This window comes from Sphaeramia orbicularis, chromosome 21 (assembly GCF_902148855.1).
Source record: "Sphaeramia orbicularis chromosome 21, fSphaOr1.1, whole genome shotgun sequence".
NCBI classification, from domain to species: Eukaryota; Metazoa; Chordata; class Actinopteri; order Kurtiformes; family Apogonidae; genus Sphaeramia; species Sphaeramia orbicularis.
The window spans coordinates 8,963,816-9,035,904 of NC_043977.1; the positions used below are offsets into that span (position 1 = coordinate 8,963,816).

Consider the following 72,089-nt stretch of genomic DNA (forward strand, 5'->3'; position numbering starts at 1 on the left):
ATGGACTTAAGATTTTGAAAGGTTATTGTGCGGTCTTGTTTGGGTTGGGGGGCGGGTATGTTGATATCCAGTGTGATGGCCAGGTGATCAGATATGGTGAGGTTGGTGCTGGAAATGTTATGGATGTGGAGGCCAGTGGGGCAAACCAGATCAAGGATATGTCCTCAGCTGTGGGTGGGGAAAGTTATGTGTTGGGTGAAGATGAGGCACTTGAGTAAGTCCAGGAAATCATTTGCATTTTTGCAGTCAGGGGAATCAATGTGGAGGTTAAAATCACCAAGCAGTAGGAAAGACGGTGAAGTTGATGACAGTACTGTGATGAATTCTGAGAGATCTCATAAGAAAGATGGGTTTGGGGGGACGGTAGATGATGGCGATGAGGAGAGGTTTAGGGTCAGGCAGTTTAAAAGCCAGGTGTTCAAAAGAAGAAACAGCGGGTATGGAGAGAGGTCGTGGGTTGAGGTCAAGATGGTGAATAGCAGCAATACCTCCTCCATGGCCCTCGAGGCGTGGGTTGTCCAAGTATGAGTATCCAGCGGGGGTGGTTTGGTTTAGTGCAATATAATCCAGGAGTTTTTGCCAGGTTTCAGTAAGACAGAGGAGATCCAGGTTATTGTCAGTGATGAATTCGTTAAGAATGAGGCTTTTATTATTGAGGGATCATGTGTTGAAGAGGGTGAGTTTCAGGTGCTTTTGTTTTGAAATTGATGATGCGGAAATTGGGATTGGGCGGAAGTTGAAAGAGTTCACGTTGGGGTTGTTCTGATGATGCAATGTGGAAGTGCTGAAGCCGGTGTCCATGCTGTGATTGGACCAGAGAGAGGGGATACTGTTTATCGTGGTGGAATGATAACTAAACTTGCAGCGTGAGCTTCGGTGGATGTATTGAGGACAGAGACGAAGTCTGGAGCTTTTTAGTGTGGCGATGTGTTCAATGGAAGGAGGCGTTTGGTGGTTTAACTGGAGGAGTTGCATGGATGTGTAGCATAGCGCCATAGCTGGGGCTGTGACGGTTCCAGAGGTGGATGATGGAGGTCTGGGTTTGTTGAGGGCATTAACACCAGAGGTAAAAGTGGGTTTGAGTCGACGGGGTTGCAGGATGGAGTAGCTGAACGTGCTGACCATGGATGGTTGTTTCCATGCCCCTATGACCGCTAACCAAGCAGCGCTAGCACCAGGCAGCAGCCAGCAAGCTGCTGACCCACTAGCTTGTAGCCAGCCGCCCAGCAGCCAGCTAGCTGATGGCCCAACGCTGCTGGCAGGGAGTCCTGGACAGCTGACAGCAAAAGCAAAGACAGGTAGCAGCTGGCTAACCGTCAACTGGCTGGCTAGCAGTTTCCTGCTAGCCCGCTTTCCCGTGGACCCGAGCTGCCAGTGAATCTCGGGCAGATGTCCCACAGATGGGGATTAGAGAGGCAGATGAAAACAATCCAAACCATGACTGGATGACAGAAACAGTTTGTGACCGGAGTGGTACTTCGGTCGGCAACCCGGCAATGGTGATAGGATCAAGAGCCCTTTTCACTGTGGGTGTAGTTGGTAGCTAAAGCTTGCCTTGCAGGTAGGCGTCTACTCCACCGGTAAAAATGGGTAAAAATAGTAGCATCCAAGGTCCAGAGAAGTGTAGAAGCAAAGGTACTAATATGAGCTGTGAATAGAGCGAATAGCCAAACAAAAGAAGCACAGGAAAACTATAAAGGTTAAAGACAATTAGGAATGGCGAAGCGGCAAACAGTGCAACGCCAGCCTCCTCCCCAGAGCGGAAGTTGAATGTCCTTTAGTTCATAAAGCCTCCTCTCCTTTGGTTTTTACACATATCGTGTCTTTGTAAAATTGAAGCTCACTCATTTGGGCCCATTTGAACTGGGATGAGTTTGTCCTGAGTATCTGTATTCAGACAGTTTCTCTGTTGGGTGAGGACCTGAAGCAGTGGGGGCTGGGGAGGGGTTAACACTAGCACGGACCAGGTCTGTGCACTCACTCACTCGGACGGACCGAGTCCGTGCATGTGCTTGTTTGAACCGACCCGCACTCGGATGGACCAGGTCCATGCACGTGCGCTCGGACGGACCCACACTTGGACGGATCGAGTCCGAGCGGGAGCCCTATCCCCGAATCTCTGGAGCTCTGTCCGTGCAGGTGCCTTCCACCATGTTTTCAGAGGCCAAACATTACGAACTATGCACGCATGCCTGGAGTGCTGCTTCTTCTCCAAGAAATGAACAGTACTGTGAGTTTTGTAAGTGCGGTTATCGAACTCGGTTATCATAATAATTCGATTTTAAATGGTTATACTAACCATTGGAAATTTTACTGCGGTTTATCATTATACCGGTAATCGTTACATCCCTAATTACCAACTATCTGTGCAATACAAATAGCGCCGCTTTGCTTCTGCTTCTTTTTCTCTAACTCTGGCCTTTACCATAATCTCACCACCACCTTCTGATGACAATCCAATTTTTATCTGCTCCACAAAACTCGACAGAAATAGGCCTGTATTTTTTCTCCCAGGATTTCTGAAGACTTTCTACAAAACTTATGTGGAAAGATGAATGTGTTAAGTTGCATCAGAAAACGCAACAGAAGAGTCCAATTGAGAATCACAAACATGATGCAGAAACAGAGGGAGGGTTGTCATGACAGCGTTGAATATGATGAAAGTCTGAGGTCCAGGAGGAGGAACCCAGAGGAACCACTGATATAACTGAGCTCATCTCCTGGATCTGGTCTGTGTCGATGGAGGTTCAGAATGAACCAGAGCTCTGTTTCCCACAGCTCCTCAACACCTCCTGTAGGAAGCCCCTGACTTCTGCAACTGAAACTGCTGTGGTCCATGTTATAATCAGCATGATGTCTGTGCTCACTGTGATTCTAAACCTGCTGGTCATCATCTCAATCTCCCATTTCAGGTACAGGTTCCCTCACTGTTAATGTGATTATTACAACACATGCTCACTGCTGTGCTTCTGTTGTTCTCAAGTTTAACTTCACCTGTGTGTGCATATGTTGTTCAGATGCTTTGACATGTACATGATGTTTTTTTCTGTGGTGAATAACTAAAGCTGTACTGCCTCCACCTTATTTGTCATGTTGTTCTATGATATCATGTTGTCTGATAATGTTTCTTTTTTCCTCCAGACAGCTCCACACTCCCACCAATCTCTTCCTTCTCTGTCTGGCCGTCACTGATTTCCTTGTGGGTCTTGTTGCAATGCCAGAGGGGATCTTCAATCTCAAAGGCTGCTGGTTTTTGGGTGATCATATGTGTGCATTTGGAAATTATCTGACCTTGAACATAGCCTCTTCAAATGTCGGAAACATGGTGCTCATCTCAATCGACCGTTATGTTGCTATCTGTGACCCTCTGCATTACACTAATAAGATCACAATGAAAAGAGCTACAGTCTGTATTTGTCTGTGTTGGCTTTTATCTGTTATCAACAATGGTATTATTTTAAGAGAGGATCTAATTAATCCAGAGAGAACTAGTTCCTGTGTTGGAGAGTGTGTGCTCAACTTAGATTCTTTTGGAGGTGCAGTTGATGTTGTTTTAAATTTCATTCTTCCTGTTCTCATCATTATCAGTCTGTATATGAGAGTGTTTGTGGTGGCGGTGTCTCAGGCTCGTGCCATGCGTTCTCACATTTCAGCCGTCAGAATTCAGCTCTCAGCAAAAGTAACTTGCAAGAAATCGGAGCTGAAAGCAGCTCGGACTCTAGGTGTTGTTGTCATCGTCTTTCTTGCGTGTTACTGTCCATATTATTGTGTTACACTTTCAGCAGATGCTTCCGTTAATTATGTGATTCAACATTCATCTATATCTTTTGCTGTCTATGTCGCATACTTTAACTCCTGTTTTAACCCTGTGATCTATGCCTTATTCTACCCCTGGTTTAGAAAAGCTGTTAAACTCATTGTCACTCTGCAGATTCTGCAGGCGAACTCCTCTGAGACCAACATGCTGTAGAGAAGATGCACACAGAGCTGTCCTTAGTCAAAATGGACTGGAAACATGTAAATATCTGTATGCAAACTGTCTAAATGAATATATTCTTTAATTTTTCACAAAATAATTTCACACCAGTGGATGATGAAAATGAAAAATGTCTCCTATTCCATGTTCCTGAGCAAAGATATTTGTAGAAATTCCCACATGGGCCAGCCACATACAGAGCTATTCAGTGTGTTTGTAACTGGAAACTGTTATTAATAATAATCATCATCATCATCATTAAGGGTGTGCCATCTAAGGCACCTCAAGATTCAATTCGATTACGATTCATGGTGCTACGCTTTGATTAATCAATGATTATCATGATAATAATAATTATAACAATTATTACAATTACAACGATTTTCAATGCATCTTTTTTCCTGTTCAGGAGTTTTTTCTCCCTCTGTGGTTACTTCATACTTTTAAATGAGGTTTATTTGTCAGTATCCATAAATTCAAGCAATCAAACAAATTTGCCTCCATTATCTCTTATTTGTGTCAAACCGCCGAATGATTCAACCTATTTTCCACCAGGGAACCAACAGGAAAAGGTAGCAGTGGTTTATACAGCAAAAGCTGCTCTTATTCACAAATATAGATTTCCAGTTACCTGCAAAACATCTGCTGTATCAAAACCAATACTTTTCAAAAATATTCACCTGTTAACCACATTTGGTGGTTAACAGGTCCCCATTTTTTGGGGGAAAACAAATAAAATGTCTTTAGAAATAAATAAGACTTATTTCAATCAAAAGTGGTTTATACAGATTTCTGTGCTAGTCTAATTAAAAATAAATAAATAAATAATTGCTTATTTAGTTTCTCTGGCCCCTCAAAAGCTCCCCAGGAACCCACTCAAACTCTGTTAAGTTTCAAACTCAATGAGCAGCATAAATTCCACAACAAACTAAATATTTTGATATCCACAATCAAAGCATGCATCACATGTCGGTTGTATCCTACAAGCTTCCCTCAGTGATTCCACTACTTTGGTTTTGCTCTCATTGTACAGTTCAGGAACTGCTTTCTGGGAAAAATACTTTCAGTTCAGAAGTTTGTATCTGCACTCCAGCATCCACATCAGAGCACGACGGCCTTGCTTCCAAACACTAGCTTTTTAACCCGTTGGGTGAATCTGACACTCTGTAACTGCAGCCAAACAGTTAGAGCTGGTGTTACTGTGCTCCCCTGGTCTGTTCCTTAAGGCGTCCAGGCGGCATGCGCCACTTTTATTTTCCTGCTGCATGCTGCGGTTGTGTTCCTGTCATTAAGTAATTAGCAAAAATAAACGTTTTTGAATATTTATGAATTGTTATTGAATCATCATGTGAATAAATCTAGTAATCTAATAATAATAATAATAATAATAATAATAATAATAATAATGATATTGGCACACCCCTAATCATCATCATCATCATAATATAAGGACTTCACATTTATGATAAAATAATTATTTTAACCTTTTTCTGTGTCCTGTCATTTCAGTCTTGAACATCTCAAATACTTGCAACATTTATTTCATCGCATTATTATTATTTTCTATGAGATTAAAAAATGTGGTTTCAGTGCAAGTTAATTTAGCCATTTTTTCCATGAGTGTTCTGCACTGAACAAAAACTTCTAATGAAATGAAATCATTACTAATAATCTATGACATGTCCAACACTGATTTAAAACAATGTCACATCACTCCACCATATATTATATAGATAATATCTTTTTTTTTTTTTTTTTTTTTTTTTATTAAAATGAGTGGTATCATGTATTAAAAAAGGCAATTGGTTAAAGTCCAGTCAATTATTGAATATTTGGTAGTTATGAGCAGAGCTGAAGTGGTGAACTGGTCAGGTACAAACTAGTTGAAGATTGTTAGAGAGGCTTTTTCAGGATTCTATCTTTTAAATAATGAAGGTAAGGGTGTCCAAACTTTTTCCTCATGAATAAATTATTAATTAGAATTTACCAACACATTTTACAAAGCATTTCCTTAGTTTCATCTTTTTAGGTACATTTTCTCCATATTTTAGTTATAACAAAGAAAAAAAAATCCCAGATATTTAGATATGGTGAAGAAAACTGATATGTAAAAGGGGGGCATCCTGACTTTTTCCACATGACTGTATATCCACACACTCAAACACACTTATTCAGATGTGCACATACACTTGCACAAACACACACACACACACACACACACACACAAATTCGTTGTTCTGACATGTTTCAAAAGTCATTTTTCTGCATGTTTCTCACGCTCAACTTCTTGCTCCCTCGCCAAATCAATACAGTAATCACTCGTGACGCACATACCCAGTGCATCTGCAGAGCTCATACTGTAGTGTGCAATGTACACATCTGGGAATCTGCAGCGCACGTTAGCGTGAGTCTTCAGAAAAGAAAGACTTTACCCAAATAAATAGTAACACTTTTAAATGGAAGTAAAAATATATTCTATTTAATGGATCAAATTTTATCAATACAAACATTCAATAACTGATGCATCTCAATATCATTCCAAAATTTTCATTCACTCGCAGCTTCTCTACTGGTGCACTCGGATCACGCATGCGTGTGTCAGTGTATCGGTACGTATCGGATAATCTTCCCATCCATAGTGTATATAATTCATAGGCATTACACATGACACAGAAACTTGGTGGCATAGTTTCACACAAGGTGATGTCAATTGTTTCATTCACGTAATTTTGGAGTGAGATCATAATCCTTTTATGAAAAATGTGTAATGAGAATAATTTATTCGAATTTTTCTTTACCATACAATATTATATGACATAGTCTGAGAGAGAGTTTTAAGACTTATAGTTTGAACATTGAAATATTGACTAACCTTTGCTGTGAAGACACACATCAGCATTTCCAAGGCCTCTGAAGGATATCCCTGAAATCAACAGCAAATAGAAAAGCCATAAATACTTTTCCATTACTACAATAAAAATCAAGTATTGATAAGAGGGAAAACAGAGTTAAAACTCTGGTAGGTTTAATGAAAGGGAGTTAAAAGCAAAAAAAATGTACTAACGCGGCTTACGCTGCCGGGGGCCAACAGCAAGAGTATATCCCCAAAATCCCCCCAATCCTTTGCTATATAATAAAGCAAATAAATGACACAATGTACAAAAGATACCAACTTCATTTGGATTATCAATATGAATCAAATTTGAGCTTGATTGGCCTACTATATGTATTAATATTGTAAAAAAAAAAAAAAAAAAAAGATTTTTCAACAGAGGCACCCCCATTTGGACAAGTGATAATATTCATTATTCGATGCTAAAGTGGAATAGTTATCATGTTTACACAAAGGACATCCAGCCTGAATAATGTCAGAAAATGATTTGCTAAATAATGTCAGAAAATATATTAGATATTTGTTGGACAATCAATATGAACCAAGTTTGAGCTTGATTGGCCTCCTACTTCCTTAATAATGTCCAAAAAAACTGATTTTACAACAGAAGCTCCCCCAACCATTTGGAAAAAAAACACCACCTGGTGTCAACAGATGACATCATGTAAACTCAACGTATTAAGAAAAATAGACTCAATTGTTAGACAGCTGATATGAACGCAGTTTGAGCTACATCAACCTGATAGTGGCAGAATAATGGTCAGAGACCAATTTTTCCCCACAAAACGCCACCTGATGAATGAAAATCACACCATATGAACTCTGGATGGTAGCAGGAAAATGGACATTTGTAAGACCATCAATATGAACTAAATTTTATCTCAGTCAGCTTATTACTGCTTGATTTATGTCCAAAAAACTGATTTTCAACTAAAGCATCCCTGTTTGGATGACTTATAATACTCATAGAGAAGCTAAAATCCACAGGGTTCTTCCACTAGGGGTTCACTATGATGGTCATCAAGGGAAAAGAAATCCAACCAAATCTGTCCTAGTTATCACATTCACATGAAGGAAATCTGGTGGCTGCATTCAGGGTAAAACCATTAGCTATATCCCCAAAATGGAAAAAAAAACAAAAACACTGAAACATATCTTCATTATATATTTTCACTGGGTTAAAAATAAGAATAAAAATGTGTGGAGAGGAGTTGGCAACGTTTTTGTGAACATTTTTTTTCAGCTAAAACAATGAATATTTTTTGTCAGAGAATCTTGTGCTTTTCACGCAAATGGACAAATTATTACAACTAACGGCATTGTACCCGTGGTGCCATTGTACGATAGCATGAGAGGCTAAAATCGCCCAGCATACCTCACAACATTTGAATACGGACATAAAATTGTGCGTAGTAGATAGTCAGGTAATGTTTCTATTCATTTGGTGAGTTTGGCGGTGATCAGGCCTGTGAAGGCTGAGGAAAACCGTACAAACACCCTACTGTGCTGAAACATTGATCGGACATGGACGGGACAGATGCCGGATGGACACAGAACGTGCATGATCATAGGATTTACCATCAGTTTTTCTGACTTATTTTCTGAGTGATTAGCTGATATTAGCTATGGTTAGCTTACAAGCACTAGCACTCCAGTTTCAAGTGTTGCGTCAATACTAAATAAAACTGACCCTGCATTAAGCCTGTTAAAAATGGCTGCTATCCAGACCTACATTAACAGCCTTAACTTGGCACAGGGTCTGACAACCTTCAACTGTTACCGGACTCTGATCACACAATCACTTCTCATGACATTTTCAAAGCGCCATTATGAGACAAACCTTGGTCACGTAGACACTTGTCGGCTTCACAGAAAGTTCAGACTCCTGGTTTTTGCTTGATGTCCTTTGTTCATGTAAAACCAGATATATGATATTATTAAAAACACTCTGAGGGCGGAAAAAACACCGGAATATGTTTGGGACTGTTTCAGTATGTTTTATTAATATTTTTGTCATTTTACGCCGTAAAAAAGTGGTTCACACGCTTACATGAACGGAGAATCTCTTCTTTCCATTACACATGCCTTTGAAGTCCAATGTGATTGACAGTGGGAGTTGGAACCAATCACAGATCAATACACGCACCTCTTAATGTACGGAATTGGATCAGTTCTTTGTCTATCAAACTGTGTAGATGTAATTAGGTGAACTTATTGTGTGTCAACTTTTACCCACCAATAGGCACTCTGGAATCACTAAGGCCCTCCCATTGCAGTTTTATGTGTCGAAATATGGGGAGAGAGACAGGACAAACATTTTGTAAAGTAAACCTGTTGAAAATACGATGTCACAATCTGTGTACAGCATGAATAAAAAATAAATATATAACAAATAAATGAATATACAGTATGTAAATGTTGTAAATATGATGTGCTCAGTTACAACATAATACAATACCGGGTGAAATGATACTTAACAGGATTTATTTTGGACATAAAATGTTTTATTCTACAAAGGAAAAATTCTGGGGGATGGTAATTTCATAAAGTTCTAAAGTTATTACAAATGTTCAATGTGTGGGCCGCTTGTGACGCTGCACACATCAAGTTAGTAGTGGAGTCCTTTTTTTCCCCGACACAAACAGCCTTCTTCTTGAAACTTCTTATGCCACATCCAAATCTCAGATTCAAATTTCAAATTTATTTGTCATTTCAGCATATAAAATACACAAATGAAACACTGTACTCAGGTCCCAGTTGCCAGCAGCAATTAGTAAATACTACAAAATTCTGATAAAAATACTAAAATGCTGATAAAAAAAAAATAAAAAATAACCCTCCCCTTAAAAAGTCACCCATAAACAACTAAAATTATGATTTTCTTAAGTGCACAGCAGTAAAGTGCCAATTGAGAATGCATTCCAGGGCTTCAAAGTTCAACCAGAGTTCATTTGCCTAACCACCTCTCTTAAATCTGCCTTCTTGATGGTGCTCGTTTACGAAATTTTGTAGCAAATTCACGTTGCACATTCCCATTTGACTGAGTTTGGGTGTACTTCAATACACAGAACGCCTTTTCTGTTGCAGTAAACAGCATTTCTATTCCTGAAAGCAGAACAATAAAAATGATTACACTTTTTTGAGCAAAGAGAGCAAACAAATTGTAAAGAAATTATTAGGTGATGAAATGATGTCAATTTTTGGGGACACCCTGTGCAATATAATATAATATAATGGTCCTTTGTCATTTGCACGTATCTAATGAAATTTGACATTGTAATGGAACTAGTACAAAGGCTGAATCCAAATGCAAGACCAGAACGCAGATGACCAATTGAGAGTGTTTATTAAACACAATCACAGTAGGAAATACACAGCACAGAATAATTGACATGTCTATGAAGGCGTGTGATTCAGGACTCTTCGTCCGGGCTGTGAGCGGGGAATATGGATGGTCAGCACGGCCGAGCCGGAGGATTCCCGTCAACACCCCGACTAGGGCAAAACAGAGGATAGTCAAAAAACAAGCCAGGTCATACACAGGAGGGCAATTCAGGAGGCAACGGGACATGAGGGATAGGCTACTCACGGTCAAAGTCCAGGCGAGGGTTGAAACACAAGGTAACACGTTGGAGGCTGAGGTAATCAGGGAACAGGCAGAATCAGAAGTCGGATGAACGAAACAGGTCAGAACCAGACGAACAGGCCGGCAAGGGACAGGCAGAATCGGTGGTCGGAAGGCAAAACGGGTCAAGACGGGAAGACAGACTGACTTGTTTGGTAGGGATAGTTAGCAGCGCGGTGTTCAAGTCCTCTAGTAGAAGACTGGTCTGGTACATTGTTATCTGGCCTTGGCAAGTAGGAGGTAGTTGAGTTCCCCTAGTAGTTCATGATTCTTTCTGTCAGATCAGCGGCTTTTGTGTTAAGCTTTGGGGCTTGGTACCCAGTCTAAATTTTGGGGGGTGATGATGAAACCATCCCCAAGGCAACGTGTCGCCCTGGCTTATCCACGCCATAAAATCTTTGCACCTTGGATGAGGAACAGGATGCTACGGCAGATTGATGCGGTACGTTGGTTGGTTGGTTGGTTGGTTGGTTGGCAGGATGGATGGATAGATGGATAGATAGATAGATAGTTCATGTCAAGATTGAAATTAATGGATAATGATTATTATTATTGTTATTATTATTTTTATTATTATTATTATTATCCAGGTGAAAACAAATGAGGAAAAGCATGAGTGAGAGTTGGAAAGTCAAAATGAGTCTAACACTAATGTGGCAGAAAGAGAGGAAGGGTGATGAAGATGATGAAAGTCCATCAGAGACTGAGGCCCAGGAGGAGGAACCCAGAGGAACCACTTATATAACTGAGCTCATCTCCTGGATCTGGGGCCTCATGTACAAAGACTTGCGTGGATTTCATACTGAAACCTGGTGTACGCCAAAAAAATTTGGCGAAAAATTTGATAAAATGTAAAAATTAACCCCATAGGTGCCAAAATGAGCTCTCTATCGCCCCCTAGATACACAAAAACGGCCCTAGCGGCCAGTAGGAATGTCGTAGAAACATGAAACAAATGCCAAAATTTTCGTCTCATCGAGCCCGACAAATCACATGCTGACACTCATGACCTAACTCCAACAGGAAGTTCAGAATTTGCCTTTCAATGTAAAATGCTCAAATTGCAAACTTCCAGTAGGAATGTCGTAGACACACGAAACCAACGCCAAAACCTTCGTTTAATTGAGCCCAACAAATCACGTGCTGACACCTATGAGCTATCTCCCACAGGAAGTTCGCAATATGCCTTTCAAAATAAAATTTTTAAAACTCCAATTACACCGTTTGTCGTATTGACTTCTCAATAGCACCAAAAGATAGAGTGAACCCTCCTCAAAAAAGTGATCTTGTAACTTAGTCTTAACTGTCTTAGTTTTTTTTTTTTTAGAAGCCCGCAAAGTTGCAATGTTTGGAACGCATTTTTCACTTTGGAGTTTTTCCCCACATGTGGCATATCTACGCGTTCACGGGACTCAGCACAACTCTCACATGCAAAAATTTTTGAGATACGTTGTGCGGTTATTGATTTATAACAATTTGTTTATTTTCATACTTTTTCTACTTTAGACTGCCATTTGACCCCCTTAACATGCTCCAAAACTCACCAAATTTGCCATGTATGTCATGGCTGGTGAACACTTTCATACAATATCAAATTTAACCCCTTGGGTGCCAAAATGCACTCTGTAGCGCCACCTATGTACTAAAAAACGCACAAAATCTGCCCTAGCGGCCAGTAGGAATGTCACAGAAACATGAAACAAATGCCAAAATGTTGGTCTGATTGAGCCGACAAATCATACACTGACACTCATGAGCTAACTCCAAGAGAAAGTTGGCAATCTGCCTTTGAAAGTTACTCTACGTTTCTGCAATTACTGCTTATTCATTTCAGACTTCTGACACAAAAGTTATAACTCATTAAATTCCCACAAGTCTGCAGAATCCAAAAGTGAAAGAATTTTTCAGATACGACCTGCGGTTATGGAATAATGGCGATTTTTTGAAGACTATGTTTAGTTTCACTTTTAACAATGACAAAATCCCTATATAAAGACTTACCAGTGCAGTCCTCAATATGTCTGACAATAGACTAGTGGCTGGAGCACTGGTCTGTAGTCCAGGAGTTATGGGTTCAAGCCCCAGGCAGGACACTGCCTTTTTTTTTTTTTCCCCCTCCCCCTCACATTTTAAAACAGGTTTTGCTGCATTATATTGTGGATATTGAACATTTTGCACACATTACAAAGTACACAGAGTAAATGTTTTCAAAATAAAACCCCTATTAAAAATAATACATAATGTCTATTTCATTACTTCTTTTCATTTTTATTACCAAACACTCAACTGTTTGTACAATGTTTCTTCTTTCAAAAGTACTCACCCACAGACACACATGCTCACACAACAGGGTTTTTCCAAAATAATAGCTTTAAATGTGATAAATCATCACTTTTATGCTCAATTATTCATACAATTTCAATTCATTTTTCAAACTGATTCTTTCTCTCACATACAAACCAAATGCACATACACACAGTAGGGTTTCCAAAATCAAAGTCTCATTTAAAGGTGATGGTGGTTTCAGCAGAGGGCCGCTGCTGTTCTGTAGAGATGTAAGGAGGACAGACACTAAAGGGCAGGAACCGGTATCAGGACGGAGAGGTGTGAGTGGAGCTGAGGTGTGGACATTCACGGGAGGCGGATCACGCGGGAGGCGGATCACGCGGGAGGCGGATCACGCGGGAGGCGGATCGCCCGGTGTGAGGTCCCACCCAATGCTGCTTGCAGCTTTAATTATTATTATTATTATTATTATCCAGGTGAAAACAAATGAGGAAAAGCATGAGTGAGAGTTAGAAAGTCAAAATGAGTCTAACACTAATGTGTCAGAAAGAGAGGAAGGGTGATGAAGATGATGAAAGTCCATCAGAGACTGAGGTCCAGGAGGAAGAACTGAGGGGAACCACTGATACAACTGAGTTCATCTCCAGGATCTGGTCTGTGTCAATGGAGGTTCAGGATGAACCAGAGCTCTGTTTCCCACAGCTCCTCAACACCCCTGGTAGGAAGCCCCTGACTTCCTGAACTGAAACTGTTGTGGACTGCACTGAACAAAACCTAATGAAATGAAATCATTGTTACTGATAATCTTTGACATGTCCAACACTGATATAAAACAATGTCACATCCCTCCACCATGTATTATACTGATAATATCTCCTATTTTTTGTGTTTATGTGTTTTGTTTTGTTTTTTAAATAAAACAAGTAGGGCTGTAGCTATCGAATATTTTAGTATTCAAGTATTCTACTGAAAATTCCTTCAATTAATCGAGCAATCGGATAAAACTTATTTTTGCTTAAAGAGCATTTATAAATACACAAGAGGAAATAAGGTATTTCACTTAATAATGAAGGACCAATTGGTTTCCTTTTTTTTTTTGATAATTAACAGTTTTACTTCTTACATTCATATTGTGCATATACAACAAAATGTATTTTCAAGACTAGAAACATTTCCAGAGAGGCAATTGCAAATACAAACTAGAAAAGCACTCTGAGAGCGCAGACCTCCGCCAAGGGAGATCAGTGTGCCCCCCCCAATCACCACCAAAATTTAATCATTTGTTCCTTGTGCCAGTATCAACATTTCCTGAAATTTTCATCCAAATCCATCCATAACTTTTTGAGTTATCTTGCACACGGACAGACAGACAGACAAACAAACCAACGCCAGCAAAAACATAACCTCCTTGGCGGACGTAATAAAAATAAATAAAATGTTATTACTTTCAACTTAGTATTTCTTGTATCAAAAATATAACACATGAATAAATAATTTTAAAAAAGGCATAAACATTGCCTTTTTGATTTGCAACTTAACTTTGGCAGCTGAAAGTTTCAGAATTTTCAATTTAGACTTAACAGGAGTGCGTTGTGGCATATAACAGGCAAGAACTTTTGAACAGGAACTTGGAACGAGTCCATGCATGAACAATTTTACACATTTCTGCTAACTTCAGGAGAATCAAGTCAATGGCCACCCCACCTTATCTGTCTGTCTCATAACTTATAATCCCCCCCCACACACAAACACACATCCAGTTAATTGATGATTTGCTTCATTTTAGCAAAAAGCAGTTGGATTTTGCAAAAATTCGGCCGTGACAAGGTAAGCGAAAACTTTGAGCAAGCCGTGCACAATTTTGCCCGTGCTTTTGGAAAATTAACCGTGCATATCATAGATGCATGGCTCGCTGCCTAAATCTATGCTTGTCACAATAGTACTTAACTATCCACACATTGGACAGTAGCCATAATGAACAGAAACCTAGCCCTACGCAGGGCTAACGTTATGTTAATAAGGTACATTAACATTAATCTCATTGATTTGCGCTACGTTAATTTTATTTTATCTCGGGTCCTCTGCTCCATTGTGGGTGTCTTCGGAGAAGATGCAACATCAGAGATGTGCTGTTGTGGTATGGAAGTGCCGTGTTACAACGGATACATGTCATGGTGTTTACCTTGCTGTTCAGTCTGAAATGCTTCCACACTTTAGACATTTTTTGTCTTTTTTATTGTGGTTTTTTTTGTCTTTCACCATCATTGTTGTATTCACTCACCTCTTCCATCTTCCTGCTGCTTCAACAGAACACTTCCGTGTCCTCCGTCCTCTTCCTTTGCGTGAGTGACATAAGCACATTGTGCCACATTAAGTAGTCTGTGTGAAATGCCGTGCTTTGCGCTTTATAATTAAATAAGCAATTCCTCAAGGCAGAGAAAATTCCTTGATCATTTTTTGTAATCGAGGTACTCCAATTACTCAAGGAATTGTTTCACCCCCAAACGTTATGCCACCTGTTCTGTAAGCCTGGAGGATTATTGGAAACAGGCATTTCTTCATTAACATTTACCTCTGCCAAGGACGGAGGAGGTTCTGTTTTCATCTGGGTTTGTCTGTCTTTTAACTAGATAACTCATAAAAAGTTAGGGATGAATTTTGATGGAATTTTCAGGAAATGTTGATACTGGCACAAGGAACGAATGATTAAATTTTGGTGGTGATTGGGGGTGGGGGGGGACTGATCTGCCTCGGCAGGGGTCTCTGCTCTCCGAATGCTTTTCTAGTTTGTTCTGTATTTTTTTTTTTTTTTTTTCATGTTTATTGAAAGCTACCTAAAAAAACAGGTGCAGTTTAGTTTGTATATTCAAGAGTGCACTTAATTATTTTAGTATGTTTATGTTCTTGGCACATATTGGCAAAATTGCACAAACTAAATTACAAATGTTCTGGAAGGTTCTTTGGACTAAACAATTTTTTTTTGTCGCGCAATGTTTTACATAGGGAAATTGTTTGGTTGCACTGTTCAGAAACTGGCAAATTAGTCTCAGAGATCAGTGTAAAGAATTGTGATGAAGTCAAGATCGTGATTTTATTTTTTAAAAAATCGTGATATGATATTTTGCCAATATCGCCCACCCCTACCTGCAATACAGCTTTGCCCACCAAATCACTTTCACAAGGAATCCACTTACGAGTTAACAACTCATCATGAACAAAATAACCCTGAGCACTATCTCCAATTTGGTCATGTGGCACAACCTGGTCCCACAACGCAGACAGAGACGCGTCAGAGTTCTGCACTTTAATCTACTGGTCTCTACACAGACGGCAACAGACCACACAGTGAAACAGGATCAATCAGTGCCTTGTCAACATTAGTTATTGCAACAGGATCAGACATAATTTTACTCTGTGTGCATGTCACTGCGCAGACTGGACTGAGATCAACAGAACTTTGGCAGGACACTTCTGTAGTTAGAGGTTTGGCTACAACAACAGGCAGTGGCGGGCCAGTAGATCAAATTGCACTGCCACAGGTGTCCTTGCTCAAAATCATTGAAACTCCCACAAAAAGGTAAAGCAGGGTGAACACCAACTGGAAATACACCTTTAACCAAATCACAGTCTAAGACCACGTTATGGTGCAGCACAGGAACAGAGCCAGGTTCCATTTCCTGCATAACCACAAAATCACCAGTCTCAGAGTCAGACGAAAAAGGTAACACTGACCAAACAATGAATGAATATTGAGCCCGTGTCCCACAATACCTTGATGTCCATGCTCACCCTGTCAGCCAAAGACACGCGCACATCCTTGATGAACAGCTCAAACCCCGTGCTGTCACTAGGCTCAGCGCGCACTGTCATATACTGATGCGCAGTAGTATACAGCATGGCTGGAGTTGGAGGAGCCATGCCGGTCTTACTCCTTAGCATTGGACACTTGGTCTTTCTTCGTGTCCCAAAAATGATAGGCCCCTGAACTTGGTGGGCTCCTGGGGTTCAGCCCAGGTAAGCCCATGCATTAAGGTGGCCGTGACTATCACATTTAATAATTGTATCTAAATATGGGTTAAAATTAACACTCCATGCATTTAAATGACACCTTTTATTCCTGGTTTAATCTGATTAAACGTTAGATCCTATTTAAGATGCCCATGTAAACACTTTATTCCAGTTGAAAAAGAATAGTTCGGATTAAATTTAAACCCGAATAAAGTCACTGGCTTAATTCCCTTTTAATTCCGAACTAAATAATTCCTCAGACATGTAAACCCTTTAGTGCGTTTGGACTTTATTCCTGCCATTCTGCGCATGCTCATTGTCTTGTCCTGTCGTGATGATGCACACATTCTGCGCTGCTGGAAGAATATGCAATGCAGTCTAGTCAACCCAAACCGTTCCAGTGGGCTATTCTGATGGGATCTACCAGCCTGGAAAACCCTGAAGGAATAGTTCATCACTTGTTTTTTTTATTAATTCATTTGTCATGCACTAATGAGTTTGATAAGTGGGCAAATCAGTTTGCACTGCAGTGCACCGATTGCCTTGTTCTCGCACCCCTTCCATTAGCTTAGCTTAGCCTAGTTTAGCATAATCGCTTCATTCCTATGGTCAGACGTAGCCAGGATTTTATGGGTGATTCGGAGTATTTATGAGTGATTTTGTGAAATTCAATTCTCCCTAATCATTACTTTAGTCCAGTGGGGTCAATATGATCACAAATTGAGGCTCAAATCATGGCCATGTGACTTACTGCAGTAATAAAATCTTGGGAAATAAAAACTAATGCAAAGCTAAAACGGTAAAGCAAAGCTAATTTAGCGCATGCATCCCTTCCAACAAAAAGATTTTCCAACTTCCGTCAACACAACAGTCCCAAGATTGTATGAGTGCAGTAAGTCGCCGATCTAAAGAAATAATTAGGGAGAATCGGATTTCAGAAAATCACTTACAAAAGACAACAAATCACCTTTAAAAAACTGGTTACGTGTCACCATGGAAATGCAGTGACTATCCTAAGCTAAGCTAACAGAGGGGCTGCGAGAACAAGGCAACGTGAGCACTGCAGCGCAAACCCTTTTGCTCACTTATCTACCTCATTAATACCTCATGTAAACCATTATTCGGGTTTAACATTTCCATGTAAACAGAAGAGAAAATACTTTAGTTCCGAATTGATTTCTTCTGGAAAAATAAATCGGATTTAAAAAACATCATGTAACCGTACTCAGTGACTCAAATGTCAGTGTCTGTATCTACACTATATGGACAAATGTACTGGGACACATTAAATTCAGGTGTTTCATTGCTAACAGGCCCACAGAACAAAGATGACAAATGTCAAGAAAATATATATTTTTTAATTTCATCTGAAATATTTATAACATTGTGACCATAACTAATCAGTTTAAATAATGAATACTCTTTATAATAGGAATATTAGGAATTATGTCACATGTGAGAAACCTTGTCTTACACAACATGATTAACTCATGTAATGACCAAAGTATGTGGAACAGACTGATCTGGTTCAGTAAATAACAGCCAACAGGACACTGGCTCATCTACGCTGAACACAGACGTGTACATGCTGACCTTTGCCTTTCATAGGTGTAAAGTCACCCTCTGGCCACATTTGAGTCAATGGGCTCCTCTACTCAAGTGCTTTAGTCTGAGGACCCTGTCCCTGGTTGACCGAACAGTACCGTTGCTCTGTTAAACATTACTGCCAATTATTCTCAATTTGTTTAATTTGCCTCTGTAATAAACTCTAATGTGTTTGAAATTACAGCAATTGTCTATGAGGCAAGGCAAGGCAAGTTTATTTGTATAGCACATTTCAGCAACAAGGCAATTCAAGGTGCTTCACACAGGACATTGAAATAAAAGAAACAAAAAGAAACACATTTAAAACATTATAAAAGAAACATATAAAAGGTGATTAAAAACAGCAAGTAAGAAAACAACACATAAAATCAAAATAAATAAATAAATAAAATAAAATAAAATAGAATAAAATAAAAATAAAAACACACACATATTCAAGTAAAAGTTGCAGTGCAGAGTTTCAAAGAGAATATAAAATTTAAAAAGTCAAAAGCCTTTTAGCCAAAGGCAGCAGTGAACAGGTGAGTCTTTAACCTGGACTTAAAAGAACTCAGACTCTCAGCAGACCTGATATTTTCTGGTAGAGGTAGAGGTAGGTATGAGAAATCTTTTCTGCCACCACAACCTTCAGCTCCCAGAACGACAAGCAGGACATTGAGTCTGAATGGACCATGGTCTACAAGACTGTCAGAGGGTCTTAAAGAGGTTCTACTAAACTGTCAGATGGTCTGGAAGGGTGGTGCAGTGTTTCACAAACTGTTACAAAACATAACGGATGAAGTTGTATCGACCTCCATGTGGAATATCATTGGGTGGTTGAAGGAAATGTTTGAGAATGTCCTGAAGTCTCATGGACACGCCCTCTGTGGATGGTCATAACTTGATCATGAGCTGTGGATACTGACCAAAGGAACCAGATCATGGATCCAACTGGCTCCCTCTTAGACACGGGGAGGGGTTCGGTCATGTGATCAGGTTTTCACACCGCCTGAGCTCTGTGCCAGTTCCAGTTCCCAAATCCTAATGTTGAATCGATCAGCGAGTTCACACCAGAAAATATTGGTGCGGAACATGAAAAGTTGGTTCTCAGTTGGAATCACAAAAAGTCGGTTCTTCCTCGTGCACCCTGACATCACCAGTGGGTGTGTCATATTCTAGATTGTAAAGACAAGAGGAAGAACGCAATGTAATGTCATTCCTTTTTGGTTCCACTGATGGCTAGTTTGCCAGAAAGCACCAAGGTTCTCAGACTCCAGAACAGAGCCTGAACCAGAACCAGGTCCATCTGAAAGCACTATGGGAGGACCTCAGAGCAGATCCACATCCAAAGGATTCTGCTGAGGTGGTTCATCTGGTCAGGACACCTCCTGGACACCTTCCTGGGGAGGAGTTTCATGCCCATACAGGAGGAGACACCATGAGAGACCCAGGACATGGGGAGTAGGGATGGGAAGATTATCCGATACGCAGACATGCGCATGCACGATCTGAGTGCATCAGTAGAGAAGCTGCGAGTGAATGAAAAGTTTGGAATGATATCGTGATGCATTGGTTATTTAATGTTTGTATCAATAAAATTTGATCTGTTCAATAGAATATGTTTTTACTTGCATTTAAAAGTGTTACTGTTTATCTTTCCTTCAGACCCACATTAACGTGTGCTGTGGATTCGCACATGTGTACAGTGCACACTAACAGTCTGAGCTGGATGGACTGTGGCACCAGCGCCGCGGATGAATACTGTAAAGTCTGTATGTGAATCTGACAGACATAGAAGGGAGGTGACGACATGTGGTTTCTGAACGTGTACTTTTTACTATATCAACTGTCCTGAATACTGCCGTACAAACCAGATACTTCCTTAAACAGTGGCATACATATCCAACAGCACATCCCAGAGTACCTTGCGCAGGTGTCTCTTAAAGTGACAGAACCTTTTTCTGTTGTACCTACATTACAAATACATTACATTACAAATTGATTCAGCGAGGGAGCAAGAAGTTGAGTGTTAGAAACATACAGAGAAATGACTTCAGAAACAAAGTCCTAACTTTATCACCTGACTGAATGTGAGGCACGTGTTCTGAAATTGAACTAAAGCTACTTTGTAAAAAGTCATGGTCTTATTTGATACATAAGCTCATTGAATTGTACTGCATATTTTTCTTTGTTTACCAGAATGAATGTGTTAAATCAGAATTTGCTTAATTGCTCTGTATCGTGATTTGGATGTGAAACGTATTGCACTGCATCGTGAGATGCCATACACGTATCTTTAATATATCAGAACGTAGATGCTGTATCGAGATGCATATCGTATCAGCCTTACAACTAAGAGTCCCAACCCCAATGTGGAGGGTTTATGTCTGTCAGCCTGGGAACCCCTGTGTGGAACCCTCCACCCTGGAGGAGGTGTTAAGGTGGTATTAACCCTCCTCAATATCAACATTAGTAATACCTCCTCTGTCATCACCATGTTTGTAATCATTGTCTATAAATCCTACTCTTCTTCTTGGTGTTTGGCCAATATGTTAATTCAGAGCAGTGCCCTCTGGTGGATTAACTACTAACACAGTCACTCCAACGCAATGAACACATGGAAGTATAAAGGCAGTGATGCTTGACAACTTCTGAAGTGGACGTAGCTATTTACAAAATATTGTTGTCATGTCACGTATTTTTTAATGTTCAATGGTTGTTTTTGGCAAACACTGTGATTTACTGAGTGTTTTTGAGCACCTCACAGTATTCCCTAAGGTGCTGTAAACATGACTTCACAGTAACACCACTGCAGAGCCACAGTGAAGGAGAAGAGGAGCAGGTTCACTTGATTTTGCCAACTTGAGTTAAAAAAATAAAAAGTTTTTTGCTATAAAGGAACCTGTGGACTCTTTTTGCCACAAAGCCGCAACATACCTAAAACTAAAAGTTAAACAACATGCTTCAAATGTCCGACTTGCCTTCTGTGTCTCATCTGTGTCATATTGTCTGTTGTCATGTTTTGTTTTTTTTCAGCGGCGCTGTGAACTCACCGCTACTGAATGTACATAGAGGAAACCCTGCACATGTGTTTTGCTTGCGGCCATCCTGCCTCCTGAGTATTTGTGTTCTTCACATAGGCTACATGTACTCGTTCATTACACGTCTGTATTCTATCTACGGCCCCGAACCGAAACAGTTCGGTACAAACGAGTGTACCATTACGACGTCTGAGGTGAATGTACCTATTTACGTACATAAAATGAGCATAACCGGGCCTTTAGGATGCTTCCACTGTGACTCAGACCCAGATAAACAGCGGATGATGGATTGACTGAAAGAATGTAGGCAAGACGGAATTTGAACAGTTAAAGTTCAAGTAAAGATTGTTTAGTTTCCTGCATAAGCCTGCATTGCCAACTATCTGTGCACTACAGATAGCGCCGCATTGCTTCTGGTTCTTCTTCTCTAACACTGGCCTTTACCATAATCTCACCACCACCTTCTGATGACAATACAATCTAATTTTTATCTGGTCCACAAAACTTGACAGAAATAGGCCTGTACTGTTTTTTTCTCCAGGATTTCTGAAGACTTTCTGCAAAACTTATGTGGAAACATGAATGTGTTAAGTTGCATCAGATAATGCAACAGAAGAGTTCAATTGCGAATCACAAATGTGATGCAGAAACAGAGGGAGGGTTGCCATGACAGCACTGAATATGATGAAAGTCTGAGGTCCAGGAGGAGGAACCCAGAGGAACCACTGATATAACTGAGCTCATCTCCTGGATCTGGTCTGTGTCGATGGAGGTTCAAGATGAACCAGAACTCTGTTTCCCACAGCTCCTCAACACCTCCTGTAGGAAGCCCCTGACTTCTGCAACTGAAACTGCTGTGGTCCATGGTATAATCAGCATCATCTCTGTGCTCACAGTGATTCTAAACCTGCTGGTCATCATCTCAATCTCCCAATCACAATTTCAGGAGATGGTTCAGTTAATCTGATGTTTCAACATTCATCTATATCTTTTACTATCTACTGTGTGTACTTACACTCCTGTTTAAACCCTGTGATCTATGCCTTATTCTACCCCTGGTTTAGAAAAGCTGTTAAACTCATTGTCACTGCAGATTCTGCAGCCAAACTCCTCTGAGACCAACATGCTGTAGAGAAGATGCACACAGAGCTGTCCTTAGTCCAAATGGAAAGAAAACATTTAAATATCTGTATGCAAACTGTCTAAATGAATATATCGGCTAAAATTTGCTTAGAGGTCTTGTTTATGTCTTTGTGCATAAGAAATCAATATAAGTGAATCCCCAAAGGAACTTTGTGTTGGTAAATGCAAGTTATGCAAATTTACAGGACTTCAGTTCTGTTGCAACATGTTGATGGTCATATGAACTGTTTTCAGGTCAAAAATGTCCAATTTCATCACAATTAATGCTATATTTTCATGTCACAAATGGCCAAGTTATATTTTAAATGAATTTACCTGAAAAACTAATATTCTATTCGTTTAGATTCCCCAATTTTTCTTACAAGATTATATACCACATATTACATGTTTTATTTTTACAGGTTGCAATATGGAGTATGGTGCTGATCCATCCTGCTTATGTTACGCCAATACATACATTAAGAATGTCACACGTCACTTTTTAAATCAACAGTTTTCTAATAATAAGCATTTTTATAAAGAAATAACAATTCTATATTGCTATTTACTCTTTAGTATGATGATAAACTGTACAATAAATAATTATGATGCTAGTTTTTACACAGGGATCATTTGTGGAAACTGTGACATGGCTGCCGAGCATCAGTATGCTGGGATCCGAAACAACCGTGTCACATCCGTCCACTGCCACATTTTGTGTTTTTCTTAAGCTGTTATTGTTTTAGATCCACAATACTAACATTTATGAATAAGAGGATAATTAGCAATAGTAAGTATACAAGTTTATTACTAATAAGGTACTGGTACTGACCAGATCATCATGGGTAATGTCATGTCCGTCCACCAGCAAAAGTTTTCACATACACGTGCTATTCAAAATCCAATATTCCTGAAAATATAGCTTCCACTGTCAAATAATATCAGTAGTCTGTGCACAAATGTATTAGCATTATTTCAACACAGGTCTATACATTTCTTACAACTTTTCTTTTTTTTTTGACAAAAATGGGCACTCATTTGACCCCAGAAGTACATTTTGGCCGATATTATTTAATTTTTCTCATAATAATTTCACACCAGTGGATGATGAAAATGAAAAAATGTTTCATATTCTATGTTTCTGTGCAGATATATTTGTAGAAATCCCCACACAGGTCAGCCACATACAGAGCTATTCTGTGTGTTTGTAACTAGAAACTGTTATTAATAATCATCATCATAATAGAAGGACTTTATATTTATTATACTAAAAGAAATATTACATTCATATTTTCTGTGTCCTTTCATTTCAGTCTTGGACATCTCAAATCCTAGCAACATTTATTTCATTGCATTATTATTTTCTATGAGATTAAAATATGTGGTTTCAATACAAGTCAATGAGGCATTTTTTCCACGAGGGTTCTGCACTGAACAAAAACTAATGAAATGAAATCATTGTTAATGATAAACTCTGACATGTCCAAAACTGATTTAAAACAATGCCACATCCCTCTACCATGTATTATACAGATAATATCTCCTATAGAGGGTATGCACATATGTCACTCCCCCCCGGGTCACACCCCTCTAAATCAGACTGAGTGGCAAAAACCAACCTGCTCAACATGACAGAGTACAGCAGTAAACACAGCCAGACAGGGAAAATGTGAAATATGAAATTAAATTAAGGATAACTGGACTCGACATGGATCCGTAAGAGCTACCAAAGAATAAGTGGCCCACGAACATTGACATGTGGCCTGAAATCGCGTATCCTGACATCCAGGGTGTAGGGGATCATCGCTATTGTTACCTGAAACAAATATACATGGTTTCATCATCACTGATAACCAGGGTCCAAAACTAGGGTCCAGAACCAGCTGATCCAAAGTACATTTACAGTAGACCGTGTACTGACTCCAGTGAATATATGGATGATCTACTGGTGCTGAGGAGATTTACGTCTAGTTCATATCAAGTACTTTATATAACACAGATACTACTGCTGTGGACCAGCAGGGGACCACTGGATTCTGGGAAATTATGAGATTTTTTCCACCTCTTTTCAAATTACATTATTCTTGTAATATTATGGCTTTACTACGGTGGCCCAGAGGTGCAACAGGCCAAAAAATTATCCACTAGATGAAAAAAATTATCTACTACAAGAAAAAAAAGAGAACAGCCCAAAAAAATTATCCAGTATAAGAAAAAAAAAGAGAACAGCCTAAAAAAATTATCCACTCGATGAAAAAAATTATCTACTACAAGAAAAAAAAGAGAACAGCCCAAAAAAATTATCCACTATAAGAAAAAAAAGAGAACAGCCTAAAAAAATTATCCACTAGATGAAAAAAATTATCTACTACAAGAAAAAAAGAGAACAGCCTAAAAAAATTATCCATGAGATGAAAAAAATTATCTACTACAAGAAAAAAAAAGAGAACAGCCTAAAAAAATTATCCACTATAAGAAAAAAAAAAGAGAACAGCCTAAAAAAAATTATCCACTACATGAAAAAAATTATCTACTACAAGAAAAAAAAGAGAACAGCCTAAAAAAATTATCCACTAGATGAAAAAAATTATCTACTACAAGAAAAAAAGCAACGAACCTTCACACAGTGCACACAAGGGCCATTTACCACTGAAAACTAACCCCAACCATACCCTAACCCTAACCTTAACCATTTAACGCCCATGCCTAACCTTGAGCAGACACTGGAACCGTATTTCATCACTTAACTGCTTTGCAAACTATATTAATGTAAATATCTATATTTTAAAATAACTTTATTTTTTAGCGCAAGACCTCCACTTCCGGTGGGGTACTTCCTTAGCATTAGCCACATTAGCCGAAAGCCTTAAAATTTTTCAGCATAACATTGTGACTCTTCATGTATTCGACTTTATCATAAAATTACGGGTTTTATATCGATATTTTATGACTATACTTGTAGTGACAAGCGTTTTTATTTTCTCAAGTGGTCCTAATACTCCGTTGTAGCTTTATTCTCCAGTACCCCCGTATTTGTAAAACTAGGTTTGCCTCAGTTTAAGTTAGTTTTCAAATCATGTAGAGCACAAGGTTCATAATCACAAAATGAAGACCAAAACCATGAAAGATCTGATCATGAAACTAAGAGCTTTACGAAGAAGTAACGTTAACCAAAACAATACGTCATTTAAGGTATGATTTTACCCAAAAATACAGCATAAATTAATGTTACCTGTCACAAAACAGGATCCACAGATCTAGGTTTGGTTGCCTGGATTTGTGGGTCCATCTACTTCTCTTTTCTTTGTCTTTCAGTGCCTGTAAAACGATAGCTCCAACTGCTTTTCAAACCTGTTCATACAATCAATCGTACGACAGCTCTTCCCCATTTTTTATCGAATATTGTTGTTAAGTTTAGATTGTATCAGATCCAACACTGTCACTCATCTCCCTCTTTCTGCCACTCAGTCGGTGTGACTGCGGTGAATTCCGCTAGCGGTGACGTCACGTGCATACCCTCTATACTAAATGGCAATCAAAGAACAAATACAGAGACAAATACGGAAAAAGAAAACACACGAGAGAAGGTAGATGAGGGTGGATGAGGTGGAACAGGCCGTCAGTTTTCGAATGATGATCTGAAGAGGTGAGATTTGAGTTGGCATTTGAATGAGGTGAGTGTGTTGCAGTTCTGGATGTGAACGGGTAGGGAGTTCCAGAGGGTTGGGGCGGCGATGGCAAAAGCTCTGTCACCCAGGGTACGGAACTTGGTCTTGGTGATGAGGGTGAGAAGGTTAGCATCAGCGGAGCGGAGGCGGCGAGTAGGAGAGTGGCGGTGTAGTAGATCAGTCAGGTAAGAGGGGGCAAGGTTGTGTAGGGCTTTGAAGGTGATGAGGAGGATCCTGAAGTTAATGCGCTGTTGAACGGGGAGCCAGTGAAGCTGACGGAGGACGGGCATGATGTGATCTCTGGAGTGGGAGTGGGTGAGTAAGTGGGCGGCTGAGTTCTGAACATACTGTAATTTTTGGAGGGGAGTGGAAGGAAGGCCATAAAGAATACTGTTGCAATAATCTAGTCTGGAAGTGATGAAAGCATGGATGAGTGTTTCGGCAGCTGAGGGGGAGAGGGTGGGGTGGAGACGTGCAATGTTGCGACAATGGAAGGAGGATGTTTTGGTAACATGATTGATGTGTGATTTGAAGGAGAGGGTGGGGTTCATGATGATGCCGAGGTTTCTGGCCAGGGGGGAGGGGATGACTGAGTGGCCATCAATGGAGAGCGAGAAGCTCTGGGAGGAGGGGAGAAGGGATTTTGGTCCAAAAATGATGATTTCAGTTTTATTGCTGCTGAGTTTGAGAAAGTTGTTGGTCATCCAGGTTTTTAGGTCGATAAGGCAGTTGGTGATGGTGGAGAGAATGGTGGAGGTGATGGCTTTAGTGGAGATGTATAGCTGGGTGTCATCAGCATAACAGTGAAAGTGGAGACCATGGTGACGGATGATGTGACCGAGTGGAAGCATGTAAAGGATGAAGAGAATGGAACCGAGTGCAGAGCCTTGAGGGACACCGTGTGATACAGGGGTGGTGCATGATTTGTGGTTGTCGATGGAGATGTAATGAAATCTGTCGGACAGGTAAGAGGTGAACCAGAAGAGGGCAGAGTCAATGATTTCGATGGACTGCAGATGACAGAGGAGGACTGAGTGATTGATAGTATTGAAAGCTGCACTGACGTCGAGGAGAAAGAGAATGGTGAGGGAGCCGGAGTCAGAGGAGAGTAGGACGTTGCTGGTGACTTTGAAAAGGGCTGTTTCAGAGCTGTGGTGAGAACAGAATCCAGATTGAAATGTTTCATACAGTTTGTTGGAGGGGACATATTGCTTGAGTTGGGTTGTGACAGCTCTTTCCAGTATTTTTGAAAGAAATGGGAGGTTGGAGATAGGTCTGAAGTTGTTGAGGTCATTGGAATTTAAGCCAGGTTTCTGAAGGAGGGGAGTGATGGCAGCAGTCTTGAGAGGTGAGGGGGACTGTGCCAGTGGTAAGGGAAGAGTTGATGGTGTCAGTGATGCGTAGAGCGAGAGGGGTGAGACAGGCTTTAATACGGGTGGAGGGGATGGGATCCAGAGGGCAGGTGGGTGATTTCATGTTGGAGAGTATTTCAGAGAGGTCATCAGTGGTTATGGTTGAGAAGAGGGAGAGCCGTTTGTCTGTGGGTGGGGGAAGAATGGGTTCCGGGTCAGAGGTAATGGCAGAGGAAGAGGCAAGCTGGTTGTGAATGTTGTCAATTTTTGAGTGAAAAAAAAAATGCTAGAAAGTTGTTGCATTTTCAGGGGTGAAAGATGATGAGATGTTGTCCTGGGGTTTGAGGAGTTTGTTGATAGTGGAGAACAGAGAGCGGGGGGTTGGAGGATCCAGTGTGAATAATGCCGGAGTAATAGGTGGAGCGGGCTTTGTGGCTTTGTTAAGTGAGGGTTGGTACAGGTGCATGTGGTCTTTGTAGGCGAGGGTGTGTAAGGTCAGTCCAGTTTTGTTGTGTAGGCGTTCAAGCTGTCTCAGTTGTTTTTTGAGTTTGTGAAGTTGCGGGGTGTACCAGGGGGCTGAGTGAATGAAAGTAAAAGTTTTTCTTTTCATGGGGGCCAGCTGGTTGAGGGAGGTAGACAGTGTGTTGTTGTAGATGTTGACGAGGTCCGTGGGGGTTAAGTTAACAGGGAGGGTAAGGTCAGAAAGAGCATTCGATATGTAGGTTGAGAGAGGGGCTTAGCAGATGGACTTAAGATTTTGAAAGGTTATTGTGCGGTCTTGTTTGGGTTGGGGGGCGGGTATGTTGATATCCAGTGTGATGGCCAGGTGATCAGATATGGTGAGGTTGGTGTTGGAGATGTTATAAATGTGGAGGCCAGTGGAGCAAACTAGATCAAGGATATGTCCTCAGCTGTGGGTGGGGAAAGTTATGTGTTGGGTGAAGTTGAGGCACTTGAGTAAGTCCAGGAAATCATTTGCATATTTGCAGTCAGGGGAATCAGTGTGGAGGTTGAAATCACCGTGCAGTAGGAAAGATGGTGAGGTTGATGACAGTACTGTGATGAATTCTGAGAGATCTGATAAGAAAGATGGGTTGGGTTTGAGGGGGCGGCAGATGATGGCGATTAGGAGAGGTTTAGGGCCAGGGAGTGGGTTGAGGTCATGATAGTGAATAGCAGCAATACCTCCTCCACGGCCCTCGAGGCGTGGGTTGCCCAAGTATGAGTATCCAGTTGGGGTGGTTTGGTTTAGTGCAATATAATCCAGGAGTTTTTGCCAGGTTTCAGTAAGAGAGGAGATCCAGGTTATTGTCAGTGATGAATTCGTAAAGAATGAGGCTTTTATTGTTGAGGGATCGTGTGTTGAAGAGGGCGAGTTTCAGGTGCTTTTGTTTTGAAATTGATGATGCGGAAGTTGAAAGAGTTCACGCTGGGGTGGTTCTGATGACGCAATACGGAAGTGCTGAAGCCCGTGTCCATGCTGCGGTCGGACCAGAGAGAGGGGATACTGTTTATCGTGGCAGAATGGTAACTAAACTTGCAGTGTGAGCTTCGGTGGATGTATTGAGGACAGAGACGAAGTCTGGAGCTTTTTAGTGTGGCAATGTATTCCATGGAAGTAGGCGTTTGGTGGTTTAACTGGAGGAGTTGCATGGATGTGAAGCACAGCGCCATAGCTGGGGCAGTGACGGTTCCAGAGGTGGATGATGGAGGTCTGGGTTTGTTGAGGGCATTAACACCAGGGGTAAAAGTGGGTTTGAGTCGACGGGGTTGCAGGATGGAGTAGCTGAACGTGCTGACCATGGATGGTTGTTTCCAAGCCCCTATGACCGCTAACCAAGCAGCGCTAGCACCAGGCAGCAGCCGGCTAGCTGCTGACCCGCTAGCTTGTTGCCAGCCGCCCAGCAGCCAGCTAGCTGATGGCCCAACGCTGCTGGCAGGGAGTCCCTGACAGCTGACAGCAAAAGCACAGACAGGTAGCAGCTGGCTAACCGTCAACTGGCTGGCTAGCAGCCAGTTTCCTGCTAGCCCGCTTTCCCATGGACCCAAGCTGCCAGTGAATCTCGGGAAGATGTCCCACAGATGGGGATTAGAGAGGCAGATGAAAACAATCCAAACCATGACAGGACGACAGAAACAGTTTGTGACTGGAGCAGTACTTCAATCGGCAACCCGGCAATGGTGATAGGATCAAGAGCCCTTTTCACTGTGGGTGTAGTTGGTAGCTAAAGCTTGCCTTGCAGGTAGGCATCTACTCCACCGGTAAAAATGGGTAAAAATAGTAGCATCCAAGGTCCAGAGAGGTGTAGAAGTAAAGGTACTAATATGAGCTGTGAATAGAGCGAATAGCTAAACAAAAGAAATACAGGAAAACTATGAAGGTTAAAGAAAATCACGAATGGCGAAGCGGCAAACAGTGCAACGCCAGCCTCCTCCCCAGAGCGGAAGTTGAATGTCCTTTAGTTCATAAAGCCTCCTCTCCTTTGGTTTTTACACATATTGTGTCTTTGTAAAGTTGAAGCTCACTCATTTGGGCCCATTTGAACTGGGATGAGTTTGTCCTGAGTATCTGTATTCAGACGGTTTCTCTGTTGGGTGAGGACCTGAAGCAGTGGGGGCTGGGGAGGGGTTAACACTAGCACAGACCGGGTCTGTGCACTCGCTCACTCGGACAGACCGGGTCCACGCACACGCACTCGGACGGACCCACACTTTAACGGACCAAGTCTAAGCAGGAGCCCTATCCCCGAATCTCTGGAGCTCTGTCTGTGCAGGTGCCTTCCACCATGTTTTCAGAGGCCAGACATTACGAACTATGCACGCACGCCTGAAGTGCCGCTGCTTCTCCAGGAAATGAACAGTACCGTGAGTTTTCTAACTGTGGTAATCGAACATGGTTATCATAATAACTAGATTTTAAATGGTAATACTAACAGTCAGAAATTTTACTGCGGTTTATCATTATACCGGTAATCGTTACATCCCTAATTACCAACTATCTGTGCACTACAGATAGTGCCGCTTTGCTTCTGCTTCTTCTTCTCTAACACTGGCCTTTACCATATTCTCACCACCACCCTCTGATGACAATACAATCTAATTTTTATCTGCTCCACAAAACTCAACAGAAATAGGCCTGTATTTTTTCTCCCAGGATTTCTGAAGACTTTCTACAAAACTTATGTGGAAACACGAATGTGTTAAAGTTGCATCAGAAAACGCAACAGAAGAGTCCAATTGAGAATCACAAACATGATGCAGAAACAGAGGGAGGGTTGTCATGACAGCACTGAATAAGATGAAAGTCTGAGGTCCAGGAGGAGGAACTGAGAGGAACCACTGATATAACTGAGCTCATCTCCTGGATCTGGTCTGTGTCGATGGAGGTTCAGGATGAACCAGAGCTCTGTTTCCCACAGCTCTTCAACACCTCCTGTAGGAAGCCCCTGAGTTCTGCAACTGAAATTGCTATGGTCCGTGTTCTAATCAGCATGATGTCTGTGCTCACTGTGATTCTAAACCTGCTGGTCATCATCTCAATCTCCCATTTCAGGTACAGGTTCCCTCACTGTTAATGTGATCATTACAACACATGCTCACTGCTGTGCTTCTGTTGTTCTCATGTTTAACTTCACCTGTGTGTGCATATGTTGTTCAGATGCTTTGACATGTACATGATGTTTTTTCTGTGGAGAATAACTAAAGCTGTACTGCCTCCACCTTATTTGTCATGTTGTTCTATGATATCATGTTGTCTGATAATGTTTCTTTTTCCTCCAGACAGCTCCACACTCCCACCAATCTCTTCCTTCTCTGTCTGGCCATCACTGATTTCCTTGTGGGTCTTGTTGCAATGCCAGTGGGGATCTTCATTCTCAAAGGCTGCTGGTTTTTGGGTGATCATTTCTGTGCATTTGGAAATTATCTGACCTTGAACATGGCCTCTTCAACAGTCGGAAACATGGTGCTCATCTCAATCGACCGTTATGTTGCTATCTGTGACCCTCTGCATTACACTAATAAGATCACAATGAAAAGAGCTACAGTCTGTATTTGTCTGTGTTGGCTTTTATCTTTCATCAACAATGGTATTATTTTAAGAGAGGATCTAATTAATCCAGAGAGAACTAGTTCTTGTGTTGGAGAGTGTGTGCTCAACTTAGATTCTTTTGGAGGTGCAGTCGATGTTGGTTTAAATTTTATTCTTCCTGTTCTCATCATTATCAGTCTGTATATGAGAGTGTTTGTGGTGGCGGTGTCTCAGGCTCGTGCCATGCGTTCTCACATTTCAGCCGTCAGAATTCAGCTCTCAGCAAAAGTAACTTGCAAGAAATCGGAGCTGAAAGCAGCTCGGACTCTTGGGGTTGTTGTCATCGTCTTTCTTGCGTGTTACTGTCCATATTATTGTGTTACACTTTCAGCAGATGCTTCCGTTAATTATGTGGTTGAACATTCATCTATATCTTTTGCTGTCTATGTCGGATACTTTAACTCCTGTTTTAACCCTTTGATCTATGCCTTATTCTACCCCTGGTTTAGAAAAGCTGTTAAACTCATTGTCACTCTGCAGATTCTGCAGGCGAACTCCTCTGAGACCAACATGCTGTAGAGAAGATGCACACAGAGCTGTCCTTAGTCAAAATGGACTGGAAACATGTAAATATCTGTATGCAAACTGTCTAAATGAATATATTCTTTAATTTTTCACAAAATAATTTCACACCAGTGGATGATGAAAATGAAAAATGTCTCCTATTCCATGTTCCTGTGCAAATATATTTGTAGAAATTCCCACATGGGCCAGCCACATACAGAGCTATTCAGTGTGTTTGTAACTGGAAACTGTTATTAATAATAATCTTCATCATCATCATTAAGGGTGTGCCATCTAAGGCACCTCAAGATTCAATTCGATTACGATTCATGGTGCTACGCTTTGATTAATCAATGCTCATCATGATAATAATAATTATAACAATTATTACAATTATAACGATTTTTGATGCATCTTTTTTCCTGTTCAGGAGTTTTTCTCCCTCTGTGGTTACTCCATACCTTTAAATGAGGTTTATTTGTCAGTATCCATAAATTCAAGTAATCAAACAAATTTGCCTCCATTATCTTTTATTTGTGTCAAACCACTGAATGATTCAACCTATTTTCCACCAGGGAACCAACAGGAAAAAGGCAGAGGTGGCTTATACAGCAAAAGCTGCTCTTAATCACAAATATAGATTTCCAGTTACCTACAAAACTGAAACACTACAAAAATCTGCTGTATCAAAACCAATACTTTTAAAAAATATTCACCTGTTAACCACATTTGGTGGTTAACAGGTCCCCATTTTTTTTTGGGGGGGGGGGGGGGGGGGGACAAATAGTTTCTTTAGAAATAACTAAGACTTATTTCAATCAAAAGTGGTTTATACAGATTTCTGTGCTAGTCTAATTAAAAATAAATAAATAAATTGCTTATTTAGTTTCTCTGGCCCCTCAAAAGCTCCCCAGGAACCCACTCAAACTCTGAAGTTTCAAACTCAATGAGCAGCATAAATTCCACAACAAACTAAATATTTTGCTATCCACAATCAAAGCATGCATCACATGTCGGTAGTATCCTACAAGCTTCCCTCAGTGATTCCACTACTTTGGTTTTGGTCTCATTGTACAGTTCGGGAACTGCTTTCTGGGAAAAATACTTTCAGTTCAGAAGTTTGTATCTGCACTTCAGCGTCCACATCAGAGCACGACAGCCTTGCTTCCAAACGCTAGCTTTTAAACCCGTTGGGTGAATCTGACACTCTGTAACTGCAGCCAAACAGTTAGAGCTGGTGTTACTGTGCTCCCCTGGTCTGTTCCTTAAGGCGTCCAGGCGGCATGCGCCACTTTTATTTTCCTGCTGCGTGCTGCGGTTGTGTTCCTGTCATTTAGTAATTAGGAAAAATAAATGTTTTTGAATATTTATGAATCGTTATTGAATCATCACGTGTCGCATCATGATGAATCTAGTAATCTAATAATAATAATAATAATAATAATAATAATAATAATATTGGCACACCCCTAATCATCATCATCATCATAATATAAGGACTTCACATTTATAATAAAAGAATTATTTTAACCTTTTTCTGTGTCCTGTCATTTCAGTCTTGAACATCTCAGTGCAAGTCAATTTAACCATTTTTTCCATGAGTGTTCTGCACTGAACAAAAACTACTAATGAAATGAAATCAGTGTTACTAATAATCTATGACATGTCCTACACTGATTTAAAACAATGTCACATCACTCCACCATATATTATATAGATAATATCTCCTATTTTTGTTTTGGGTTTTTTTTTGCTTTTTTTTTTATTATTAAATTGAGTGGTATCATGTATTAAAAAAGGCAATTGGTTAAAGTCCAGTCAATTATTGAATATTTGGTAGTTATGAGCAGAGCTGAAGTGGTGAACTGGTCAGGTACAAACTAGTTGAAGATTGTTAGACAGGCTTTTTCAGGATTCTATCTTTTAAATAATGAAGATAAGGGTGTTCAAACTTTTTCCTCATGAATAAATTATTAATTAGAATTTACCAACACATTTTAAAAAGCATGTCCTTAGTTTCATCTTTTAGGTACATTTTCTCCATATTTTAGTAATAATAAAGAAAAAAAATCCCAAATATTTAGATATGGTGAAGAAAACTAATATGTAAAAGGGGGGCATCCTGACTTTTTCCACATGACTGTATATCCACACACTCAAACACACTTATTCAGATGTGCAAATACACTTGCACAAACAAACACACACACACACACATACACACACACAAATTCCTTCTTCTGACATGTTTCAAAAGTCAATTTTCTGCATGTTTCTCACGCTCAACTTCTTGCTCCCTCGCCAATTCATTATAGTAATCATCCGTGGCGCACATGCCCAGTGCATCCGCGGAGCTCATGCTGTAGTGTGCAATGTACACATCTGGGAATCTGCAGCGCACGTTAACGTGGGTCTTCAGAAAAGAAAAACTCTACCCAAATAAATAGTAACACTTTTAAATGTAAGTAAAAATATATTCTATTTAATGGATCAAATTTTATCGATACAAACATTCAATAACTGATGCATCACAATATCATTCCAAAATTTTCATTCACTCGCAGCTTCTCTACTGGTACACTCGGATCATGCATGCGTGTGTCAGTGTATCGGTACGTATCGGATAATCTTCCCATCCATAGTGTATATAATTCATAGGCATTACACATGACACAGAAACTTGGTAGCATAGTTTCACACAAGGTGATGTCAATTGTTTCATTCATGTAATTTTGGAGTGAGATCATAATCCTTTTATGAAAAATGTGTAATGAGAATAATTTATTCGAATTTTTCTTTACCATGCAATATTATATGACATAGTCTGAGAGAGAGTTTTAAGACTTCTACTTTGAACATTGAAATATTGACTAACCTTTGCTGTGAAGACACACATCAGCATTTCCAAGGCCTCTGAAGGATATCCCTGAAATCAACAGCAAATAGAAAAGCCATAAATACTTTTGCATTACTACAATAAAAATCAAGTATTGATAAGAGGGAAAACAGAGTTAAAACTCTGGTAGGTTTAATGAAAGGGAGTTAAAAGCAAAAAAAATTTAGTAACCCAGCTTACACTGCTGGGGGCCAAAAGAAAGGGTATATCCCCAAAATCCCCCCAATCCTTTGCTATATAATAAAGCAAATAAATGACACAATGTACAAAAGATACCAACTTAATTTTGATCAATATGAATCAAATTTGAGCTTGATTGGCCTACTATATCTATTAATATTGTAAAAAAAAAAAAAAAAAAAAAGATTTTTCAGCAGAGGCACCCCCATTTGGACAAGTGATAATATTCATTATTCGGTGCTAAAGGGGGATAGTTATCATGTTTACACAAAAGACATCCAGTCTGAATAATGTCAGAAAATGATTTGCTAAATAATGTCAGAAAATACATTTGATATTTGTTGGACAATCAATATGAACCAAGTTTGAGCTTGATTGGCCTCCTACTTCCTTAATAATGTCCAAAAAAACTGATTTTACAACAGAAGCTCCACCAACCATTTGGAAAAAACACACCACCTGGTGTCAACATATGACATCATGTAAACTCAACATATAAAGAAAAATAGACTCAATTGTTAGACAACTGATATGAACGCAGTTTGAGCTACATCAACCTGATAGTGGCAGAATAAAGGTCAGAGACAAATTTTTCCCCACAAAACGCCACCTAATGAATGAAAATCACACCATATGAACTCTGGATGGTAGCAGGAAAATGGACATTTGTAAGACCATCAATGTGAACTAAATTTTATCAGTCATCCTATTACTGCTTGATTTATGTGGTTCACTATGATGGTCATCAAGGGAGAAGAAATCCAACCAAATCCGTCCTAGTTATCACATTCACATGACGGAGATCTGGTGGCTGCATTCAGGGTAAAACCATTAGCTATATCCCCAAAATGAAAAAAAGAAAAACACTGTAACATATCTTCATTATATATTTTCACTGGGTTAAAAATAAGAATAAAAATATGTAGAGAGGAGTTGGCAACGTTTTTGTGAACACTTTTTTTCAGCTAAAACAATGAACATTTTTTGTCAGAGGATCTTGTGCTTTTCACGCCAAGGGACAAATTATTGAAACTAGCGGCACTGTACCCGTGGTGCCATTGTACGATAGCATGAGAGGCTAAAATTGCCCAGCATACCTCACAACATTTGAATACGGACATAAAATTGTGCGTAGTAGATAGTCAGGTAATGTTTCTATTCATCTGGCGAGTCTGGTGGCGATCGGGCCTGTGAAGGCTGAGGAAAACCCATACAAACACACTACTGTGCTGCAACATTGATCTGACATGAACGCCGGATGGACACAGAACGTGCATTATCATAGGATTTACCATCAGTTTTTCTGACTTATTTTCTAAGTGATTAGCTGATGTTAGCTATGGTTAGCTTACAAGCACTAGCACTCCGGTTACACGTGTTGCATCAATACTAAATAAAACTGACCCTGCCTTCAGCCTGTTAAAAATGGCTGCTATCCAGACCTACATTAACAGCCTTAACTTGGCACAGGGTCTGACAACCTTCAACTGTTACCGGACTCTGATCACACAATCACTTCTCATGACATTTTCAAAGCGCCATTATGAGACAAACCTTGGTCACGTAGACACTTGTCTGCTTCACAGAAAGTTCAGACTCCCGGTTTTTGCTTGATGTCCTTTGTTCATGTAAAACCAGATATATGATATTATTAAAAACACTCTGAGGGCAGAAAAAACACGGGGATATGTTTGGGACTGTTTCAGTATGTTTTATTAATATTTTTGCCATTTTACGCCGTAAAAAAGTGGTTCAAACACTTACATGACCGGAGAATCTCATCTTTCCATTACACACGCTTTTGAAGTCCAATGTGATTGACAGTGGGAGTTAGAACCAATCACAGATCAATACACGCACCTCTTAATGTACGGAATTGGATCAGTTCTTTGTCTATCAAACTGTGTAGATGTAATTAGGTGAACTTATTGTGTGTCAACTTTTACCCACCAATAGGCACTCTGGAATCACTAAGGCCCTCCCATTGCAGTTTTATGTGTCGTAATATGGGGAGAGAGACAGGACAAACATTTTGTAAAGTAAACCTGTTGAAAATACGATGTCACAATCTGTGTACAGCATGAATAAAAAATAAATGTATAACAAATAAATGAATATACAGTATGTAAATGTTGTAAATATGATGTGCTCAGTTACAACATAATACAATACCGGGTGAAATGATACTTAATGGGATTTATTTTGGACATAAAATGTTTTATTCTACAAACAAAAAATTCTGAGGGATGGTAATTTTATAAAGTTCCAAAGTTCTTACAAATGTTCAATGTGTGCGCCGCTTGTGACACTGCACACGTCAAGTCAGCAGTGGAGTCCTTTTTTTCCGACACAAACAGCCTTCTTCTTGAAACTTCTTATGCCACATCCAAATCTCAGATTCAAATTTCAAATTTGTCATTTCAACATATAAAATACACAGAAATGAAACACTGTACTCAGGTCCCAATTGCCATCAGCATTTAGTAAATACTACAAAATTCTGATAAAAACACTAAAATACTGATTAAAAAAAAAAAACAATAAAAAAATAAACCCCCCCCTTAAAAAGTCACCCATAAACAACTAAAATTATGATTTTCTTAAGTGCACAGCAGTGAAGTGCCAATTAAGAATGCATTCCAGGGCTTCAAAGTTCAACCAGAGTTCATTTGCCTAACCATCTCTCTTAAATCTGCCTTTTTGATGGCGCTTGTTTATGAAATTTTTAAACACATTCCCATTGCACATTCCCATTTCACTGAGTTTGGGTGTACTACAATACACAGAACGCCTTTTCTGTTGCAGTAAACAGCATTTCTATTCCTGAAAGCAGAACAATAAAAATGATTACACTTTTTTGAGCAAAAAGAGCAAACAAATTGTGAACAAATTATTATTAGGTGATGAAATGATGCAAATTTTTGGGGACACCCTGTATAATATAATATAATATAATATAATGGTCCTTTGTCATTTGCACGTATCTAATGAAATTTGATATGTAATATGATGTCATTATTTAGCCTTGTGAGACATTTTTGTGAATATAGAATGACAGACATTTGCTCAAAAAATACTATTACAAAAGTTCATCTTAGACATGTTTTCTGCACTTAACTTTTATTTCACATATTCCACTACTTTTGTAAAACTAAGATTTTAAGCCTATTTCAACACCAAAACACTGTCCAAACGAGTTGAGGTGTGTTTTCACAAGAGATTTGAACATTCCCAAAAATCAGTCTTTATATTTTTAGCACTTGGGTTGAATTTTCTCTTTCTACAAAAAAAGGCCTCGGTTTATATAAAGCTGAAATTGTCCTGAATGTTTTGATATAAAAATATCCCGATGTCTTTACTGTAGATCCCAATGAGGTGAATAAGGGAGTCAATGTCACGGTCGTTCCTGGTTTACAGCTTGATGTCATCCATGTAGAGCAGGGGTGTCAAACTCAGATCCTCGAAGGCCGGTATCCTGCATGTTTTAGATGTTTCCCTCTTCCAGCACACCTGACAGTCGTTCTCAGGCTTCTGCACAGCTGGATGATAGGCTTATCATTTGAATCAGGTGTGTTGGAAGAGGGAAACATCTAAAACATGCAGGATACCGGCCCTCGAGGATCTGAGTTTGACACCCCTGATGTAGAGGATGTGGCTGATGGTTGTTCCACTTCAGAACAAGTACCCAGTCACTCTTCAGGATGATCTGACTGAAGGGGTTTAGGCCTATGCAGAACAGCAGGAGGGACAGAGCATCTCTGTCACACCAGCTCCCAGACGTTAGTCTGGTTTTGTCTGTCTTGTCTGTCATTTCCTGTTTTATTTTGTTAAGTCCTCCTCGTGTGTCATGTCTGGTGTCTTTGCTTCCTGTTCCTAATTTTCCCCACCTGTGTGATTACCTTTCCCCGCCCTGATTTGTTACACCTGTGTCTCGTTTTCTTCCCTCCCTCTTGTGTATTTAAGCCCTGTGTTTCCCCTTGTCCTGTGCCAGTTTGTATTCTCCTCCGTGTGATACTTACTAGCGTTTTTTGGATCCTGTCTGTCTGTTTACCTGTTTTTGACCCGGATTGCCTTTTCTGACTCCTGCTTTTTGCCCAACCCTTGTCTGTGCCTCTGCCTCCAACGATTCTACGTGTGTTCGACCTTTCGCCTGATTTACTGGTACTTGAGCCTGCCTGTTCCTTTGTCCTGTTGCCTTTCCGTTTGCCTCTCCGTGTATGACCTGGTTTGGATACTGACTGTCCTCTGCTTTCCCCTAGTCGGGTTACTGATGCGTGTTACCAGCCCAGGCTGTGAGGTCCAATCTCTGGTCCTGTCTCCGGATCCTGTGAAGAATCTGGGACTCAGTGTCTTCAAGGATCTGCTTATTTATACTATCAGTGACTTGTCAGCTGATATTGTGTTTAATAAACACTGAACTTTCATGTCCGTCTCTGGGTCTTGCAATTGGGTTCAGTTTCCGTACTCTGACCTTTACAATCTCCTTGGCAAATGTCACATTTGATGCTCACCTGCTCAATTGGCTGTGACTTGGCCTCCAGAGTCGTCTTCCACAGCCTCATCGAGGTCTGGATGAAGGCCCTTAAGGCTCATTTATGCTTGCTTTATGTATGTAAATAGGTGTGTCCATTTCTAATGTTGTCAAGCGTCATCTGTTGTCAGTGTGTTAGCCTGCCTTTGAGAATAGACCTTAGCTGGGTTGGTGGAGAACACCTTGTTTATTCTCCTTGCCTCTACTTCTCTTGTATACCTCTTCAGGTGGGTAGCTAGGGCTGTGAGCCTTTGCGTCACAGTCTCCAGTGCCTCAGTTGTGGACAGCTTTTTATATTTCTTGGGCAGCTCTTTCTTCAGATTCACACTTCTGCTCAGTTCTGTTAGAAGGCTAACTTCTTTCTGTGCCGCCATGAGTTTTGCCTCTAGCCTTCATTTCCATGGAAGGATGTGCTCCTTCGGGCTACTCATGCTGTTGGTCTTGTAGCTGAGCATCTCTGTGATTACTGTCACCATCGCATTGGTCTGATTGGTCTCAGTGTTGTTTGGTAGGGTTAGTTAGCAGCGCGGTGTTCAAGTCCTCAGTAGAAGACTGGTCTGGTACATTGTTATCTGGCCTTGGCAAGTAGGAGGTAGTTGAGTTCCCCTAGTAGTTCATGATTCTTTCTGTCAGATCAGCGGCTTTTGTGTTAAGCTTTGGGGCTTGGTACCCAGTCTAAATTTTGGGGGGTGATGATGAAACCATCCCCTAGGCAACGTTTCATCCTCGCTTATCCACGCCGTAACAACTTTGTACCGTGTGGAGGAGGTACAGGATGCTACGATAGATAGATAGATAGATAGATAGATAGATAGATAGATAGATAGATAGATAGATAGATAGATAGATAGATAGATAGATAGATAGATAGATAGATAGATAGATAGATAGATAGATAGATAGATAGATAGATAGATAGATAGATAGATAGATAGATCTAAAATTAAATTATGGGTGGAAACGCTTTTTTTATTATACTTATATTCAGCTTGTTCACGTCAAGATTGAAATTAATGGATTATTATTATTATTATTATCCAGGTGAAAACAAATGAGGAAAAACATGAGTGAGAGTTGGAAAGTCAAATTGAGTCTAACACTAATGTGGCAGAAAGAGAGGAAGGGTGATGAAGATGATGAAAGTCCATCAGACTCGTGACTTGCTGCAGTAATAAAATCTTGGGAAATAAAAACTAATGCAAAGCTAAAACGGTAAAGCAAAGCTAATTTAGCGCATGCACCCCTTCCAACAAAAAGATTTTCCAACTTCCATCAACACAACAGTCCCAAGATTGTATGAGTGCAGTAAGTTGCCGATCTAAAGAAATAATTAGGGAGAATCGGATTTCAGAAAATCACTTACAAAATACAACAAATCACCTTTAAAAAAACTGGCTGCGTGTGACCATGGAAATGCAGTGACTATCCTAAGCTAAGCTAACAGAAGGGCTGCAAGAACAAGGCAACGTGAGCACTGCAGCGCAAACCCTTTTGCTCACTTATCTGGCTCATTAATACCTCATGTAAACCTTTATTCGGGTTTAACATTTCCATGTAAACAGAAGAGAAAATACTTTAGTTCTGAATTAATTTCTTCTGGAAAAATAAATCGGATTTAAAAAACATCATGTAACCGTACTCAGTGACTCAAATGTCAGTGTCTGTATCTACACTATATGGACAAATGTATTGGGACACATTAAATTCAGGTGTTTCATTGCTAACAGGGATCAGGCCCACAGAGCAAAGATGACAAATGTCATGAAAATATATATATATTTTTTTTTTCATCTGAAATATTTATAACATTGTGACCATAACTAATCAGTTTAAATAATGAATACTCTTTATAATAGGAATATTAGGAATTATGTCACATGTGAGAAACCTTGTCTTACACAACATGATTAACTCATGTAATGACCAAAGTATGTGGAACAGACTGTGATCTGGTTCAGTAAATAACAGCCAACAGGACACTGGCTCATCTACGCTGAACACAGATTTGTACATGCTGACCTTTGCCTTTCACAGGTGTAAAGTCACCCTCTGGCCACATTTGAGTCGATGGGCTCCTCTACTCAAGTGCTTTAGTCTGAGGACCCTGTCCCGGGTTGACCAAACAGTACTGTTGCTCTGTTAAACGTTACTGCCAATTATTCTCAATTTGTTTAATTTGCCTCTGTAATAAACTCTATGTACTCTAACTCATGTGTTTGAAATTACAGCAATTGTCTATGAGAAATCTTTTCTGCCACCACAACCTTCAGCTCCCAGAACGACAAGCAGGACATTGAGTCTGAATGGACCATGGTCTACAAGACTGTCAGAGGGTCTTAAAGAGGTTCTACTAAACTGTCAGATGGTCTGGAAGGGTGGTGCAGTGTTTCACAAACTGTTACAAAACATAACGGATGAAGTTGTATCGACCTCCATGTGGAATATCATTGGGTGGTTGAAGGAAATGTTTGAGAATGTCCTAAAGTCTCATGGACACGCCCTCTGTGCATGGTCATAACTTGATCATGAGCTGTGGATACTGACCAAAGGAACCAGATCATGGATCCAACTGGCTCCCTCTTAGACACAGGGGGAGGGGTTCGGTCATGTGATCAGGTTTTCACACCGCCTGGGCTCTGTGCCAGTTCCAGTTCCCAAATCCTAATGTTGAATCGGTCAGCGAGTTCACACCAGAAAATATTGGTGCGGAACATGAAAAGTTGGTTCTCAGTTGGAATCACAAAAAGTCGGTTCTTTCTCATGAACCCTGACATCACCAGTGGGTGCGTCATATTCTAGACTGTAAAGACAAGAGGAAGAACGCAATGTAATGTCTTTCCTTTTTGGTTCCACTGATGGCTAGTTTGCCAGAAAGCACCAAGGTTCTCAGACTCCAGAACAGAGCCTGAACCAGATCCGCCTGAAAGCACTATGGGAGGACCTCAGAGCAGATCCACATCCAAAGGATTCTGCTGAGGTGGTTCATCTGGTCAGGACACCTCCTGGACACCTTCCTGAGGAGGAGTTTTATGCCCATACAGGAGGAGACACCATGAGAGACCCAGGACATGGGGAGTAGGGATGGGAATATTATCTGATATGCACTGATACACCGACACGCGCGTACACGATCCGAGTGCATCAGTAGAGAAGCTGCGAGTGAATGAAAAGTTTGGAATGATATCGTGATGCATTGGATATTTAATGTTTGTATCAATAAAATTTGATCCGTTCAATAGAATATGTTTTTACTTGCATTTAGAAGTGTTACTGTTTATTTGGATAAAGTTTTTCTTTCCTTCAGACCCACATTAACGTGTGCTGTGGATTCGCACATGTGTACAGTGCACACTAACAGTCTGAGCTGGATGGACTGTGGCACCAGCGCCGCGGATGAATACTGTAAAGTCTGCATGTGAATCTGACAGACATAGAAGGGAGGTGACGACATGTGGTTTCTGAACGTGTACTTTTTACTATATCAACTGTACTGAATACTGCCATACAAACCAGATACTTCCTTAAACAGTGGCATACATATCCAACAGCACATCCCAGAATACCTTGCGCAGGTGTCTCTTAAAGTGACAGAACCTTTTTCTGTTGTACCTACATTACAAATACATTACATTACAAATTGATTCAGCAAGGGAGCAAGAAGTTGAGTGTTAGAAACATACAGAGAAATGACTTTAGAAACAAAGTCCTAACTTTATCACCTGACTGAATGTGAGGCACGTGTTCTGAAATTGAACTAAAGCTACTTTGTAAAAAGTCATAGTCTTCTTTGATACATAAGCTCATTGAATTGTACTGCATATTTTTCTTTGTTTACCAGAATGAATGTGTTAAATCAGAATGTGCGTAATTGCTCTGTATCGTGATTTGGATGTGAAACGTATTGCATCGCATCGTGAGATGCCATACACGTATCTTTAATATATCAGAACGTAGATGCTGTATCGAGATGCGTATCGTATTGGCCTTACAACTAAGAGTCCCAACCCTAATGTGGAGGGTTTATGTCTGTCAGCCTGGGAACCCCTGTGTGGAACCCTCCACCCTGGAGGAGGTGGAGGTCTGGGCATCCCTGCTTAAGCCCCATTTATGCCCAATGTTAAATACCTGTACGTATACAGATGGAGCGTTCTGATCATTTTCTGTGTTCATTGCATCTGTATTTCTCTCCACCTTCTGGGAGTTCACAGATGTGAACCTAAACAAAGGAAACGGAGCAGTATCGGTGGAAACTGCAAGGACAGTATTGAAATTTGAAGAGAATAATTTCCAGAAATTTCAGAACTTTTTGAAACTCAAATTATTAACCCTCCTCAATATCAACATTCGTAATACCTCCTCTGTCATCACCATGTTTGTAATCACTGTCTATAAATTCTACTCTTCTTCTTGGTGTTTGGCCAATATGTTAATTCAGAGCAGTGCCCTCTGGTGGATTAACTACTACACAGTCACTCCAACGCAATGAACACATGGAAGTATAAAGGCAGTGATGCTTGACAACTTCTGAAGTGGGTGTAGCTATTTATAAAATATTGTTGTCATGTCACGTATTTTTTAATGTTCAATGGTTGTTTTTGGCAAACACTGTGATTTACTGAGTGTTTTTGAGCACCTCACAGTATTCCCTAAGGTGCTGTAAACATGACTTCACAGTAACACCACTGCAGAGCCACAGTGAAGGAGAAGAGGAGCAGGTTCACTTGATTTTGCCAACTTGAGTTAAAAAAATAGAAAGTTTTTTGCTATAAAGGAACCTGTGGACTCTTTTTGCCACAAAGTCGCAACATACCTAAAACTAAAAGTTAAACAACATGCTTCAAATGTCCGACTTGCCTTCTGTGTCTCATCTGTGTCATATTGTCTGTTGTCATGTTTTGTTTTTTTTCAGCGGCGCTGTGAACTCACCGCTACTGAATGTACATAGAGGAAACCCTGCACATGTGTTTTGCTTGCGGCCATCCTGCCTCCTGAGTATTTGCGTTCTTCACATAGGCTACATGTACTCGTTCATTACACCTCTGTATTCTGTCTACAGCCCCAAACCGAAACGGTTTGGTACAAACAAGTGTACCATTACAACATTTGAGGTGAATGTATGCATTTACGTACATAAAATGAGCATAAATGGGCCTTTAGGATGGTTCCACCGTGACTCAGACCCAGATAAACAGCGGATGATGGATTGACTGAAAGAATGTAGGCAAGACAGAATTTGAACAGTTAAAGTTCAAGTAAAGATTGTTTAGTTTCCTGCATAAGCCTGCATTGCCAACTATCTGTGCACTACAGATAGCGCCACATTGCTTCTGCTTCTTCTTCTCTAACACTGGCCTTTACCATAATCTCACCACCACCTTCTGATGACAATACAATCTAATTTTTATCTGGTCCACAAAACTCGACAGAAATAGGCCTGTACTGTTTTTTTCTCCAGGATTTCTGCAGACTTTCTGCAAAACTTGTGTGGAAACATGAATGTGTTAAGTTGCATCAGATAATGCAACAGAAGAGTCCAATTGCGAATCACAAATGTGATGCAGAAACAGAGGGAGGGTTGCCATGACAGCATTGAATATGATGAAAGTCTGAGGTCCAGGAGGAGGAACCCAGAGGAACCACTGATATAACTGAGCTCATCTCCTGGATCTGGTCTGTGTCGATGGAGGTTCAAGATGAACCAGAACTCTGTTTCCCACAGCTCCTCAACACCTCCTGTAGGAAGCCCCTGACTTCTGCAACTGAAACTGCTGTGGTCCATGTTATAATCAGCATCATCTCTGTGCTCACTGTGATTCTAAACCTGCTGGTCATCATCTCAATCTCCCATTTCAGGTACAGGTTCCCTCACTGTTAATGGGATTATTACAACACATGCTCACTGCTGTGCTTCTGTTGTTCTCATGTTTAACTTCACCTGTGTGTGCATATGTTGTTCAGATGCTTTGACATGTACATGATGTTTTTTCTGTGGTGAATAACTAAAGCTGTACTGCCTCCACCTTATTTGTCATGTTGCTCTATGATATCATGTTGTCTGATAATGTTTCTTTTTCCTCCAGACAGCTCCACACTCCCACCAATCTCTTCCTTCTCTGTCTGGCCGTCGCTGATTTCCTTGTGGGTCTTGTTGCAATGCCAGTGGTGATCTTCATTCTCAAAGGCTGCTGGATTTTTGGTGATCATATCTGTGTATTTGGAAATTATCTGACCTTGAACATAGCCTCTTCAAATGTCGGAAACATGGTGCTCATCTCAATCGACCGCTGTGTTGCTATCTGTGACCCTCTGCATTACACTAATAAGATCACAATGAGAAGAGCTACAGTCTGTATTTGTCTGTGTTGGCTTTTATCTGTTATCTACAATGGTATTATTTTAAGAGAGGATCTAATTAATCCAGAGAGAACTAGTTCCTGTGTTGGAGAGTGTGTGCTCAACTTAGATTTTTTTGGAGGTGCAGTCGATGTTGTTGTAACATTTATTCTTCCTGTTTTCATCATCATCGTTCTGTATATGAGAGTGTTTGTGGTGGCGGTGTCTCAGGCTCGTGCCATGCGTTCTCACATTTCAGCCGTCAGAATTCAGCTCTCAGCAAAAGTAACTTGCAAGAAATCGGAGCTGAAAGCAGCTCGGACTCTAGGTGTTGTTGTCATCGTCTTTCTTGTGTGTTACTGTCCATATTATTGTGTTACACTTTCAGGAGATGGTTCATTTAATTATGTGATTCAACATTCATCTATATCTTTTGCTGTCTATGTCGCATACTTTAATTCCTGTTTAAACCCTGTGATCTATGCCTTATTCTACCCCTGGTTTAGAAAAGCTGTTAAACTCATTGTCACTCTGCAGATTCTGCAGGCGAACTCCTCTGAGACCAACATGCTGTAGAGAAGATGCACACAGAGCTGTCCTTAGTCAAAATGGACTGGAAACATGTAAATATCTGTATGCAAACTGTCTAAATGAATATATTTTTTTATTTCTCTCAAATAATTTCACACCAGTGGATGATGAAAATGAAAAATGTCTCCAATTCCATGTTCCTGCGCAAATATATTTGTCAAAATTCCCACATGGGCCAGCCACATACAGAGCTATTCAGTGTGTTTGTAACTGGAAACTGTTATAATAATCATCATCATTATTAAGGGTGTGCCATCTAAGGCACCTCACGATTCAATTCAATTACGATTAAGGGTGCTACGATTTGATTAATCAACGATTATCATGACAATAATAATTATAAAGATTATTACAATTATAGCGATTTTCGATGCATCTTTTTTCCTGTTCAGGAGTTTTTCTCACTCTGTGGTTACTTCATACTTTTAAATGAGGTTTATTTGTCAGTATCCATAAATTCAAGCAATCAAACAAATTTGCCTCCATTATCTTTTATTTGTGTCAAACCACTGAATGATCCAACCTATTTTCCACCAGGGAACCAACAGGAAAAAGGTAGCAGTGGCTTATACAGCAAAAGCTGCTCTTATTCACAAACATAGATTTCCAGTTACCTGCAAAACATCTGCTGTATCAAAAGCAATACTTTTCAAAAATATACACCTATTAACAGTACAAAAAAAACTTTGGTGGAATGAGGTCCACATTGTTTAGGAAAACAAACACTTCAAAAATATTCACCTGTTAACCACATTTGGTGGTTAACAGGTCCCCTTTTTTTTTGGGGGGGGGGGGGGGGGGAAAATAGTTTCTTTAGAAATAACTAAGACTTATTTCAACCAAAAGTGGTTTTTACAGATTTCTACGCTAGTCTAATTAAACATAAATAAATAATTGCTTATTTAGTTTCTCTGGCCCTCAAAAGCTCCCCAGGAACCCACTCAAACTCTCAGACCCTCCCCACACACATGCTTCTGTGGAAAACTGTACAAAGCATCTAATTCAACCTGAACTAACACAAGCACTAGCTTATTCAGTCATAAAAAATAATATACAAACAAAATCCTCAATGAGCAGCATAAATCCCACAACAAACTAAGTATTTCGCTATCCACAATCAAAGCATGCATCACATGTCGGTAGTATCCTACAAGCTTCCCTCAGTGATTCCACTACTTTGGTTTTGGTCTTATTGTACAGTTCGGGAACTGCTTTCTGGGAAAAATACTTTCAATTCAGAAGTTTGTATCTGCACTCCAGTGTCCGAATCAGAGCACGACAGCCTTGCTTCCAAACGCTAGCTTTTAAACCCGTTGGGTGAATCTGACGCTCTGTAACTGCAGCCAAACAGTTAGAGCTGGTGTTACTGTGTTCCCCTGGTCTGTTCCTTAAGGCGTCCAGGTGGCATGCGCCACTTTTATTTTCCTGCTGCATGCTGCGCTTGTGTTCCTGTCATTTAGTAATTAGCAAAAATAAACGTTTTTGAACATTTGTGAATCGTTATTGAATCATCACGTGTCGCATCGCCATGAATCTAGTAATCGATGTGTTGGCACACCCTTAATCATCATCATCATAATATAAGGACTTTACATTTATGAGAAAATAATTATTTTAACCTTTTTCTGTGTCCTGTCATTTCAGTCTTGAACATCTCAAATACTAGCAACATTTATTTCATCGCATTATTATTATTTTCTATGACATTAAAAAATGTGTTTTCAATGCAAGTCAATTTAGCCATTTTTTCCATGAGTGTTCTGCACTGAACAAAAACTAATAATGAAATGAAATCATTACTAATAATCTATGACATGTCCAACACTGATTTAAAACAATGTCACATCCCTCCACCATATATTATATTGATAATGTCTCCTATTTTTTTTTTTAATTTTTAATTAAAATGAGTGGTATCATGTATTAAAACAGGCAGTTGGTTAAAGTCAAGTCAATTATTGAATATTTGGTAGTTAAGAGCAGAGCTGAAGTGGTGAACTGGTCTGGTACAAACTAGTTGAAGATTGTTAGAGAGGCTTTTTCAGGATTCTATCTATTAAATAATGAAGATAAGGGTGTCCAAACTTTTTCCTCATGAATAAATTATTAATTAGAATTACGGATGTAAACAATTAATCGACTAACAATTAATTGTCGATAAGAATTTGCTCAATTAAATTATTAATTGTTGGTTAATTGCCCTTTTCCACCTGTCCACACCTGTCCGAAGGTTGCCGGTTTATCTGCACTGAAACACCGTGGCTGTGATAGCCGGTCATGGAACCGGATCATGGCGTTAATGAGTTAGAATGTCTTTATGGACATGGTGGAGCCAAACACAGTCTGGCCTGTCTGTTTGTGGGAGCGGTACACCCCAGACTAAATACACGCACAAATGCGGGATCTGTATCGGAGTGTTTTCCCTGGAGGTTAGTCCAGTCCATAGTCAGTGAGATTGAAGTTGTAAATATCCTCCAGGATCCTAATCCGGGCCACAGGTATGTAATGCATTTGCGAAGATTCAGGAGGCAGAGAAAAGATAAATGAGAGAAAAGTTTCACTTTCACCTCTGCAGGGGCACAAACTGCACTGCCCTGTACCCCCACAGTATTAGAAGTAGGACAGAAAGTGACGCATGGGCGTGGTTACCAACCAACACAAACGCATCCCCCAGCTGTACTGCACGCGTGCTAGTACACCCCCCACCTCCACCCCCGATGAAACGCATGCTCGTGCACTCACCCACCCACTGGCGAAACAAACGGCACGTGCACCCCCCCCCCCAATTACACACCGCCACATCAACAGATGAAAGGGCTCTATGCACAGCCCCGCTACTTCCTGAACTTAAGGCAGCTCCTTTATTTCCTGTTTTTCATTATTGGACACACTGATTAATCCAGGTGTGTCTGACCACAGTAGTCCCAACAAGAAGCAGCAGACCCACCTGCATTAATCAGTGTGTCCAATAATGAAAAACAGGAAATAAAGGAGCTGCCTTAAGTTCAGGAAGTAGTGGGGCTGTGCATAAAGCCCATTCCACACCGACTGTATCCAATAGTTCAATAAATCAATCATTAAGGAATATGACACGCTTTTTTCATGAAGTATATAAACAATATTTAGCTTTTATTTTATAGACTGTATTGAAAAAGAAATACAGGTTCTCAGGAAAATCGCCGCTTCTCAATTAATCGTTAATCAATTGATAAGGGCAACCAACTAACGATTAATGAATTATTCGATAATTTGCATCCCTAATTAGAATTTACCAACACATTTTAAAAAGCATTTCTTTAGTTTCATCTTTTTAGGTATGTTTTTCTCCATATTTAATTTATAATAAAGAAAAAAAAATCCCACATATTTAGATATGGTGAAGACAACTAATATGTAAAAGGGGGGGCATCCTGACTTTTACCACATGACTGTATATCCACACACTCAAACACACTTATTCAGATGTGCACATATACTTGCGCACACACACACACACACACACACACACAAATTCATTCTTCTGACATGTTTCAAAAGACATTTTTCTGCATGTTTCTCACGCTCAACTTCTTGCTCCCTTGCCAAATCAATACAGTAATCACTGGTGACGCACATGCCCAGTGCATCCACGGAGCTCATACTGTAGTGTGCAATGCACACATCCGTGAATCTGCAGCGCACACTGATGGGGGTCTTCAGAAAAGAAAAACTTTACCCAAATAAAGAGTAACACTTTTAAATGCAAGTAAAAATATATTCCATTAAATGGATCAAATTTTATCGATACAAACATTCAATAACCAATGCATCACAATATCATTCCAAAATTTTTATTCACTCACAGCTTCTCTACCGGTGCACTCGGATCATGCATGCGCGTGTCAGTGTATCGGTACGCATCGGATAATCTTCCCATCCATAGTGTATATAATTAATAGTAGGGATGCACCGTTACGAGTATCGGCATCGGCTCCGATACTCAGTGTGTGTACTTGTAAAAGATATCCGATACAAATGCACCAATACCACTTACGGCCGTTTGACATTCACAGTTCAGTGCAGCAGGTACGCGGCGGTGGAATAATGTGTGGGGAGTGTGAAGAGTGTGGAGATTTTTCAAAATGAATGACGGTGATAAAAGTAACACTGACTGCAAGTAGCGTTAAAGACACAGACAGATACGGACGCAGCGTTCTGTCCGTCCTCTGCGTACATTCCATCCGTTTACCAGATGCTCGCAGATGCGTAAACAGAATGAGAATACCAGTGGGAGTACGGAGCGGTGCGGACCGTGCCGCCAACAGAAGTGAAAACGAAACTTATCACTCATTTCTCTTTTCTCTACCTGCTGAAGCTAAGCTTTTAAACCTTACCAGTGAAAACGCTGCAATATTAGTACCACATTAGTGTTACCTCTGTCGTCTCCATGTTTTTATTACTGACTTTCTTCTTCTTCTTCTTCTCAAAAAACTTTACTCTTCTTTGTAGTATTTGTCCAGTATGGTTAATTCAGAGCAGTGCCCCCTGGTGGATTAGTTGAGAAATGCTCATTCCAACACAGTAAACGTCAGTAGCAGCACTTCTTTCCAGTCAGACTAATGACAATGACAAAAAAGCACATTTACAAAAGGAGCTAAGAACTGGAATGGGATTATTAAGTACTTGTTTTGTTACTTGGTATCGGCAAGTACTCAAATGTAAGTACTCGTACTCGGTCTGGAAAAAAGTGGTATCGGTGCATCCCTAATTAATAGGCATTACACATGACACAGAAACTTGGTGACATAGTTTCACAAGAGGTGATGTAAATTGTTTCATTCATGTAATTTTGGAGTGAGATCATAATCTTTTTACGAAAAATGTGTAATGAGAGTAATTTTTCGAATTTTTCTTTACCATACAATATTATATGACATAGTCTGAGAGAGAGTTTTAAGACTTGTAGTTTGAACATTGAAATATTGACTAACCTTTGCTGTGAAGACACACATCAGCATTTCCAAGGCTAAAAAGAAGGATATCCCTGAAATCAACAGCAAATGGGAAAACCATAAATACTTTTGCATTACTACAATAAAAATCAAGTATTGATAAGAGGGAAAACAGAGTTAAGACTCTGGAAGGTTTAATGAAAGGGAGTTAAAAGCAAAAAAATTTACTAACGCAGCTTACGCTGTCGGGGGCCAAAAGAAAGGGTATATCCCCAAAATTGACTGAACCCTTTGCTATATAATAAAGCAAATAAATGACACAACGTCCAAAAGATACCAACTTAATTTAGGATGATTGATATGAATCAAATTTGAGCTTGATTGGCCTACTATATCTATTAATATTAAAAAAAAAAAAAAAAAAAAAAAAAAAAAAAAGATTTTTCAACAGAGGCACCCCCATTTGGACAAGTGATACTATTCACAGAACATCCAAAATCAATATGGTTCTTCCCCTAGGGGTCACCTATGTCGGTGCTAAAGTGGAATAGTTATCATGTTTACACAAAGGATATCCAGCCTGAATAATGTCAGAAAATGATTTGCTAAATAATGTCAGAAAATATATTCGATATTTGTTGGACAATCAATATGAACCAAGTTTGAGCTTGATTGGCCTACTACTTCCTTAATAATGTCCAAAAAAACTGATTTTACAACAGAAGCTCCACCAACCATTTGGAAAAAACACACCACCTGGTGTCAACATATGACATCATGTAAACTCAATGCATGAAGAAAAATAGACTTAATTGTTAGACAACTGATATGAACACAGTTTGAGCTACATCGACCTGATAGTGGCAGAATAAAGGTCAGAGAACCAATTTTTCCCCACAAAACGCCACCTAATGAATGAAAATCACACCATATGAACTCTGGATGGTAGCGGGAAAATGGACATTTGTAAGACCATCAATGTGAACTAAATTTTATCTCAGTCAGCCTACTACTGCTTGATTTATGTCCAAAAAACTAATTTTCAACTAAAGCGCCCCTATCTGGATGACTTATAATACTCATAGAGAAGCTAAAATCCACAGGGTTCTTCCACTAGGGGTTCACTATGATGGTCATCAAGGGAGAAGAAATCCAACCAAATCTGTCCTAGTTATCACATCCACATGAAGGAGATCTGGTGGCTGCATGCAGGGTAAAACCATTAGCTATATCCCCAAAATGACAAAAAAAAAAAAAAAAACACTGAAACTGAAACACATCTTCATTATCTGTTTTCACTGGGTTAAAAATAAGAATAAAAATGTGTAGCGTGGTGTTGGCAACGTTTTTCTGGACACTTTTTTTCAAATAAAACTATTAATATCTTTTGTCAGACAATCTTGAGCTTTCAGTTTTTACCTGAGAAGAACATGCAAAGAGACAAATTATTAAAATTTACCACCAGTTTTTCTGACTTATTTTCTAACTCATTAGCTGATGTTAGCTATGGTTAGCTTACAAGCACTAGCACTCCGGTTACACATGTTGCGTCAATGCCACATAAAGCTGACCCTGCCTTAAGCCTGTTAAAAATGGCTGCTATCCAGACCTACATTAACAGCCTTAACTTGGCACAGGGTCTGACAACCTTCAACTGTTACCGGACTCTGATCACACAATCACTTCTCATGACATTTTCAAAGCGCCATTATGAGACAAACCTTGGTCACGTAGACACTTGTCGGCTTCACAGAAAGTTCAGACTCCCGGTTTTTGCTTGATGTCCTTCGTCCATGTAAAACCAGATATATGATATTATTAAAAACACTGAGGACGGTACAAACACCGGGATGTGTTTGCAACTGTTTTAGTATGTTTTATTAATATTTTAGTCATTTTACGCCGTAAAAAAGTGGTTCAAACACTTACATGAACGGAAAATCTAATCCTTCCATTACACACGCTTTTGAAGTCCAATGTGATTGACAGTGGGAGTGAGAACCAATCACAGATCAATACACGCACCTCTTAATGTACGGAATTGGATCAGTTCTTTGTCTATCAAATTGTGTAGACGTAATTAGGTGAACTTATTGTCTGTCAACTTTTACTCACCAATAGGCACTCTGGAATCACTAAGACCCTCCCATTGCAGTTTTATGTGTCGAAATATGGGGAGAGAGACAGGACAAACATTTTGTAAAGTAAACCTGTCGAAAATATGATGTCACAATCTGTGTACAGCATGAATAAAAAATAAATATATAACAAATAAATGAATGTATAGTATGTAAATGTTGTAAATATGATGTGCTCAGTTATAATATAATATAATATAATATAATATATTATAATATAATATAATATAATATAATACAGGGTGAAATGATACTTAATAGGATTTATTTTGGACATGAAGTGTTTTATTCTACAAACGAAAAATTCTGGGGGATGGTAATTTTATAATGTACTAAAGTTATTACAAATGTTCAGTGTGTGCACCGCTTATGACGCTGCACACATCAAGTCAGTAGTGGAGTCCTTTTGTCCGACACAAACAGCCTTCTTCTTGAAACTTCTTATGCCACATCCAAATCTCAGATTCAAATTTCAAATTTATTTGTCATTTCAGCATATAAAATACACAGAAACGAAACACTGTACTCAGGTCCCGATTGCCAGCAGCATTTAGTAAATACTATAAAATACTGATAAAAATACTAAAACACTGATGATAAAAATTTTAAAAAATCCTTAAAAAGTCCCCTATAAATAACTAAAATTACTTTTTTCTGAAGGGCACAGCAGTAAAGTGCCAATTAAGAACGCATTCCAGGGCTTCAAAGTTCAACCAGAGTTCATTTTCCTAACCACCTCTCTTAAATCTGCTCTCTTGTTGGTGCTTGTTTACAAAATTTTCTAACAAATTCACGTTGCACATTCCCATTTGACTCAGTTTGGGTGTACTTCAATACACAGAACGCCTTTTCTGTTGCAGTAAACAGCATTTCTATTCCTGAAAGCCGAACAATAAAAATGATTACACTTTTTTAAGCAAAGAGAGCAAACAAATTGTAAACAAATTATTAGGTGATGAAATGATATCAATTTTTGGGGACACCCTGTATAATATAATATAATATAATATAATATAATATAATATAATATAATATAATATAATATAATGGTCCTTTGTCATTTGCACATATCGAATGAAATTTGATATGTAATATGATGTCATTATTTAGCCTTGTGAGACATTTTTGTGAATATGGAATGACAGACATTTGCTCAAAAAATACTATTACAGAAGTTCATCTTAGACATGTTTTCTGCACTTAACTTTTTTTTTCATATATTCCACTAATTCTGTAAAACTAAGATTTTGTTGTCTGATTCATCCAGAGACATCTAGTTCCTGTGTTGGAGAGTGCGTGATCACTATAGATATTTTTTGGAGGTGCATCATCATTCTGTATTTGAGAGTGTTTGTTGTGGCGGTGTCTCAGGCTCGTGCCATGCGTTCTCACATTTCAGCCGTCAGAATTCAGCTCTCAGCAAAAGTAACTTGCAAGAAATTGAAGCTGACAGCAGCTCGGACTCTTGGTGGTGTTGTTATTGTCTACCTCATATGTTTTTCTCCATATTATTGTGTCACAATTTCAGGAGATGGTTCAGTTAATCTGATGTTTCAACATTCATCTATATCTTTTGCTATCTACTGTGTGTACTTTAACTCCTGTTTAAACCCTGTGATCTATGCCTTATTCTACCCCTGGTTTAGAAAAGCTGTTAAACTCATTGTCACTGCAGATTCTGCAGCCAAACTCCTCTGAGACCAACATGCTGTAGAGAAGATGCACACAGAGCTGTCCTTAGTCCAAATGGACAGAAAACATTTAAATATCTGTATGCAAACTGTCTAAATGAATATATCGGCTAAAATTTGCTTAGAGGTCTTATTTATGTCTTTGTGCATAAGAAATCAATATAAGTGAATCCCCAAAGGAACTTTGTGTTGGTAAATGCAAGGTATGCAAATTTACAGGAGTTCAGTTCTGTTGCAACATGTTGATGGTCATATGAACTGTTTTCAGGTCAAAAATGTCCAATTTCATCACAATTAATGCTATATTTTCATGTCACAAATGGCCAAGTTAAATTTTAAATGAATTTACCTGAAAAACAAATATTCTATTCGTTTAGATTCCCCAATTTTTCTTACAAGATTATATACTACATATCCCGTTTTATTTTTACAGGTTGCAATATGGAGTATGGTGCTGATCCATCCTGCTTATGTTACGCCAATACATACATTAAGAATGTCACACGTCACTTTTTAAATCAACAGTTTTCTAATAATAAGCATTTTTATAAAGAAATAACAATTCTATATTGTTATTTACTCTTTAGTATGATGATAAACTATACAATAAATAATTATGATGCTAGTTTTTACACAGGGATCATTTGTGGAAACTGTGACATGGCTGCCGAGCATCAGTATGCTGGGATCCGAAACAACCGTGTCACATCCGTCCACTGCTACATTTTGTGTTTTTCTTAAGCTGTTATTGTTTTAGATCCACAATACTAACATTTATGAATAAGAGGATAATTGGCAATAGTAAGAATATAAGTTTATTACTAATAAGGTACTGGTACTGACCAGATCATCATGGGTAATGTCATGTCCGTCCACCAGCAAAAGTTTTCACATACACGTGCTATTCAAAATCCAATATTGCTGAAAATATAGCTTCCACTGTCAAATAATATCAGTAGTCTGTGCACAAATGTATTAGCATTATTTCAACACAGGTCTATACATTTCTTACAACTTTTTTTTTTTTTTGACAAAAATGGGCACTCATTTGACCCCCTAAGTAAATTTTGGCCGATATTCTTTAATTTTTCTCACAATAATTTCACACCAGTGGATGACGAAAATGAAAAAATGTTTCATATTCTATGTTTCTGTGCAGATATATTTGTAGAAATCCCCACACAGGTCAGCCACATACAGAGCTATTCTGTGTGTTTGTAACTAGAAACTGTTACTAATAATCATCATCATATAATAGAAGGACTTTATATTTATTATACTAAAAGAAATATTACATTCATATTTTCTGTGTCCTTTCATTTCAGTCTTGGACATCTCAAATCCTAGCAACATTTATTACATTGCATTATTATTTTCTATGAGATTAAAATATGTGGTTTCAATACAAGTCAATGAGGCATTTTTTCCACGAGGGTTCTGCACTGAACAAAAACTAATGAAATGAAATCATTGTTAATGATAAACTCTGACATGTCCAAAACTGATTTAAAACAATGTCACAACCCTCTTCCATGTATTATACAGATAATGTCTCCTATAGAGGGTATGCACATATGTCACTCCCCCCCGGGTCACACCCCTCTAAATCAGACTGAGTGGCAAAAACCAACCTGCTCAACATGACAGAGTACAGCAGTAAACACAGCCAGACCGGGAAAATGTGAAATATGAAATTAAATTAAGGATAACTGGACTTGACATGGATCCGTAAGAGCTACCAAAGAATAAGTGGCCCACGAACATTGACATGTGGCCTGAAATCGCGTATCCTGACATCCAGGGTGTAGGGGATCATCGCTATTGTTACCTGAAACAAATATACATGGTTTCATCATCACTGATAACCAGGGTCCAAAACTAGGGTCCAGAACCAGCTGATCCAAAGTGCATTTACAGTAGACCGTGTACTGACCCCAGTGAATATATGGATGATCTACTGGTGCTGAGGAGATTTACGTCTAGTTCATATCAAGTACTTTATATAACACAGATACTACTGCTGTGGACCACCAGGGGACCACTGGATTCTGGGAAATTATGAGATTTTTTCCACCTCTTTTCAAATTACAACATTATTCTTGTAATATTATGGCTTTACTGTCGAAATATGGTGACTTTAATCTCATAAACAAATGACATTTTTGTTAAATTATGATTTTTTTTTATAACTATGACTTTATTCTCATATCATTGTGATTCTTTATGTATTCGACTTTATCATAAAATTACGGGTTTTATATTGATATTTTATGACTGTACTCGTAGTACCAAGCGTTTTTATTTTCTCAAGTGGTCCTAATACTCTGTTGTAGCTTTATTCTCCAGTACCCCCGTATTTGTGAAACTAGGTTTGCCTCAGTTTAAATTAGTTTCAAAATCATGTAGAGCACAAGGTTCATAATCACAAAATGAAGACCAAAGCCATGAAAGATCTGATCATGAAACCAAGAGCTTTACGAAGAAGTAACGTTAGCCAAAACAATACGTCATTTAAGGTATGATTTTACCCAAAAATACAGCATAAATTAATGTTACCTGACACGAAACAGGATCCACAGATCTAGGTTTGGTTGCCTGGATCTGTGTGTCCATCTACTTCTCTTTTCTTTGTCTTTCAGTGCCTGTAAAACAATAGCTCCAACTGCTTTTCAAACCTGTTCATACAATCAATCGTACGACAGCTCTTCCCCATTTTTTATCGAATATTGTTGTTAAGTTTAGACGGTATTAGAGCCAACACTGTCACTCATCTCCCTCTTTCTGCCACTCAGTCGGTGTGACTGCGGTGAATTCCGCTAGCGGTGACGTCACGTGCATACCCTCTATACTAAATGGCAATCAAAGAACAAATACAGAGACAAATACGGAAAAAGAAAACACATGAGAGAAGGTAGATGAGGGTGGATGAGGTGGAACAGGCCGTCAGTTTTCGAATGATGATCTGAAGAGGTGAGATTTGAGTTGGCATTTGAATGAGGTGAGTGTGTTGCAGTTCTGGATGTGAACGGGTAGGGAGTTCCAGAGGGTTGGGGCGGCGATGGCAAAAGCTCTGTCACCCAGGGTACGGAACTTGGTCTTGGTGATGAGGGTGAGAAGGTTAGCATCAGCGGAGCGGAGGCAGCGAGTAGGAGAGTGGCGGTGTAGTAGATCAGTCAGGTAAGAGGGGGCAAGGTTGTGTAGAGCTTTGAAGGTGATGAGGAGGATCCTGAAGTTAATGCGCTGTTGAACGGGGAGCCAGTGAAGCTGATGGAGGACGGGCATGATGTGATCTCTGGAGTGGGAGTGGGTGAGTAACCGGGCGGCTGAGTTCTGAACATACTGTAATTTCTGGAGGGCAGTGGAAGGAAGACCATAAAGAATACTGTTGCAATAATCTAGTCTGAAAGTGATGAAAGCGTGGATGAGTGTTTCGGCAGCTGAGGGGGAGAGGGTGGGGTGGAGACGTGCAATGTTGTGACGATGGAAGAAGGATGTTTTGGTGACATGATTGATGTGTGATTTGAAGGAGAGGGTGGGGTCCATGATGATGCCGAGGTTTCTGGCCAGGGGGGAGGGGGTGACTGAGTGGCCATCAATGGAGAGTGAGAAGCTCTGGGAGGAGGGGAGAAGGGATTTTGGTCCAAAAATGATGATTTCAGTTTTATTGCTGTTGAGTTTGAGAAAGTTGTTGGTCATCCAGGTTTTTAGGTCGATAAGGCAGTTGGTGATGGTGGAGAGAATGGTGGAGGTGATGGCTTTAGTGGAGATGTACAGCCGGGTGTCGTCAGCATAACAGTGAAAGTGGAGACCATGGTGACGGATGATGTGACCGAGCGGAAGCATGTACAGGATGAAGAGAATGGAACCGAGTGCAGAGCCTTGAGGGACACCGTGTGATACAGGGGTGGTGCGTGATACAGGGGTGGTGCATGATTTGTGGTTGTCGATGGAGATGTTATGAAATCTGTCAGACAGGTAAGAGGTGAACCAGGAGAGGGCAGAGTCAATGATTTCGATGGATTGCAGATGACAGAGGAGGATTGAGTGATTGATAGTATTGAAAGCTGCACTGACGTCAAGGAGAGGGAGAACAGTGAGGGAGCCGGAGTCAGAGGAGAGTAGGAGGTCGCTGGTGACTTTGAGAAGGGCTGTTTCAGAGCTGTGGTGAGAACGGAATCCAGATTGAAATGTTTCATACAGTTTGTTGGAGAGGAGATATTGCTTGAGTTGGGTTGTGACGGCTCTTTCCAGTATTTTTGAAAGAAATGGGAGGTTGGAGATAGGTCTGAAGTTGTTGGGGTCATTGGAATCTAGGCCAGGTTTCTGAAGGAGGGGAGTGATGGCAGCAGTCTTGAGAGGTGAGGGGGACTGTGCCAGTGGTAAGGGAGGAGTTGATGGTGTCAGTGATGCGTGGGGTGAGAGGGGTGAGACAGGCTTTGATACGGGGGGAGGGGATGGGATCCAGAGGGCAGGTGGGTGATTTCATGTTGGAGAGTATTTCAGAGAGGTCATCAGTGGTTATGGTTGAGAAGAGGGAGAGCTGTTTGTCTGTGGGTGGGGGAAGAATGGGTTCCGGGTCAGAGGTAATGGCAGACGAAGAGGCAAGCTGGTTGTGAATGTTGTCAATTTTGGAGTGAAAAAAATGATAGAAAGTTGTTGCATTTCTCAGGGGTGAAAGATGATGAGACGTTGTCCTGGGATTTGAGGAGTTTGTTGATAGTGGAGAACAGAGAGCGGGGGTTGGAGGATCCAGTGTGAATAATGCCGGAGTAATAGGTGGAGCGGGCTTTGTGGCTTTGTTAAGTGAGGGTTGGTACAGGTGCATGTGGTCTTTGTAGGCGAGGGTGTGTAAGGTCAGTCCAGTTTTGTTGTGTAGGCGTTCAAGCTGTCTCAGGGTACGTTTACACGGCAACACTCCGTAAAGATTTCTCCTTTGCGTTATAAAATCATTCCGCGTTAAGACGAAGCCGCTATGATACCGATCTGCGTTAACATGAGTCCGCGAGGACGGCTGAATACGCTGTAGTGGCCATGCCAGACCAGTAGCTGGCGATGTAGAGCTGTAGTGAAACAGTGGCGGTACCTGCGCACAAACGATTTCCAGTTTAGACAGCCTTTAAATGAGGAGAAGAAGAAGAAGAAGAGGAGGAGGCGGACAATACTATTTACAAACAACAATGGCGAGTGGTCGTACAAAGACGCAGGACTTCTTTGTCTGGACAGACGAGCTGAGCACAGTTAGCAGCACGTATTTTGTTCTGACACCGGCCATTGTTGTTGTGGTTGTTCGTTCTTTTTCTGCAGCTTTATTGTGTCATAGAGGCTGGCAAACCAGCTCGGAGGCGCTTTACCGCCACCAATTGGCCTGGAGTGGGTTAACTGGCGGTTCTTGGCTGCGCGCGCATGCGGTGACGTCATATTTTACCCCGGAACGCTCCGACTCGCGTTAACACGGAGCTGGAATGCAGAGCGTATCGATAACGTTCCACCCTGGACCCTGGTATCAAAAGTTTCCGGATTCAGGCACTCTAGGCACCGTTTCCATGTTAACAGAAGGCTAATCCGCGATGAAATCTTCCCGGAGTCGACTGAATCCGACGCCGTGTAAACGGCCCCTCAGTTGTTTTCTGAGTTTGTGAAGTTCAGGGGTGTACCAGGGGGCTGAGTGAGTGAAAGTAATGTTTTTTGTTTTCATGGGGGCAGTTGGTTGAGGGAAGTAGACAGTGTGTTGTTGTAGATGTTGACGAGGTCCGTGGGGGTTGGGTTAACAGGGAGGGTGAGGTCAGAAAGAGTATTCGATATGTAGGTGGAGAGAGAGGCTGAGCAGATGGACTTAAGATTTCGAAAGGTTACTGTGCGGTCTTGTTTGGGTTGGGGGGCGGGTATGTTGATATCCAGTGTGATGGCCAGGTGATCAGATATGGTGAGGTTGGTGCTGGAAATGTTATGGATGTGGAGGCCAGTGGGGCAAACCAGATCAAGGATATGTCCTCAGCTGTGGGTGGGGAAAGTTATGTGTTGGGTGAAGATGAGACACTTGAGTAAGTCCAGGAAATCATTTGCATTTTTGCAGTCAGGGGAATCAATGTGGAGGTTAAAATCACCAAGCAGTAGGAAAGACAGTGAAGTTGATGACAGTACTGTGATGAATTCTGAGAGATCTGATAAGAAAGATGGGTTTGGGGGGACGGTAGATGATGGCGATGAGGAGAGGTTTAGGGTCAGGCAGTTTAAAAGCCAGGTGTTCAAAAGAAGAAACAGCGGGTATGGAGAGAGGTCGTGGGTTGAGGTCATGATGGTGAATAGCAGCAATACCTCCTCCATGGCCCTCGAGGCGTGGGTTGTCCAAGTATGAGTATCCAGCGAGGGTGGTTTGGTTTAGTGCAATATAATCCAGGAGTTTTTGCCAGGTTTCAGTAAGACAGAGGAGATCCAGGTTATTGTCAGTGATGAATTCGTTAAGAATGAGGCTTTTATTATTGAGGGATCATGTGTTGAAGAGGGTGAGTTTCAGGTGCTTTTGTTTTGAAATTGATGATGCGGAAATTGGGATTGGGCGGAAGTTGAAAGAGTTCACGCTGGGGTTGTTCTGATGACGCAATACAGAAGTGCTGAAGCCCGTGTCCATGCTGCGGTCGGACCAGAGAGAGGGGATACTGTTTATCGTGGCAGAATGGTAACTAAACTTGCAGTGTGAGCTTCGGTGGATGTATTGAGGACGGAGACGAAGTCTGGAGCTTTTTAGTGTGGCGATGTGTTCAATGGAAGGAGGCGTTTGGTGGTTTAACTGGAGGAGTTGCATGGATGTGTAGCATAGCGCCATAGCTGGGGCTGTGACGGTTCTGGAGGTGGATGATGGAGGTCTGGGTTTGTTGAGGGCATTAACACCAGGGGTAAAAGTGGGTTTGAGTCGACGGGGTTGCAGGATGGAGTAGCTGAACGTGCTGACCACAGATGGTTGTTTCCAAGCCCCTATGACCGCTAACCAAGCAGCGCTAGCACCAGGCAGCAGCCGGCTAGCTGCTGACCCACTAGCTTGTAGCCAGCCGCCCAGCAGCCAGCTAGCTGATGGCCCAACGCTGCTGGCAGGGAGTCCTGGACAGCTGACAGCAAAAGCAAAGACAGGTAGCAGCTGGCTAACCGTCAACTGGCTGGCTAGCAGCCAGTTTCCTGCTAGCCCACTTTCCCGTGGACCCGAGCTGCCAGTGAATCTTGGGCAGATGTCCCACAGATGGGGATTAGAGAGGCAGATGAAAACAATCCAAACCATGACAGGACGACAGAAACAGTTTGTGACTGGAGTGGTACTTCGGTCGGCAACCCGGCAATGGTGATAGGATCAAGAGCCCTTTTCACTGTGGGTGTAGTTGGTAGCTAAAGCTTGCCTTGCAGGTAGGCGTCTACTCCACCGGTAAAAATGGGTAAAAATAGTAGCATCCAAGGTCCAGAGAAGTGTAGAAGCAAAGGTACTAACATGAGCTGTGAATAGAGCGAATAGCTAAACAAAAGAAGTACAGGAAAACTATAAAGGTTAAAGACAATCACAAATGGGGAAACGGTAAACAGTGCAATGCCAGCCTCCTCCCCAGAGCGGAAGTTGAATGTCCTTTAGTTCATAAAGCCTCCTCTCCTTTGGTTTTTACACATATCGTGTCTTTGTAAAGTTGAAGCTCACTCACTTGGGCCCATTTGAACTGGGATGAGTTTGTCCTGAGTATCTGTATTCAGACAGCTTCTCTGTTGGGTGAGGATCTGAAGCAGTGGGGGCTGGGGAGGGGTTAACACTAGTATGGACCGGGTCTGTGCACTTGCTGACTTGGACGGACCGAGTCTGTGCATGTGCTTGTTTGAACCGACCCGCACTCGGATGGACCAGGTCCATGCGCGTGCGCTCGGATGGACCCACACTTGGACGGACCGAGTCCAAGCGGGAGCCCTATCCCTGAATCTCTGGAGCTCTGTCTGTGCAGGTGCCTTCCACCATGTTTTCAGAGGCCAAACATTACGAACTATGCACGCATGCCTGGAGTGCCGCTGCTTCTCCAGGAAATGAACAGTACTGCGAGTTTTCTAAGTGCGGTTATTGAACATGGTTATCATAATAATTACATTTTAAACAGCAATACTAACCGTCAGAAATTTTACTGCGGTTTATCATTATACCGGTAATCGTTACATCCCTAATTACCAACTACCTGTGCAATGCAGATAGTGCCGCTTTGCTTCTGCTTCTTCTTCTCTAACTCTGGCCTTTACCATAATCTCACCACCACCCTCTGATGACAATACAATCTAATTTTTATCTGCTCCACAAAACTCAACAGAAATAGGCCTGTATTTTTTCTCCCAGGATTTCTGAAGACTTTATACAAAACTTATGTGGAAACACGAATGTGTTAAGTTGCATCAGATAACGCAACAGAAGAGTCCAATTGAGAATCACAAACATGATGCAGAAACAGAGGGAGGGTTGTCATGACAGCGTTGAATATGATGAAAGTCTGAGGTCCAGGAGGAGGAACCCAGAGGAACCACTGATATAACTGAGCTCATCTCCTGGATCTGGTCTGTGTCAATGGAGGTTCAGGATGAACCAGAACTCTGTTTCCCACAGCTCCTCAACACCTCCTGTAGGAAGCCCCTGAGTTCTGCAGCTGAAACTGCTGTGGTCCATGTTATAATCAGCATGATGTCTGTGCTCACTGTGATTCTAAACCTGCTGGTCATCATCTCAATCTCCCATTTCAGGTACAGGTTCCCTCACTGTTAATGTGATTATTACAACACATGCTCACTGCTGTGCTTCTGTTGTTCTCAAGTTTAACTTCACCTGTGTGTGCATATGTTGTTCAGATGCTTTGACATGTACATGATGTTTTTTTCTGTGGTGAATAACTAAAGCTGTACTGCCTCCACCTTATTATCATGTTGTTCTATGATATCATGTTGTCTGATAATGTTTCTTTTTCCTCCAGACAGCTCCACACTCCCACCAATCTCTTCCTTCTCTGTCTGGCCGTCACTGATTTCCTTGTGGGTCTTGTTGCAATGCCAGTGCTGATCTTCATTCTCAAAGGCTGCTGGATTTTGGGTGATTATATCTGTGCATTTGGAAATTATCTGACCTTGAACATAGCCTCTTCAAATGTCGGAAACATGGTGCTCATCTCAATCGACCGTTATGTTGCTATCTGTGACCCTCTGCATTACACTAATAAGATCACAATGAGAAGAGCTACAGTCTGTATTTGTCTGTGTTGGCTTTTATCTGTTATCAACAATGGTATTATTTTAAGAGAGGATCTAATTAATCCAGAGAGAACTAGTTCTTGTGTTGGAGAGTGTGTGCTCAACTTAGATTCTTTTGGAGGTGCAGTCGATGTTGTTTTAAATTTTATTCTTCCTGTTCTCATCATTATCAGTCTGTATATGAGAGTGTTTGTGGTGGCGGTGTCTCAGGCTCGTGCCATGCGTTCTCACATTTCAGCCGTCAGAATTCAGCTCTCAGCAAAAGTAACTTGCAAGAAATCGGAGCTGAAAGCAGCTCGGACTCTTGGGGTTGTTGTCATCGTCTTTCTTGCGTGTTACTGTCCATATTATTGTGTTACACTTTCAGGAGATGGTTCCGTTAATTACGTGATTCAACATTCATCTATATCTTTTGCTGTCTATGTCGCATACTTTAACTCCTGTTTAAACCCTGTGATCTATGCCTTATTCTACCCCTGGTTTAGAAAAGCTGTTAAACTCATTGTCACTCTGCAGATTCTGCAGGCGAACTCCTCTGAGACCAACATGCTGTAGAGAAGATGCACACAGAGCTGTCCTTAGTCAAAATGGACTGGAAACATGTAAATATCTGTATGCAAACTGTCTAAATGAATATATTCTTTAATTTTTCACAAAATAATTTCACACCAGTGGATGATGAAAATGAAAAATGTCTCCTATTCATGTTCCTGTGCAAATATATTTGTAGAAATTCCCACATGGGCCAGCCACATACAGAGCTATTCAGTGTGTTTGTAACTGGAAACTGTTATTAATAATAATCATCATCATCATCATTATTAAGGGTGAGCCATCTAAAGCACCTCGAGATTCAATTCGATTACGATTCATGGTGCTACGCTTTGATTAATCAATGATTATCATGATAATAATAATTATAACAATTATTACAATTATAACGATTTTCGATGCATCTTTATTCCCGTTCAGGAGTTTTTTCTCCCTCTGTGGTTACTTCATACTTTTAAATGAGGTTTATTTTTCAATATCCATAAATTCAAGCAATCAAACAAATTTTCCTCCATTATCTTTTATTTGTGTCAAACCACTTAATGATCCAACCTATTTTCCACCAGGGAACCAACAGGAAAAAGGCAGAGGTGGCTTATACAGCAAAAGCTGCTCTTATTCACAAATATAGATTTCCAGTTACCTGCAAAACATCTGCTGTATCAAAACCAATACTTTTCAAAACTAGAAGCACTCGGAGAGCGCAGACCTCCGCCAAGGCTGATCAGTGCCCCCCCCCCCGTGGGCCCCCCCACCCCCGATCACCACCAAAATTTAAAAATTTCTTCCTTATCCCATTTCCAACAAACCCTGAAAATTTCATCCAAATCTGTCCATAGCTTTTTGAGTTATGTTGCACACTAACGGACAGACAAACAAACAAACAAACAAACAAACAAACAAACAGACAAACAAACAAACAAACCCTGGCAAAAACATAACCTCCTTGGCGGAGGTAAATATTCACCTGTTAACCACATTTGGTGGTTAACAGGTCCCCATTTTTGGGGGGAAAACAAATAAAATGTCTTTAAAAATAAATAAGACTTATTTCAATCAAAAGTGGTTTATACAGATTTCTGTGCTAGTCTAATTAAAAATAAATAAATAAATAATTGCTTATTTAGTTTCTCTGGCCCCTCAAAAGCTCCCCAGGAACCCACTCAAACTCTGTTAAGTTTCAAACTCAATGAGCAGCATAAATTCCACAACAAACTAAATATTTCGCTATCCACAATCAAAGCATGCATCACCTGTCGGTAGTATCCTACAAGCTTCCCTCAGTGATTCCACTACTTTGGTTTTGCTCTCATTGTACAGTTCAGGAACTGCTTTCTTGGAAAAATACTTTCAGTTCAGAAGTTTGTATCTGCACTCCAGTGTCCACATCAGAGCCCGACAGCCTTGCTTCCAAACGCTAGCTTTTAAACCCGTTGGGTGAATCTGACACTCTGTAACTGCAGCCAAACAGTTAGAGCTGGTGTTACTGTGCTCCCCTGGTCTGTTCCTTAAGGCGTCCAGGCGGCATGCGCCACTTTCATTTTCCATCTGCGTGCTGCGGTTGTGTTCCTGTCATTTAGTAATTAGGAAAAATAAATGTTTTTGAATATTTATGAATCGTTATTGAATCATCACGTGTCGCATCATGATGAATCTAGTAATCTAATAATAATAATAATAATAATAATAATAATAATAATAATAATAATAATAATATTGGCACACCCCTAATCATCATCATCATCATAATATAAGGACTTCACATTTATGATAAAAGAATTATTTTAACCTTTTTCTGTGTCCTGTCATTTCAGTCTTGAACATCTCAAATACTTGCAACATTTATTTCATCGCTTTATTATTATTTTCTATGAGATTAAAAAATGTGGTTTCAGTGTGTTATGGAAAAATAATACTCTACTAATTCGTCTTCAATAAAGAAGGGTCAGTTCAAACGTTCAGTGTCAAAGAAATCCCTTTATTTGGAGCTCCATAGAAAGAGATACCAATCAGACAAGAGACTGAGATGGTCTGAACCCAAAAATACAAATCACCCTGTAGTCTTCTGTCTCCCATGAGAAAATTATGACGTGTGGAAAGTGTTTTGGTTAGTGTCAGGAACTTAGAGATAAGACCCCTGTGAGAAATGTTGGTTTGGCCTTCTACTCTGGACACAACACAAATAAGGTCAAAACTGCTCTATGATACACAATGACATGAATATATCTGAAATAGCATTAGAAGCCTATATGATATATGAAATACATGAATATATATGGATATAAGTAATTTTGCCATTACAAGTGCAAGTCAATTTAACCATTTTTTCCATGAGTGTTCTGCACTGAACAAAAACTACTAATGAAATGAAATCATTACTAATAATCTATGACATGTCCTACACTGATTTAAAACAATGTCACATCACTCCACCATATATTATATAGATAATATCTCCTATTTTTTTTTTTTTTTTTATTAAAATGAGTGGTATCATGTATTAAAAAAGGCAATTGGTTAAAGTCCAGTCAATTATTGAATATTTGGTAGTTATGAGCAGAGCTGAAGTGGTGAACTGGTCAGGTACAAACTAGTTGAAGATTGTTAGAGAGGCTTTTTCAGGATTCTGTCTTTTAAATAATGAAGATAAGGGTGTTCAAACTTTTTCCTCATGAATAAATTATTAATTAGAATTTACCAACACATTTTAAAAAGCATGTCCTTAGTTTCATCTTTTTAGGTACATTTTCTCCATATTTTAGTAATAATAAAGAAGAAAAAATCCCAAATATTTAGATATGGTGAAGAAAACTAATATGTAAAAGGGGGGCATCCTGACTTTTTCCACATGACTGTATATCCACACACTCAAACACACTTATTCAGATGTGCACATACACTTGCACAAACAAACAAACAAACACACACACGCACGCACGCACGCACACACACACACACACACACAAATTCATTCTTCTGACATGTTTCAAAAGTCGTTTTTCTGCATGTTTCTCACGCTCAACTTCTTGCTCCCTCGCCAAATTCATTATAGTAATCATCCGTGGCGCACATGCCCAGTGCATCCGCGGAGCTCATGCTGTAGTGTGCAATGTACACATCTGGGAATCTGCAGCGCATGTTAACGTGGGTCTTCAGAAAAGAAAAACTTTACCCAAATAAATAGTAACACTTTTAAATGTAAGTAAAAATATATTCTATTTAATGGATCAAATTTTATCAATACAAACATTCAATAACTGATGCATCACAATATCATTCCAAAATTTTCATTCACTCACAGCTTCTCTACTGGTACACTCGGATCACGCATGCGTGTGTCAGTGTATCGGTACGTATCGGATAATCTTCCCATCCATAGTGTATATAATTCATAGGCATTACACATGACACAGAAACTTGGTGGCATAGTTTCACACAAGGTGATGTCAGTTGTTTCATTCATGTAATTTTGGAGTGAGATCATAATCCTTTTATGAAAAATGTGTAATGAGAATAATTTATTCGAATTTTTCTTTACCATACAATATTATATGACATAGTCTGAGAGAGAGTTTTAAGACTTGTAGTTTGAACATTGAAATATTGACTAACCTTTGCTGTGAAGACACACATCAGCATTTCCAAGGCCTCTGAAGGATATCCCTGAAATCAACAGCAAATAGAAAAGCCATAAATACTTTTGCATTACTACAATAAAAATCAAGTATTGATAAGAGGGAAAACAGAGTTAAAACTCTGGTAGGTTTAATGAAAGGGAGTTAAAAGCAAAAAAAATTTACTAACGCGGCTTACACTGCCGGGGGCCAACAGCAAGAGTATATCCCCAAAATCCCCCCAATCCTTTGCTATATAATAAAGCAAATAAATGACACAATGTACAAAAGATACCAACTTAATTTTGATCAATATGAATCAAATTTGAGCTTGATTGGCCTACTATATCTATTAATATTGTAAAAAAAAAAAAAAAAAAGAAAAAAAAAAAGATTTTTCAACAGAGGCACCCCCATTTGGACAAGTGATAATATTCATTATTCGGTGCTGAAGTGGAATAGCTTTCATGTTTACACAAAGGACATCCAGCCTGAATAATGTCAGAAAATGATTTGCTAAATAATGTCAGAAAATATTAGATATTTGTTGGACAATCAATATGAACCAAGTTTGAGCTTGATTGGCCTCCTACTTCCTTAATAATGTCCAAAAAAACTGATTTTACAACAGACGCTCCCCCAACCATTTGGAAAAAACACACCACCTGGTGTCAACAGATGACATCATGTAAACTCAACGTATGAAGAAAAAATAGACTTAATTGTTAGACAACTGATATGAACGCAGTTTGAGCTACATCAACCTGATAGTGGCAGAATAATGGTCAGAGACAAATTTTTCCCCACAAAACGCCACCTGATGAATGAAAATCACACCATATGAACTCTGGATGGTAGCAGGAAAATGGACATTTGTAAGACCATCAATGTGAACTAAATTTTATCTCAGTCAGCCTACTACTGCTTGATTTATGTGGTTCACTATGATGGTCATCAAGGGAGAAGAAATCCAACCAAATCTGTCGTAGTTACCACGTTCACATGAAGGAGATCTGGTGGCTGCATTCAGGGTAAAACCATTAGCTATATCCCCAAAATGAAAAAAACAAACAAACAAAAAAACACTGAAAAATATCTTCATTACATATTTTCACTGGGTTAAAAATAAGAATAAAAATGTGTAGAAAGGAGTTGGCAACGTTTTTGTGAACACTTTTTTTCAGGTAAAACAAAGAATATTTTTTGTCAGAGAATCTTGTGCCTTTCACACAAAGGGACAAATTATTAAAAGTAGCGGCATTGCGGACTTCCGGGCTGACATTCCACATGTGAGGCTGCGACGTCCTGGAGCTTAGCAGACAATTTCAATTTAATTGTGTTTGTATGCGTGCAAAATGCATATGGATTGATAAAAATACTTTCATTAAGTCTTGCAACCCCAAATAAGGAACTCAAGTTAAGAGAGAAGTTGTTTTTTTTTTTCCTTTTTTTTTTCCTCCTCTAAAATATGGCTGGTCGTGCTAGCAAGAAAGCTACCACCGAGAGTGAAGTACAACAACTTTCTCCGGCCTCCGTCGACAAAATTATGACGGCGATTGCATCTTTGGGCACGAAAATAGATACACAAACGACTGCCCTTCGTCAAGAAATAGCCTCTATTCGTCAAGAGCTGCATGCTACTGTTAGCTCCTTACAGTCCGCTAATGCACAGAATACGAAGCGCATTGATGACCCAGAGCTATCTGCTACAGAGTGCAGTTCGACAGTTATGACTCTGGAAACTGCGGTGAAAAAATTACAGTCAGAAGTGTGCAGCCTGACAGATAAATGCCTGGACTTGGAAGGCCGTAGCCATCATCAAAATATTCGGCTTATTGGAACAGAAGAAGGTAAAGAAGGGAACAACTCGCGGCACTTCTGTGCAGCTGCACTGAAGGATGTACTGGGTCTGGAGCAGGCTCCCCGTCCGGACCGTGGACATTGTTCGCTGGCACCGAAACCGAGAGCAGGGGAGAAGCCCAGGCCGCTCATGATCCGCGTTCATCATGGAGACGTGAAGGATCGTATCCTCCGCCTTTCCAGTCAGAAGAAGCAGCTGTTCTACGTGGGGAAACGTGTGCATATTTTTCCGGATTTTGCCCCAGAGGTGGTAAAGAAGCGAGCGGCTTTTACAGAGGCGAAGCAGCTCCTTAGAAATATCAAGGACGTTAAGTTTGGTCTCCGTTATCCAGCTACCTTTTGTATCACGTTCAAAGGTGAGGAAAAGTTCTTTATCAATCCCGACTTGGCCATTTCCTATATAAAAGAGACAATTTTACCTCCATCTGGTTAAGTATGTACTTGGACACTGTCTCTAAGTGACTGAACTTTCCAGGTTCATTACTGTGGAAAAAGTTTCTACTTGTTTGGAATTAACCAGGTCTATTGCCTACTAAAAGTGAGATAGTGTTATAATGTGTGTTCTAGAATAATAGTGGAATCTTTACCTTTTTTTCTCCTCTCTTTTTTATGAACCTACAGAAATGTTATTAGTATTATTATTAGTATTGATAATATTATCATTATTATTACATCCTGTTGGTAGAGGCACTTTTCAGTGTGACTTGAATTTTGTTTTCCCTCACATGATAGCCTAACCTATTGTGCTATATTTGAGTTGATTCTCCTGAGGCTGCTTTAATTTATTATTACGATCATATTTTTTGTTATTATTATTATTATTATTATTATTATTATAAATTGCATACCTTATTTCATATTGGGCTACTCCTTAGCCGATTGTCTAAAAAGTTAATGGACAATGCAGTATGTTTAGTAGCCCAATATTAAATTTGGCTATTGCCTCTCTATGTTTCTCAATTTAAAGCAGTTATCTGCTACAACCATCTACAACTAAATCTATTTCGTTTGATTAATACATTGTGTGTGGTATTTTGCACTGCATATACTGTTGACTAGTACTGTTTGCTGTGCTTTGGGTCGGGTTTAGTAAAGTTAGAGACCCAAGTTATAGATATGGGGTGCTTTATTCTTGGGATCATGCACTTTGTTCAGGATAGTGGTGGAGGGTGGGGGGTAAGTGTAGTTTTTGTATTGAAAGTCCTTTTATTATTTTGTTGGTCTTTTTCTTTTCATTTTGTCCACTTGGAATTGCATTTTGTCTCAAACATAACATCTGCCAGAGTCTCAGAATTCATCTGCCACAATTCAGATTATGTCTGTTCAATACTGTCATTATATCAGTCAGTCAGTTAAGTTTACCAATTGGAATGT

General features: G+C 40.0%; 4 protein-coding genes and 1 long non-coding RNA gene across 5 annotated transcripts; all 5 read left to right on the plus strand.

Annotated features, from left to right (window-relative positions):
- The first annotated feature begins 2,739 nt into the window (after positions 1–2,739).
- Positions 2,740–3,970, plus strand: LOC115413098 (trace amine-associated receptor 7a-like). Its single transcript, XM_030125851.1, has 2 exons — positions 2,740–2,912; positions 3,142–3,970. Exons 1-2 carry the CDS (start codon positions 2,740–2,742, stop codon positions 3,968–3,970), a joined length of 1,002 nt encoding a protein of 333 aa, XP_029981711.1.
- Positions 3,971–13,563: 9,593 nt separating this feature from the next.
- LOC115413099 (uncharacterized) lies at positions 13,564–42,649 on the plus strand. Its single transcript, XR_003934429.1, has 4 exons — positions 13,564–13,680; positions 17,831–17,841; positions 33,928–33,936; positions 42,639–42,649. It is a non-coding gene; the product is annotated as an uncharacterized LOC115413099 (long non-coding RNA).
- LOC115413097 (trace amine-associated receptor 7a-like) lies at positions 30,936–32,164 on the plus strand. The gene is made up of 2 exons (XM_030125850.1): positions 30,936–31,108; positions 31,336–32,164. The coding sequence occupies exons 1-2, from the start codon at positions 30,936–30,938 to the stop codon at positions 32,162–32,164; spliced, it is 1,002 nt and encodes a 333-aa protein (XP_029981710.1).
- A 2,787-nt stretch (positions 42,650–45,436) lies between the features above and the next one.
- LOC115412974 (trace amine-associated receptor 7a-like) lies at positions 45,437–46,665 on the plus strand. Its single transcript, XM_030125677.1, has 2 exons — positions 45,437–45,609; positions 45,837–46,665. Exons 1-2 carry the CDS (start codon positions 45,437–45,439, stop codon positions 46,663–46,665), a joined length of 1,002 nt encoding a protein of 333 aa, XP_029981537.1.
- A 17,350-nt stretch (positions 46,666–64,015) lies between these two features.
- LOC115413036 (trace amine-associated receptor 7e-like) lies at positions 64,016–65,244 on the plus strand. The gene is made up of 2 exons (XM_030125774.1): positions 64,016–64,188; positions 64,416–65,244. The coding sequence occupies exons 1-2, from the start codon at positions 64,016–64,018 to the stop codon at positions 65,242–65,244; spliced, it is 1,002 nt and encodes a 333-aa protein (XP_029981634.1).
- The last annotated feature ends 6,845 nt before the right edge of the window (positions 65,245–72,089 follow it).

What these genes read in the sequence shown, in the direction of transcription:
- LOC115413098 (XM_030125851.1), top strand. Translation starts at nt 2,740, where the DNA reads ATGGAGGTTCAGAATGAACCAGAGCTCTGTTTCCCACAGCTCCTCAAC. An exon ending in ATCTCAATCTCCCATTTCAG is followed by an intron (nt 2,913 to 3,141) that starts GTACAGGTTCCC and finishes TTTTTCCTCCAG; the next exon opens with ACAGCTCCACACTCCCACCA.
- LOC115412974 (XM_030125677.1), top strand. Translation starts at nt 45,437, where the DNA reads ATGGAGGTTCAAGATGAACCAGAACTCTGTTTCCCACAGCTCCTCAAC. An exon ending in ATCTCAATCTCCCATTTCAG is followed by an intron (nt 45,610 to 45,836) that starts GTACAGGTTCCC and finishes TTTTTCCTCCAG; the next exon opens with ACAGCTCCACACTCCCACCA.
- LOC115413036 (XM_030125774.1), top strand. Translation starts at nt 64,016, where the DNA reads ATGGAGGTTCAGGATGAACCAGAACTCTGTTTCCCACAGCTCCTCAAC. An exon ending in ATCTCAATCTCCCATTTCAG is followed by an intron (nt 64,189 to 64,415) that starts GTACAGGTTCCC and finishes TTTTTCCTCCAG; the next exon opens with ACAGCTCCACACTCCCACCA.
- LOC115413097 (XM_030125850.1), top strand. Translation starts at nt 30,936, where the DNA reads ATGGAGGTTCAGGATGAACCAGAGCTCTGTTTCCCACAGCTCTTCAAC. An exon ending in ATCTCAATCTCCCATTTCAG is followed by an intron (nt 31,109 to 31,335) that starts GTACAGGTTCCC and finishes TTTTTCCTCCAG; the next exon opens with ACAGCTCCACACTCCCACCA.